General features: G+C 39.4%; 6 protein-coding genes and 1 long non-coding RNA gene across 7 annotated transcripts; 4 read left to right on the top strand and 3 right to left on the bottom strand.

Moving 5' to 3' along the window:
- Positions 1–439: 439 nt before the first annotated feature.
- Positions 440–2,214, top strand: LOC135092612 (uncharacterized). The gene is made up of 4 exons (XM_063991218.1): positions 440–514; positions 666–893; positions 1,205–1,535; positions 1,601–2,214. The coding sequence occupies exons 1-4, from the start codon at positions 440–442 to the stop codon at positions 2,212–2,214; spliced, it is 1,248 nt and encodes a 415-aa protein (XP_063847288.1).
- Positions 2,215–4,933: 2,719 nt separating this feature from the next.
- On the bottom strand, positions 4,934–9,650 carry LOC135092594 (uncharacterized). The gene is made up of 3 exons (XM_063991202.1): positions 9,579–9,650; positions 7,806–8,038; positions 4,934–7,432 (listed from the first exon to the last, which is right to left on the bottom strand). The coding sequence occupies exons 2-3, from the start codon at positions 7,813–7,815 to the stop codon at positions 7,104–7,106; spliced, it is 339 nt and encodes a 112-aa protein (XP_063847272.1). The 5' UTR covers positions 7,816–8,038; positions 9,579–9,650; the 3' UTR covers positions 4,934–7,103.
- A 7,578-nt stretch (positions 9,651–17,228) lies between these two features.
- LOC135092593 (uncharacterized) lies at positions 17,229–20,351 on the top strand. The gene is made up of 3 exons (XR_010262938.1): positions 17,229–17,257; positions 18,560–18,870; positions 19,234–20,351. It is a non-coding gene; the product is annotated as an uncharacterized LOC135092593 (long non-coding RNA).
- Positions 20,352–24,393: 4,042 nt separating this feature from the next.
- On the bottom strand, positions 24,394–26,092 carry LOC135092611 (uncharacterized). The gene is made up of 4 exons (XM_063991216.1): positions 26,018–26,092; positions 25,585–25,864; positions 25,064–25,325; positions 24,394–24,937 (listed from the first exon to the last, which is right to left on the bottom strand). The coding sequence occupies exons 1-4, from the start codon at positions 26,090–26,092 to the stop codon at positions 24,394–24,396; spliced, it is 1,161 nt and encodes a 386-aa protein (XP_063847286.1).
- Positions 26,093–31,127: 5,035 nt separating this feature from the next.
- On the top strand, positions 31,128–36,515 carry LOC135092610 (uncharacterized). The gene is made up of 4 exons (XM_063991215.1): positions 31,128–31,227; positions 33,337–33,445; positions 34,905–35,137; positions 35,496–36,515. The coding sequence occupies exons 1-4, from the start codon at positions 31,128–31,130 to the stop codon at positions 35,822–35,824; spliced, it is 771 nt and encodes a 256-aa protein (XP_063847285.1). The 3' UTR covers positions 35,825–36,515.
- A 4,258-nt stretch (positions 36,516–40,773) lies between these two features.
- Positions 40,774–41,820, bottom strand: LOC135092609 (uncharacterized). Its single transcript, XM_063991214.1, has 2 exons — positions 41,453–41,820; positions 40,774–41,317 (listed from the first exon to the last, which is right to left on the bottom strand). The coding sequence occupies exons 1-2, from the start codon at positions 41,818–41,820 to the stop codon at positions 40,774–40,776; spliced, it is 912 nt and encodes a 303-aa protein (XP_063847284.1).
- A 4,802-nt stretch (positions 41,821–46,622) lies between these two features.
- Positions 46,623–52,843, top strand: LOC135092607 (craniofacial development protein 2-like). The gene is made up of 3 exons (XM_063991213.1): positions 46,623–47,258; positions 47,793–47,941; positions 52,651–52,843. The coding sequence occupies exons 1-3, from the start codon at positions 46,623–46,625 to the stop codon at positions 52,841–52,843; spliced, it is 978 nt and encodes a 325-aa protein (XP_063847283.1).
- Positions 52,844–71,469: the final 18,626 nt, after the last annotated feature.

The raw sequence follows: 71,469 nt of genomic DNA, 5'->3' as shown, positions 1-71,469 counted from the left end.
TCACTGTGATAAGAAAAACAAAGACCTTGACTATTTCAAGACACTGAAAGAAAACTCAAAAGTCAATCAAATATCAAGACTTTTTTCAAAGCACCCGTCAGTGGTGATACTGAAGGAGGTTTAAGAGCTTCATATAACATCTCCCTCATGAAAGCAAAGAAAGGAAAAGCACACACTATTGGTGAGGGTATCATAATCCCAGCCATTAAAGTTATAGAAAGTGTTATGAAGAAAAATTCTCACTCTGTTCTTAAAGATTTGCCATTAAGTAACAGTACAGTGCAAAGAAGAATTGATGAAGTGAGTGACTGTGAACGGCTGGGAATGGATGGGAGAGGAGTGGCTGTGAATGACTGGAAAAGGAATGGCTGTAAATGGCTGGGAAAGGAGAAGCTGGGAATAGCTGGGAGAGGAGTGGCTTGGAAAGGGGTGGCTAAGAATGGCTGGGCGAGGAGTGGCTGGCAATGGCAGGGAGAGGCTGGGATGGGAGTGGCTAGGAATGGTTGGGGGAAAAGTGACTGAATGGCAGGGAAAGGAGTGACTGGGAATGGATGGAAGAGGAGAGGCTAAAAATGGCTGTGAGAAGAGTGACTGGAAGTGGCTGGGAGAGGAGCCATTCCTCTCCAAGCCATTCCTATAACCACTCCTCTCCTACCCATTCCTAGACACTCCTCTCCCAGTCATTCCCAGCCATTCCATTCCCAACCACTCCTCCCCCACCCATTCCCAGACACAGCCCTCCCAGCCATTACCAGCCATTCCTCTCTCAACCATTACCAGTTACTCCTCTCCCAGCCAATTCCAGACACTCCCCTAACAGCCATTCCCAGCCACTCCTCTCCCAGTCTCTCCAAGCTACTTCTCCCTCAGCATTCCCAGCAACTCCTTCCCTAGTCATTCCCAGCCACTCCTTTCCCAGCCACTTCTCTCCCAGCCACTAATCTCTCAGTCATTCCCAGCTACTCATCCCCCAGTCATTCCCAGTCATTCCTTTCCCAGCCACTTCTCTCCCAGCCACTCCTCCGCGAGCCATTCCCAGACACTGTCCTCCCAGCCGTTACCAGCCATTCCTCTCCCAACCATTACCAGATACTCCTCTCGCAGCCAATTCCAGACACTCCCCTAACAGCCATTCCCAGCCACTCCTCTCCCAGCCATTCCTAACCAATGCTCTCACAGTCTCTCCCATCCCCATCTCCCCCAGCCATTTCCACCCACTGCCCTCCCTGCCTCTCAAAGCCACTCCTACCCCGGACACACAAAGGTGATCCTCCCCATCAATTTTCAACCACACCCCTCCCAGCCTCTCCCAGCCATACAAAGACATTCACAGCCACTTCTCTCCCAGCCTCTTCTCCCCCACCCATTCCTAGGCTCTCCCAGCCATTCCCAGCCTCTCCTAGCCACTCCCAGATTCTCTCACAGCTATTCCCAGCCATTCCCCTCTCAGCCATTCCCAGCCACTCCAGATTCAGCTATTCCCAGTCACTCCTCGCCTAGACATTCCCAGCCACACCTCTTTCAGCTATTCCCAGGTACTAATCTCCCAGCCATTTTCAGCCACTCCTTTCCCAGCCATTCCCCGCCACTCCTTTTCCAGTCATTCCAAGCCACTCTTCTCCCAGCTATTTCCAGCCATTCACAGCCACTCCTCTCCCGGTCTATCCCAGCTACTTCTCCCCCAGCCATTCTCAGCCAGTCCCCTCCCAGCCTCTCCTCCCCCAGCCATCCCCAGCCGCTCCATTCCCAGCCACTCCTCTCACAGCCATTCCCAGCCTCTCCCAGTCGCTCCTCTCCCAGCCATTCCTTGTTACTCCTCTTCCAGCCAATGCCAGCCATTCCTCTCACAGCCATTCCCAGCCACTCCTCTCCCAGCCATTGCTAACCACTCCTCTCCCAGACACTTCTACTCCAGCCATTCCCAGCCACTCCCCTCCCTGCCCCTCCCAGCCATTCTTCCCCCAACCATTCCCAGCCTCTCTTAGCCACTCCTCTCCCAACCATTCCCAGCCACTCCTTTCCCAGCCATTCATAGCCAATCCCAGCCACTACTTTCCCAGCCATTCCCAGTTACTTATCTCCCCGGCAGTCCTCTCCTATGCAGTCATTCCCAGCAACACATCTCCCAGCCTCTTCGAGCCAATCCCAGCCATTCCCAGCCACTCCTCTCCCAGCCATTCCTCTCCCAGCTATTGCCAGCCATCCCTCTACTAGCCATTCCTCTTTCAGCTATTCGCTGTTACACCTGTCTCAGCTATTCCCAGCATTCCTAGCTGCTCCTCCTCCAGCCATTCCCAGACTCTGCTCCCTCAGCCATTCCCAGCCACTCCTCTCCCAGTCGTTCCCAGCCATTCACAGACACTCGTCTCAAATCCATTTCCAGCCACTTCTCTCATAGCCATTCACAGCCATTCCTCTCCCAGTCATTTCCACCCACTCCTCCCACAGCTAGACCCCTCCTAGCCTCTCCCAGCCAATGCCAACCAATACTCTCCCAGCCATTTCCAGCCATTTCTCTCCCAGCCATTCCCAGCCATTCTCAGCCACTCCCCTTCTAGCTAATCCTCTCCTAGCCATTCCCAGCAATTCCCAGTTACTCCCCTCCCAGCCATTCCCAGCCACTCCTCTCCCAGCCATTCCCAGCCGCTTCTCTCCCAGCCACTCCTCTCTCAGCTATTCCCAGCCACTCCTCTCCCAGCTACCCCTCTCCTAGCCACTCCTCTCCCAGCCATTACTAGCTAACCCTCTCCTAGCCACTCCTCTTCCAGTCATTCCCAGCCACTCCTCTCTCAGCTATTCCCAGCCACTCCTCTCCCAGCCATTCACAGACACTTCTATCCCAGCCATTCTTAGCCACTCGCAGCTACTCCTCTCCCTGCCATTCCCAGCCACCCTTCTCTTAGCCACTCCTCTCCCAGCCATTCCCGGCCACTCTTCTTTCAACCATTCCCAGTTACTCCTCTCCCAGCCATTCTCAGCCTCTCCTCTCATAGCCATTGATAAACACTCCTCGCCCAGTCTCTCCCAGCCACTCCTCCCCCAGCCATTCCAGCCTCTCCCAGCCAATCCCTGCCACTCCTCTCCCAGTTTCTCCCAGGCACTCCAGCTTCTCCCAGCCGAACCCAACCATTCCTCTCTCAATCTCTTCCAGCCATTCCAAGCTACACCCCTCCCAGCCACTCCTCTCGCGGCCATTTTCAGCCGCTCCTATCCCAGCCATTCCCAGCTACTCCTCTCCTAGACACTTCTCTCCCAGCTATTCCCAGCCACTCTTCTCACAGCCACTTCTCTCCTAGCTACTCCTCTCCCACACATTCCCAGCCAATCCCAGCCACTTCTCTCCCAGCAGTTCCCAGTCACTCCTCTCCCAGCCATTCCCAGCCACTCCTCTCTTAACCATTCTCAGCCATTCATAACCACTCCTCTCCCAGCCTCTCCCAGCCACCTCTCCCCCAGCCATTCCTAGCCCATCTTCTCCCAGCCATTCCCAATTACTCCTCTCCCAGCCGTTCCCAGCCTCTCATCTCCTAGTCAATCCCAGACAGTCCTCTGCATTCTAATCCCAGCCTCTCCTCTCCCATCGAATCCCAGCCACTCCCATCCTATTCTATGGTAACCTTTCCTACTCCTAACCTACTTGAGTGAGTCCGTTTGGTGATCTTTGTAGTTTACAGGGTGGGACAACGGGTGGGGATGGCAGTTCCCCCCTGGGCAGCTCCTTCACCATACTGTGTGTTTTGTACCCACGCTTCCCTCACGCAATCTTAAAGTTCATCACGAGCACCCAACACATTTGTTGGTAAAGTTGGTCTACTTCCGCATCTTCTGGTTACGTTAATTCATATTAAACATTTATCATAATTTTATGGCGTCCAATAATATTTATTAATATTATATTAAGTATATTCTTAGCAGATAATTTTATTTATTTATTTATTTATTTTTTTTTTTAGTTCTTAAGAGGGATTTGAACGCTTGCGTCCAACACTCAAGGTCCTCCAGACCGTCACTCTGTCCACTGGGCCATGGGAACCTCAACACACCTCAGGGTAAAGAAGATATATTTGAACACAGTATTTCCCTCCCTGTGTTCATGCCGTACCAAAAGTTCAATAAGAATAACTACTGTCGATTTTAATGTAAACATTTACATTCACAACGATAATAAGATAAAATTAAGTATTGTGGACTGTTGTGGGAGTAGCAATCATGGCGTGCAAACAGCAGTAGATGAGATTAAAGAGCTTGTGTGTGGAGCCGCCTGTGGGAACCCTCCCCTGTGTTGCGTGGTGACTGGCACACGTGCTTCACCACTACCACCACCACCACAACACACCACTACACCCTTAAAGCACTCGCTTGTTATTCACGCAGGATTTACCTACCAGCAGAAAGAAAGCTTCCGGCGGGGAGGGAGGGCGGCGGGGGAGGAGTTAAAGAGGAGGGGGTAGGGAGGCCGAGGACGTGTGTGTACTTTCATTTTTTTTTTTTCTTCACACGTCAAACAAATATCGTTGTAAGTCACCGCCCAGCAAACCACCCCTTACAAATTCACCATCCTAGCGACAGTCTATGTGTGTGTGTGTGTGTGTGTGTGTGTGTGTGTGTGTAGGACAGCTGTCATTGATAATATAAATCATTATAAATACAGCAGCAGTCTGTGATAACCTCACTCATCCCTGCCGTTCTCCTCTTTCTCCTTCCTTTTGTCGCTTTTCATTCTATCTCTCCCTCCTGTACATATCTGAAGAGAGAGAGAGAGAGAGAGAGAGAGAGAGAGAAATTTCGTTCAGTTTGTGTCCATTCTAAGTATTATTGTTATTCTTATTAATATCATAACTACTAAAATAATAAATGTAAGAAGAATAATAATCATTATCGTAAATTGCATTGTTCTTTTTATACATGCAGTACAATCAAGATCCAGCGAGTCTGGTTGGATCTTGCCTACAATAATTCACCAAACACACACACACGCCCTCGGCCGCCTCTGGCCCCCATACTCCCTTCTCTTTAACTCTTTCCCCGCCACATTTTCCTCCCGGTCAGAAGCTCTCACCCTGCCGATAATTAAATCTCATGTGTAGAACAAGTGAGTGGTGGAAGGGCATTCAGCTGCCAAGAGACTGTCACCAACTTTTTTTAGGTGACTGTACGAGCTGGCAAGACTCGCTCCTGCGGCGCATTCAGCAGTCATTAGTTCCACCTTGACATAGTGGTGGTGTACCTCGCCCGTATCAGCACCTGGCTCTGTGTGCAGCGCGGGGAAAGGTTGAAGACCGCTGGGATAAAACAAGACGCAAGGTAAACTTCATTAAGATATGATAACCAGGATCATAAGTTTTTTTCTTTTATTTTCTTTCACATTTCAAACTATAAAAGTCTCATTCACGAAAAACTGCTCTTCACAAAGGACTGTATTCTGAAACACTTCCGCTCCGCACCTCCACTACTTTCAAAAGACTCGAGGCAGATGAAGGCACACTGGTTTTTGAGTGTTTATACAGTGCTAGTGACAGATTAACAAGATTTCTACATTATTATTAAGAGAAACAGTCTTGAGAAACCGGCTAATCATCTCTGTGGCCTTTAAAAATAGTCATGATGAGAGAGTAGTGTGTTTCTGAATATGGGCGTATTTGGTAACTTACACGTGTTTTTAAAGATATAGTAATGGTTCTAGTGATAGATTAACAAGATTTCTACATTATCATTAAGAGAACCCGGCTAATTATTTATGTGGCTTTTAAAAATAGTTGTGTTGAGAGAGCTGAATGCGGGCCAGACACGCACAGCTTAACTACAGCGAGTCAGGAAGGAAAACAAGCTTAAAACAACGAAACAGCTGGGGAAACAAGCACCACACCCCAAATGTCTCAAAGTAAAGACAGACACATCAGGATTCACGAAAGGAAACTGCATTTCACACAGCCACGGACAGGCAAAGTTAACAAAACTGAGATAGGAAGTAAAACAAGCTTAAAATCATGAAACAGCTGAGGACACAAGCACCACGCCCCAAATGCCTCATGGTAAAGGCAACATTCTCCATTGATAGGCAGAAAAACCGCTCTTCACGCAGACACGCACCTCTAAATTTAAACAAACTTAATTCAGGAAAGAAAACAAGCTTGAAAAAAAAAAAAAATGACAGTGAGGAACATAAGCACCACACCTTAAATACTTCAAAATAAATTGAACATTCTCAACTGAGACACAAAAAAAAAAATAAAATAAATAAATAAATAAATAAAATAATAATAAAAAAACCCTGCTCTTTACAGACACGTACAGGTAAATTTAACTAAGACGAGTCAGAAAGTAAAACAAGCTTAAAGAATCATATAACAGAGCCGGGGACAGAAGCACCTCACCCAAAATGCTTCAAGACAAAGGCAACATTCTCCCTTGATATACAAACAGCCTCGTCCCAACGATTCATCTAAGGATCTGTTTGTGACGCTAAATTCTCCATAGCTTTGAGTACCCCCTTCAGGACCCGCACGAGACTGGAAAAACTATCTCTCTCCATCTCTGGAACATCTTGAAGAGACAGAAGAACCATATAAACAGCCTAGAGTAAGGGATAGCAAGTCCACACCACCACAGGCACCGCGTTGAGTTGTCTTTTTTTAAGTCTCCCTTCGTCTAGACCTCATTTTTTTCTTTTCTCTAAACTGCGTGTGTTTGAAGGAGAGACTATCCTGTCTGTTCCTGAGGCTGGCGTTGATGTTAGTGGTCATTCTTCTCAATACTGAGACCACTTCCAGCTCAGATTTGGGTCGGTGAAGGACTTGGAAGGTTATATTATGGATTTTTGCTATGAATTCCGTGGTTTTTGTTAATGGGAGGGTGGTGTGCGTGCGTGAAAGAGGTGGGTAACTTAGATTTTCTCTTATTTTGGGTTTATCTTCATCGTTTTCTGTCCTTTCACTTCCTTTATTTCCCTTCTTTTCTACTCCATTGTCACTATTCACCTATTTATCAGTTCTTCCTTTTTTCCCCTTCCTATCTCCCACTTCCACATCACTCTTGCCTTTCACCTCTTCCGCTCTCTCACACAGTCTATCCATCTCTTCCACCAACACCTCCACCTGTTTCTCCTACTCCACATAATCCATCTCGCTTCTCTCCACTCTCTTCCACTCCTTCCACCCGCCAAGGAGGGAGGTGGAGGAGAGGAGGGCCTCGTGGAGGAGAGAAGTAGGGTGGTAGTGACTCCTGTATCCACTTATCCACCTTCTAAGAACCTGTAATGCATTTTCTGTCTCCTGCGATAGGCGAGTGGATGAGAGGAGAGGTGGATGAGGAAGAATAGGATGTTTTATACTTTCCATACCCTTATTGGAACTCTCAAACGCTATCTTCTTTTTGTGTTTATCGTCCTTTATTTCTGCCTCTTCTGTTTCATCAGCATCGTCTTTTTTTGTTCCTATTTGGGATTGACGTATGATTATAACGAAGATAATAACAATAGTAACAATAATAATAGTAGTAGTAGTAAAAATAATAATAATAATAATAATAATAATAATAAATATCATTATTATTATTATTACTATTATTATTATTATTATTAATATTATTATTATTATTTCATCATTATTTGCCGTCTTGCTATATGGATACATAAATTACTTTTTTTTTCATCTCTCCTGTTAATTTTTAATCTCACAACCTCCTCCCCCTCCTCCTCTTCTGCTTACTACTACTATTACTACTACTATTACTACTACTACTACTACTACTACTAGTGTTATACCAATGCCACCACAATACCAGAAAAGCCACAGCTTGAAACATACCTTCAGTCATTCCACTTTCTTCCCTTCTTTCTTCAATTTGCACCTCTCCTCCTCCTTCTGCGCCTCCTGCTCTTCCTCCTGTCACAGGAGCAGCAAGGGCATGGTCGATGGTAGTGTAGAGAGCCGTGTGTTGGGCAGTGATCACCTGCGAAGGCACCTTATTGGCCCACGCAAAGAGGCACCGCAAGGAACACTCCGGCTGGAGGAGGAGCAGTGCCAGCCCCACCCAGTGCCTGCAGGAGGGGGTGAAGGTGATGCTTATGAGAAAGGGATCAAGGAGAAACTGCAGAAGGAGGTGGTGTAGGTGGTGGTGGTGGTGTATAAAGGAAGAGATGAAGGGTAACTGCAGGAGGTAGTGACTGGAAAGGGATGGTGTGTTCTGGTGATATCAAGAAACACAGCTGCCCACACTGAACTACAGACATCTAGAATGACTTAAGTGAAGATGTGGTTATGATGTTGTGCTAATTTGCTGCCAGATGACAATACTCCGTAAGTGCAAAATAGTGAAATGAAATCATCAAAACACACTCCAGATCTAGGTAAAGACAACCAGGCAAACATAAAACAGGCAAACACCAAACAGGCAAACACAACCAGGCAGACACAGCAAGGCAAACACAGCAAGGCAAACACAGCAAGGCAAACACAGCAAGGGTCATTCTACCATTACGGTCGTTTCGCTCGGAGATAACTTACGGGTGTACTCTTACCTATATCTCTAGTAGTAGTTAACGTGATGTGATTTTTACCAAGATAGTACTTATGGCTAAAGAGGATAATGAGACTATCCAGAACATTCTGTATTCATTGGTGTTCTTGCAATTAATTGTTAAAGAGGACGTTGCAGTCGTGCAAAACTTAGTGAGATTATAAGAAAAAATCAAAATATTTTAAATGGAGGTTGTAGATGAAGGTTTAAGCTTTGAAAATCAGTATAGATTTTGTCAAATACCATTTTAGTTTTTCCCACAAAAAATAATAAATGCCGTTATGGTCGTTTCAATAATTTCGTTACCGTCATTTCACTGCGATTCCCTTAAGAAATCAAACAAAAATAATGACAATAATTAAGTACCAGAACATAAATGGCTTTTTGGATCACCCTAATATACATACATACATATACATATAATATATATTGTAACACCCACTCAGGGGCGTTAGACAAGTGTATTTCTTCTTGATATATTATTACGCCAGATTATTGATACTCGTTGATTCTTGTGTGTGTTTACTTGTCCCATATGGTGAACGTAAGAGTGAATGTGAGGGTGAACGTGAGGGTGAACGGTCCAACTGGAGAAGGACCCTTAATTAATCTCTATGCAATACAAAATTAACATAAGTAACATTACAAAGTCCACATGAAGGCATTAGAGCAACACATTGAAATCACTATGCACACGTGTCAAAAAAAAGAAAAATAAATTAACAAATACATGATAAATAAACTACTAGCTAACAAGCTATGGTGACTATCCTTACGGTGTAAAGACCCTTCTGGGTCACATAAATCTCACATGAATTTTTGATTACCTAACTATGACAATTTACGTTGAAATATCACAAAAAACACAAATCTCACATGAATTTTTGATTACCTAACTATGACAATTTATGTTGAAATATCACAAAAAAACACAACATATATGTAACAGTTTTGGGTGTAACGTAAAGTAAATACAACAGGAGAGAATAACAAGCAACAAAGTACTACACTTTCCTGATATATTCCTAAACCTATCACAAATATAATAGAGGAACACTCACCAATCTCTGGCGCTCACAGGAAGGAAATAAATCCACAGGTTTAAATCCAACAAGGTGTGTGCGGCTGCTATACCACAGACAGACTGCCGGCCTTACCTCCCTCCCTGAGCTACCTTCCCTCGGTTTACCGCTCGAGGGATTCATACACAAATGAAACACTCATTAACACTCATTATTCCTAGGTAGTTATCATATGAAACGAGCAAATACTATGAAACAAACAAATATGAAACCAGCAATATATATATATATATATATATATATATATATATATATATATATATATATATATATATATATATATATATATATATATATATATATATATATATATATATATATATATATATATATATATATATATATATATATATATATATATATATATATATATATATATATATATATATATATATATATATATATATATATATATATATATATATATATATATATATATATATATATATATATATATATATATATATATATATATATATATATATATATATATATATATATATATATATATATATATATATATATATATATGTTACGCATAATGTGGACAATTGCCTAATGTGAACATTAGGCAGAAAATTGCCTAATGTGTACATCAAGCAAGTAGGTTGCGTAAAGTTTACAAATTGTTAACATTAGGCAAAAAATGCCTATTGTTCAAATTATGCAGCTCAATTTTGCCCAATGTGAATAAGGAAAACATAATTAATTAATGCAATATTAGTATAAGTAAAATAGGTCAATCGATCTCAGGGTTCAGTTGAGTCCAATCACAAATTTTTGCATGATCTGCCTGGGTGACAGCGCGAGTTGCATTTAATTTCTTTTCTTAGGCAGCTGCACCTTCCTGATGTACATTGAGTAGTACATTGACACTTTGTATAACCTTGCCCACCAGTGGCTCTTGCTGTTGCTGTTCTCATCGATAGGCAGATATCAGGAACCTCTTCAGACTTTATAAGGGTCTGTTTGATCCCACTTAGGTCAGCTGGTGTAAATTTTGTTCTAATAATAACCTAACCTAACCTAACCTAACCTAACCTAACCTAACCTAACCTAACCTAACCTAACCTAACCTAACCTAACCTAACCTAACCTAACCTAACCTAACTATAACAGACCCAAAGTTTCGAACAACATTCGAACAAAACTGTAGACACTGGTTTGTCATTCAATTCACATTAGGCAAAATACCCTTGCCTAATTTGAAAATCATGCCTAAAGTGGACATTAAGCAAGTAAGTTGCCTATTGTCAACATCGTGCAAACAAATTGCCTAATATGAAGATTAGGCAATTTCACTGCCTAATGTTCACATTAGGCAATTATCCACATTATGCGTGACATATATATATATATATATATATATATATATATATATATATATATATATATATATATATATATATATATATATATATATATATATATATATTGTGTACAGATCCTAGTACAGACAGTAGAGCTGCGAGACACAATGAGGGGGAGGGATTGGTTGAAGGTAGTGTTCCCAGCACTGCTGAAATTTCTGAAGATTCACTGACAATTTGACCTATTGTTTGAATTCAAGAAATTAATATAATTAAAAATAATAGTAATAATTATGTCTGGTATTCTTCAGATTTTTGCAAATTATTTTTGAGAATTTCTAATCAGAGGTTTCAACGGTCCCTTAGACCCCAGCAGTAAATATTCATCGATCCCTTGGTTATTCATTGACCTCCTTTTGACCCCCTAATTATTCATTGACCCCATTTTGACCCACTGATTATTCATTGACCCCCTTTAACCCCCTGGTTATTCATTGACCCACTTTTGACCTTCTTGGTTATTGATTGACCCCCTTTTAACACCCTAATTATTCATTGACCCCTTGGATGGTCCCATCAACCCCTGAGGATCGATATTGACCACTTTGAGAACCCCTGCTGTATGTGCTGGTGGTGGTGGTCGTTCCCTGTAAATCATTAAAAGGGGATGTTTTTTTTACTTATTTTTGTTGTTTTATTGTTTCTTTGTTGTTGTTATCCTATGTGTGATTATGGATTTTCTTTTTATATGTGTGTGTGTGTGTGTGTGTGTGTGTGTGTGTGTGTGTGTGTGTGTAGATGGCTCTCCTACAGTGCTCTCATCAAGAGGATGCTGGAACAATGGGGTGCTCTGCAGCTCTTTTTCACAGACTTACACAATCAGCAGAGTAAGAGCTATTCACATGCACTAAAGAATGCTTATGAACTATTGAATAGTCCTTTTGTTAGACTATATTATTGCTTCCTTGAATCAGTGTTGCCCAGATTCACCCACTTTAACCTTCATTTTCAAAGTGAAAGAGTTGTGATAAATGCACGTCATAGTCAACTTTGTAGTCTGTACAAGGATATCCTGTTGACGTTCATGCAGAGAGACAGTGTGATGAAGCAACCGCTCGGTAATAATGAACCAAGAAATGAGCGTGAATGGAATATGCTGAAACAGGTGTACTTAGGAGCTTCGGTGCCTGAAAGAGTAACGAGTACTCTTGATCTGTATAAGGATAGGGACGAAATGACTGAATTCCAGAAGAGATGCAGATCTTTCCTTGTCACAGCTGCAGAACAGATCAAGAAGAGACTTGATTTTGAGGACCCAGTTCTCTCAATACTGTCTATCTTGGAGCCAGCCTACGTCCTGGGTAAGAAAGAAGTAAACGAATCTAGTCTGGTTACTCAGGCAGTTCATCTTCCACACATAATTGGTGGAGATGATGCCATACTGCAGCAACTGGATGACGAATGGAGGAAGGTTGAGTTTGAAGATCTCCCAGAAAACATCATGAGTGGGGGGAAGGAAATGGAAAAATAAAAGATAAAGCTCCTGATTTGTTTTGGGGTGAGATAAGGCTGATTCTGGATAGTGAGGGATGCTCTAAGTGCAAGTGAGTGTCTGCCTTTGCGCTAGCATGCCTTTCATTGCCCCATGTAAATGCAGATTGCAAAAGATGTTTTTGGGACATAAACAGAATGAGAACTGAAGACAGAAACAAACTCAAAACAGAATCAGTAAGAGACATTTTTTTTAGCAAAACAATCTGTAACAAGCAAAGGAAACCGTAACTGCACCTCATCCCAGCCATCCAGAAGCATGATAAGGAGCATCACTTCCCAAGGGCTATATCCAACTGGTGTAGAAAGTGACCCAAACTCTCCAAAAATTCACGGTGACTCAGCCATTGACCTACAAAATGGTGAGTATATGATAGCGTCTCGTAACATGCAATGCTTCTTAGAACTTATATCAAATGCCTAACAAAAAACTTATTGGTGTCTAGTGTTCCAATGGTATATTTTGTGATATTTTGCAGAACTGACAAAAAATAGGTGAATCTTGGTGTATGATAATCTAGCACAAAATACGATAATTTTTATGGGTGTGTACGATAATTTCGGGGCAAATCTGGGAACACTGGTCATTCACGGCCAAGTTGCGCTCAGACAAAGATGAGCAGGAAGGTAACCGAGGTAAATACTTTTAATTTTGTAGTAAAAATTGATTGTCATATTGCCAAGTTGATTGCATGTATTGTTAATGAATACTGTAATATGTTGAAAGTTTCATATCAGTACATAATGTTATTTTATAGGAAATTTAGACTAAGAACTTGTTCGCATTTGTTACACTCATGCCTACCTCATCAATAAATGTTAGAGAATGTGTGTGTGAGAGAGAGAGAGAGAGAGAGAGAGAGAGAGAGAGAGAGAGAGAGAGAGAGAGAGAGAGAGAGAGAGAGAGAGAGAGAGAGAGAGAGAGAGAGAGAGAGAGAGAGAGAGAGAGCTACCTTTCCTCGACCCTACGATGACGTGTGCGATCAGTAAAATGGATTACCTAAGAGCTAATGAAGACCTGCTGGTGCAGCTACAAAGATTAGACAAATACAAGAAATTAGACAAATTAAAATATTAGACAAATAAACATTGAAACTTATGTAGAATCTAGAACTTCTAGTAATATTGATAGAATCGCCTACTTAAACAAGTATACAACTGGTGAAGCAAAGGATGCTATTAAAATGTTAATGTACCTTAACTGATGCTGACTATGGGCAGGCAAAGAAAATTTTTAGGGAGAGATTTGGAAACAAAAGTGTCATAGCTGATGCTTACACAAGAAAGTTAATGAATTGGCCACCAGTCTCTAAGCATAATGGTCTGGCCTTAACAGTATTCTTGGATTTTTTGAAGTGCTGTCTAGCTGCAATAAAACACTCTTCTCACTTGTAATTTCTGGACGACCCTAGGGAGCAGAGAAAGGTACTAACAAAACTCCCTGATCATATGGTTCATGACTGGAGAAAACAAGTGATGACATATCTCGACACTAACAGTAACAGCAGCACTCCTAGTAGTGATGATGAGCACCAAACACCCTTTGAAATGTTATGTAAATTTACCCAGAAGGAAGCGAAAGAAGCAAGCAATCCCTTTGTTTCCTGGAATTCAGTAAATAGGGAAGTAAATAACTGGAACAAAACTGAAACAAGCAGCCAAATGGAAACCAAGGGAATCAAACACCATGACAAAGAATAGAGGGAGCAGAACTTTCATGGCTATATCAATTGAAGAAAAACCAATGTGTTCATTCCAAAGTAAAGTGAATGTACAAGCCAACAAACAATATCCCTGGGAGCAGGAAAGGAAAGGACAGTTCTGTCACTACTGTACAAAGGATCATGACTTAGATGATTGCAAGGAATTTGCCAAACTTGATAGTAATACCAGGTACACATTTGCTAAAGAAAGATGGTTATGTACAGGGTGTTTAAAAATGGGCCACAAAGGGAAAAATTGTAGAAGAAGGAAATTATGTAAAGTATGTCAGAGATACCATCCCACAGCTCTTCACAATGGTGACATGACGAGAACTGAGAGCCAAAGAGTGCCAGAACAAGCAACTCAGCCTAAAAGTGATAACAAATCCACGGTAGTAGTAGCAAATAAGGTCAAATTCACAGAATCAGTGACACATGACATGCACACCATGACAGTTCCCGTATGGTTACATCATGTTAATAATGAAGAGAATAAAATTTTAGTGCATGGACTGCTGGATGAGCAGTCTGATACTTCATTCATCAAGGAAAGTACTCTGGATAAATTGGAAGTCAGCAGCCCACCAATGTCACTTAATATTCACACAATAAGTGGAAAACAAAACACTGATTCTATCAAAGTTCATGGACTTAAAGTGAGAGGTTATAATGAAGAAATGGAAATATCAATTCCTTCAGCATATTCAACAGAAAACATTTCAGCTAGATAAAGTCAGATGCCAAGGTCCAAGACTGCTTGTAACTGGCCCCACTTGAAGGCGATCTCTGACAAACTAATGAAATATGACCCAAATGTTGACATAGGTCTCCTCATTGTTCTTGATTGTGCAGAAGTCATTATGGCAGAAGAGCAAATAGCAGGTGATAGTAAGAAGCATCCCTATGCATGTAGGACAGAGCTAGGTTGGGGGATCATTGATAGAATCTCTCCTCATACAAATCCAGTGGAGCATACAATGGTAGTCTGCAGAACAGTGACACAAGAAGTAGAAATTAATGAAGAAAAGAGCATTAATTTCTTAGTGGTTCCTAATAAAACCAAAGATGATTTATCATTCTCATGTGAGGGATATGTTTGAATTTGACTTCGGTGATGGAAAGTCAGGTGACACTCCATTATCATATGAAGATAAAAGGATTGTGAGTAAGATGAAAGAAGGAGTACATCTGCTGAAGGATGGGCATTATGAGTTAACCCTTCCTCTTAAAGATGATAATATCAAGCTTCCAAACAACAGAATTCAAGTCATGGGAAGGTGAAAATACAGAAGCAGGCAGGGAGTTCCAGAGTTTACCAGAGAAAGGGATGAATAATTGAGAATGCTGGTTAACTCTTGCATTAGAGGTGGACAAAACAAGGATGAGAGAAAGAAGAGTTTCGTGCAGCGAGGCCGCGGGAGGAAGGCAGGCATGTAGTTAGTAAGATCAGAAGAGCAGTTAGCATGAAAATAGTGGTAGAATACAGCTAAAGATGCAACATTACGGCAATGAGAGAGAGGCTGAAGACAGTCAGTAAGAGGAGAGGAGTTAATGATATGAAAAGCTTTTGATTTTACCCTGTCTAGAAGAGTGGTATGAGTGAAACCCTCCCAGATATGTGAAGCATACTCCATACATGGACGGATAAGGGCCTTGTACACAGTTAGCAGCTGGGGGGGTGAGTAAAACGGACGGAGACGTATCAGAATGCATAACTTCATAGAAGCTGTTTTAGCTACAGATGAGATGTGAAGTTTCCAGTTCAGATTACAAGTAAAGGACAGACCGAGGATGTTCAGTGTACAAGAGGGCGACAGTTGAGTGTCGTTGATGAAGAGGGGATAGTTGTCTGGAAAGTTGTGTCAAGTTGATAGATGGAAGAATTAAATTTTTGAGGCATTGAACAATATCAGGTTTGCTCTGACCCATTCAGAAATTTTAGAAAGATCAGAAGTCAGGCGTTCTGTTGTTTCCCTAATCAATAAACAAAAGGTAGTTATATATATATATATATATATATATATATATATATATATATATATATATATATATATATATATATATATATATATATATATATATATATATATATATATATATATATATATATATATATATATAAATTATATATAAATTCATATATATATTACCGTTTCAATTCTCTATATAGGGAGATTTGCATGCATTTTGGCTTTTAGTATACAACAATGTGAAAATGTGAAATATATATATATATATATATATATATATATATATATATATATATATATATATATATATATATATATATATATATATATATATATATATATATATATATATATATATATATATATATATATATATATATATATATATATATATATATATATATATATATATATATATATATATATATATATATATATATATATATATATATATATATATATATATATATATATATATATATATATATATATATATATATATATATATATATATATATATATATATATATATATATATATATATATATATATATATATATATATATATATATATATATATATATATATATATATATATATATATATATATATATATATATATATATATATATATATATATATATATATATATATATATATATATTTCACATTTTCACATTGTTGTATATTAAAAGCCAAAATGCATGCAAATCTCCCTATATAGAGAATTGAAACGGTAATATATATATGAATTTATATATATATATATATATATATATATATATATATATATATATATATATATATATATATATATATATATATATATATATATATATATATATATATATATATATATATATATATATATATATATATATATAACACATGGTGTTTGATGGCGGTCACTATACAAATTATTTCTGTTTATTGCTCGTTTCATATTTGTTTGTTTCATAGTATTTGCTCGTTTCATATGATAACTACCTAGGAATAATGAGTGTTAATGAGTGTTTCATTTCTGTATGAATCCCTCGAGCGGTAAACAGAGGGAAGGTAGCTCAGAGAGGGAGGTAAAGCCGGCAGTCTATCTGTGGTATATTTCCTGTGAGCGCCAGAGATTGGTGAGTGTTCCTCTATTATATTTGTGATAGGTTTAGGAATATATCAGGAAAGTGTAGTACTTTGTTGCTTGTTATTCTCTCCTGTTGTATTTACTTTACGTTACACCCAAAACTGTTACATATATGTTGTGTTTTTTGTGATATTTTAACGTAAATTGTCATAGTTAGGTAATCAAACATTCATGTGGACTTTGTGATGTTAATTTTGTATTGCATAGAGATTAATTAAGGGTTCTTCTCCAGTTGGACCGTTCACCCTCACGTTCACCCTCACATTCACTCTTACGTTCACCATATGGGACAAGTAAACACACACAAGAATGAACGAGTGTCAATAACCTGGCGTAATAATATACCAAGAAGAAATACCCTTGTCTAACGCCCCTGAGAGGGTGTTACAATATATATTATATGTATATGTATGTATGTATATTAGGGTGATCCAAAAAGCCATTTATATTCTGGTACTTAATTATTGTCATCATTTTTGTTTGATTTCTTAAGGGAATCACAGTGAAATGACGGTAACAAAATTATTGAAACGACCATAACGGCATTTATTATTTTTTGTGGGAAAAACTGAAATGGTATATGATAAAATCTATACTTATTTTCAAAGCTTAAACCTTCATCTACAACCTCCATTTAAAATATTTTGATTTTTTCTTATAATCTCACAAAGTTTTGCACGACTGTAACGTCCTCTTTAACAATTAATAGCAAGAACACCAATGAATACAGAATGTTCTGGATAGTCTCATTATCCTCTTTAGCTATTAGTACTATCTTGGTAAAAATCACATCACGTTAACTACTTCTAGAGATATAGGTAAGAGTACACCCGTAAGTTACCTCCGAGCGAAACGACCGTAATGGTAGAATGACCCTAGTTGTGTTTGCCTTGCTGTGTTTGCCTTGCTGTGTTTGCCTTGCTGTGTTTACCTTTCTTTGTCTGCCTGTTTTGTGTTTGCCTGTTTTGTGTTTGCCTGGTTGTCTTTGCCTAGTTCTGGAGTATGTTTTGATGCTTTCATTTCACTATTTACGGAGTATTGTCATCTGGCAGCAAATTAGCACATCATAATAACCACATCTTCACTTAAGTCATTCCAGATGTTTGTAGCTCAGTGTAGGCAGCTGTGTTTCTTGATGTCACCAGAACACACCATCCCTTTCCTGTCACTACCTCCTGCAGTTACCCTTCATCTCTTCCTTTATACACCACCACCACCACCTACACCACCTCTTTCTGCAGTTACTCCTTGACCCCTTTCTGATCAGCACCACCTTCACCCTCTCCTGCAGGCACTGGGTGGGGCTGGCACTGCTCCTCCTCCAGCTGGAGTGTTCCCTGCGGTGCCTCTTTGCGTGGGCCAATAAGGTACCTTAGCAGGTGATCACTGCCCAACACACGGCTCTCTACACTACCCTCGACCATGCCCTTGCTGCTCCTGTGACTGGAGGAAGAGCAGGAGGCGCAGAAGGAGGAGGAGAGGTGCAAATTGAAGAAAGAAGAGAAGACCTTGCTGCTCCTGTGACAGGAGGAAGAGCAGGAGGCGCAGAAGGAGGAGGAGAGGTGCAAATTGAAGAAAGAAAAGAAAGTGGAATGACTGAAGGTATGTTTCAAGCTGTGGCTTTTCCGGTATTGTGGTGGCATTGGTATAACACTAGCAGTAGTAGTAGTAGTAGTAATAGTAGTAGTAATAGTAGTAGTAAGAAGAAGAGAGGAGGGAGAGGAGGTTGTGAGATTAAAAATTAACAGGAGAGATGAAAAAAAAAAGTAATTTATGTATCCATATAGCAAGACGACAAATAATGATGATGAAATAATAATAATAATAATAATAATAATAATAATAGTAATAATAATAATAATTATTTATTATTATTATTAATTATTATTATTTTTACTACTACTACTATTATTATTATTACTATTAATATTATCATCGTCATAATAATACGTCAATCCCAAATAGGAACAAGAAAAGACAATGCTGATGAAACAGAAGAGGCAGAAATAAAGGACGATAAACACAAAAAGAAGATGGCGTTTGAGAGTTCCAATAAGGGTATGGAAAGTATAAAACATCCTATTCTTCCTCATCCACCTCTCCTCTCATCCATTCGCCTATCGCAGGAGACAGAAAATGCATTACAGGTTCTTAGAAGGTGGATAAGTGGATACAGGAGTCACTACCACCCTACTTCTCTCCTCCACGAGGCCCTCCTCTCTTCCACCTCCCTCCTGGGCGGGTGGAAGGAGTGGAAGAGAGTGGAGAGAAGCGAGATGGATTATGTGGAGTAGGAGAAACAGGTGGAGGTGTTGGTGGAAGAGATGGATAGACTGTGTGAGAGAGCGGAAGAGGTGAAAGGCAAGAGTGATGTGGAAGTGGGAGATAGGAAGGGGAATAAAGAAAGAACTGATAAATAGGTGAATAGTGACAATGGAGTAGAAAAGAAGGGAAATGAAGGAAGTGAAAGGACAGAAAACGATGAAGATAAACCCAAAATAAGAGAAAATCTATATTACCCACCTCTTTCACGCACGCACACCACCCTCCCATTAACAAAAACCACGGAATTCATAGCAAAAATCCATAATATAACCTTCCAAGTCCTTCACCGACACCAAATCTGAGCTGGAAGTGGTCTCAGTATTGAGAAGAATGACCACTAACATCAACGCCAGCCTCAGGAACACACAGGATAGTCTCTCCTTCAAACACACGCAGTTTAGAGAAAAGAAAAAAATGAGGTCTAGACGAAGGGAGACTTAAAAAAAAGACAACTCAACGCGGTGCCTGTGGTGGTGTGGACTTGCTATCCCTTACTCCAGGCTGTTTATATGGTTCTTCTGTCTCTCCAAGATGTTCCAGAGATGGAGAGGGATAGTTTTTCCAGTCTCATGCGGGTCCTGAAGGGGGTACTCAAAGCTATGGAGAATTTAGCGTCACAAACAGATCCTTAGATGAATCGTTGGGACGAGGCTGTTTGTATATCAAGGGAGAATGTTGCCTTTGTCTTGAAGCATTTTGGGTGAGGTGCTTCTGTCCCCGGCTCTGTTATATGATTCTTTAAGCTTGTTTTACTTTCTGACTCGCCTTAGTTAAGTTTATCTGTACGTGTCTGTAAAGAGCAGGGTTTTTTTTATTATTATATTTTTTATTTATTTATTTTTTTAATTTTTTTTTCTGTCTCAGTTGAGAATGTTCAATTTATTTTGAAGTATTTAAGGTGTGGTGCTTATGTTCCTCACTGTCATTTTTTTTTTCATGCTTGTTTTCTTTCCTGAGTTAAGTTTGTTTAAATTTAGAAGTTTATTTTGGTGCGTGGTGCTTGTGTCCTCTGCTTTTTCATGATTTTAAGCTTGTTTTACTTCCTATCTCAGTTTTGTTAACTTTGGCTGTCCGTGGCTGTGTGAAATGCAGTTTCCTTTCGTGAATCCTGATGTGTCTGTCTTTACTTTGAGACATTTGGGGCGTGGTGCTTGTTTCCCCAGCTGTTTCGTGGTTTTAAGCTTGTTTTCCTTCCTGACTCGCTGTCGTTAAGCTGTGCGTGTCTGGCCCGCATTCAGCTCTCTCAACACAACTATTTTTAAAAGCCACATAAATAATTAGCCAGGTTCTCTTAATGATAATGTAGAAATCTTGTTAATCTATCACTAGAACCATAACTACATCTTTAAAAACCCGTGTAACTTACCAAATACGCCCATATTCAAAAACACTCTACTCTCTCATCATGACTATTTTTAAAGGCCGCAGAGGTGATTAGCCGGTTTCTCAAGACTGTTTCTCTTAATAATAATGTAGAAATCTTGTTAATCTGTCACTAGCACTGTATAAACACTCAAAAACCAGTGTGCCTTCATCTACCTCGAGTCTTTTGAATGTAGTGGAGGTGCGGAGCGGAAGTGTTTCAGAATACAGTCCTTTGTGAAGAGCAGTTTTTCGTGAATGAGACTTTTATAGTTTGAAATGTGAAAGAAAATAAAAGAAAAAAACTTATGATCCTGGTTATCATATCTTAATGAAGTTTACCTTGCGTCTTGTTTTATCCCAGCGGTCTTCAACCTTTCCCCGCGCTGCACACAGAGCCAGGTGCTGATACGGGCGAGGTACACCACCACTATGTCAAGGTGGAACTAATGACTGCTGAATGCGCCGCAGGAGCGAGTCTTGCCAGCTCGTACAGTCACCTAAAAAAAGTTGGTGACAGTCTCTTGGCAGCTGAATGCCCTTCCACCACTCACTTGTTCTACACATGAGATTTAATTATCGGCAGGGTGAAAGCTTCTGACCGGGAGGAAGATGTGGCGGGGAAAGAGTTAAAGAGAAGGGAGTAGGGGGGCCAGAGGCGGCCGAGGGCGTGTGTTTGTTTGATGAATTATTGTAGGCAAGATCCAACCAGACTCGCTGGATCTTGATTGTACTGTAGGTATAAAAAAGAACAATGCACTTTATGATAATGATTATTATTCTGCTTACATTTATTATTTTAGTAGTTATGATATTAATATGAATAACAATAATACTTAGAATGGACACAAACTGAACGAAATTTCTCTCTCTCTCTCTCTCTCTCTCTCTCTCTCTCTCTCTCTCTCTCTCTTCAGATATGTACAGGAGGGAGAGATAGAATGAAAAGCGACAAAAGGAAGGAGAAAGAGGAGAACGGCAGGGATGAGTGAGGTTGTCACAGACTGCTGCTGTATTTATAATGATTTATATTATCAATGCCCGCTGTCCTACACACACACACACACACACATAGACTGTCGCTAGGATGGTGAATTTGTAAGGGGTGGTTTGCTGGGCGGTGACTTACAACGATATTTGTTTGACATGTGGAAAAAAAAAAAAATGAATGCACACACACGTCCTCGGCCTCCCCTTGTCCCCCTACCCCCTCCTCTTTAACTCCTCCCCCGCCGCCCTCCCTCCCCGCCGGAAGCTTTCTTTCTGCTGGTAGGTAAATCCTGCGTGAATAACAAGCGAGTGCTTTAAGGGTGTAGTGGTGTGTTGTGGTGGTGGTGGTAGTGGTGAAGCACGTGTGCCAGTCACCACGCAACACAGGGGAGGGTTCCCACAGGCGGCTCCACACACAAGCTCTTTAATCTCATCTACTGCTGTTTGCACGCCATGATTGCTACTCCCACAACAGTCCACAATACTTAATTTTATCTTATTATCGTTGTGAATGTAAATGTTTACATTAAAATCGACAGTAGTTATTCTTATTGAACTTTTGGTACGGCATGAACACAGGGAGGGAAATACTGTGTTCAAATATATCTTCTTTACCCTGAGGTGTGTTGAGGTTCCCATGGCCCAGTGGACAGAGTGACGGTCTGGAGGACCTTGAGTGTTGGACGCAAGCGTTCAAATCCCTCTTAAGAACTTAGAAAAAAAATAAAAATAAATAAATAAAATTATCTGCTAAGAATATACTTAATATAATATTAATAAATATTATTGGACGCCATAAAATTATGATAAATGTTTAATGTGAATTAACGTAACCAGAATATGCGGAAGTAGACCAAGTTTACCAACAAATGTGTTGGGTGCTCGTGATGAACTTTAAGATAGCGTGAGGGAAGGGTGGGTACAAAACACACAGTATGGTGAAGGAGCTGCCCAGGGGGGAACTGCCATCCCCACCCGTTGTCCCACCCTGTAAACTACAAAGATCACCAAACGGACTCTCTCAAGTAGGTTAGGAGTAGGAAAGGTTACCATAGAATAGGATGGGAGTGGCTGGGATTCGATGGGAGAGGAGAGGCTGGGATTGGAATGCAGAGGACTGTCTGGGATTGACTAGGAGATGAGAGGCTGGGAACGGCTGGGAGAGGAGTAATTGGGAATGGCTGGGAGAAGATGGGCTAGGAATGGCTGGGGGAGAGGTGGCTGGGAGAGGCTGGGAGAGGAGTGGTTATGAATGGCTGAGAATGGTTAAGAGAGGGGTGGCTGGGAATGGCTGGGAGAGGAGTGACTGGGAACTGCTGGGAGAGAAGTGGCTGGGATTGGCTGGGAATGTGTGGGAGAGGAGTAGCTAGGAGAGAAGTGGCTGTGAGAAGAGTGGCTGGGAATAGCTGGGAGAGAAGTGTCTAGGAGAGGAGTAGCTGGGAATGGCTGGGATAGGAGCGGCTGAAAATGGCCGCGAGAGGAGTGGCTGGGAGGGGTGTAGCTTGGAATGGCTGGAAGAGATTGAGAGAGGAATGGTTGGGTTCGGCTGGGAGAAGCTGGAGTGCCTGGGAGAAACTGGGAGAGGAGTGGCAGGGATTGGCTGGGAGAGGCTGGAATGGCTGGGGGAGGAGTGGCTGGGAGAGACTGGGCGAGGAGTGTTTATCAATGGCTATGAGAGGAGAGGCTGAGAATGGCTGGGAGAGGAGTAACTGGGAATGGTTGAAAGAAGAGTGGCCGGGAATGGCTGGGAGAGGAGTGGCTAAGAGAAGGGTGGCTGGGAATGGCAGGGAGAGGAGTAGCTGCGAGTGGCTAAGAATGGCTGGGATAGAAGTGTCTGTGAATGGCTGGGAGAGGAGTGGCTGGGAATAGCTGAGAGAGGAGTGGCTGAGAATGACTGGAAGAGGAGTGGCTAGGAAAGGGTTAGCTAGTAATGGCTGGGAGAGGAGTGGCTAGGAGAGGGGTAGCTGGGAGAGGAGTGGCTGGGAATAGCTGAGAGAGGAGTGGCTGGGAGAGAAGCGGCTGGGAATGGCTGGGAGAGGAGTGGCTGGGAATGGCTGGGAGGGGAGTAACTGGGAATTGCTGGGAATGGCTAGGAGAGGATTAGCTGGAAGGGGAGTGGCTGAGAATGGCTGGGAATGGCTGGGAGAGAAATGGCTGGAAATGGCTGGGAGAGTATTGGTTGGCATTGGCTGGGAGAGGCTAGGAGGGGTCTAGCTGTGGGAGGAGTGGGTGGAAATGACTGGGAGAGGAATGGCTGTGAATGGCTCTGAGAGAAGTGGCCGGAAATGGATTTGAGACGAGTGGCTGTGAATGGCTGGGAACGACTGGGAGAGGAGTGGCTGGGAATGGCTGAGGGAGCAGAGTCTGGGAATGGCTGGAGGAGGAGCAGCTAGGAATGCTGGGAATAGCTGAGACAGGTGTAACAGCGAATAGCTGAAAGAGGAATGGCTAGTAGAGGGATGGCTGGCAATAGCTGGGAGAGGAATGGCTGGGAGAGGAGTGGCTGGGAATGGCTGGGATTGGCTCGAAGAGGCTGGGAGATGTGTTGCTGGGAATGACTGCATAGGAGAGGACTGCCGGGGAGATAAGTAACTGGGAATGGCTGGGAAAGTAGTGGCTGGGATTGGCTATGAATGGCTGGGAAAGGAGTGGCTGGGAATGGTTGGGAGAGGAGTGGCTAAGAGAGGTTGGGAATGGTTGGGGGAAGAATGGCTGGGAGGGGCAGGGAGGGGAGTGGCTGGGAATGGCTGGAGTAGAAGTGTCTGGGAGAGGAGTGGTTAGCAATGGCTGGGAGAGGAGTGGCTGGGAATGGCTGTGAGAGGAATGGCTGGCATTGGCTGGAAGAGGAGTAACAAGGAATGGCTGGGAGAGGAGCGACTGGGAGAGGCTGGGAATGGCTGTGGGAGGAGTGGCTGGGAATGGAGCGGCTGGGGATGGCTGGGGGAGGAGAGGCTGGGAAGGGACTGGCTGAGAATGGCTGGGGGAGAAGTAGCTGGGATAGAACGGGAATGTGAATGGCTGGAAATAGCTGGGAGAAGAGTGGCTTGGAATGACTGGGAAAGGAGTGGTGGGGAATGGCTGGGAAAGGAGTGGCTGAAAATGGCTGGGAGATTAGTACCTGGGAATAGCTGAAAGAGGTGTGGCTGGGAATGTCTGGGAGAGGAGTGACTGGGAATAGCTGAATCTGGAATGGCTGGGAATGGCTGAGAGGGGAATGGCTGGGAATAGCTGTGAGAGAAGCTGGGAGTGGCTAGGAGAGGCTGGGAATGGCTGGGAGGTCCTGGGAATGGGTGGGGGAGAAGAGGCTGGGAGAGAAGTGGCTGTGAATGGCTTTGTATGGCTGGGAGAGGCTGGGAGGGGTGTGGTTGAAAATTGATGGGCTGGGGGAGATGGGGATGGGAGAGACTGTGAGGGTATTTGTTAGGAATGGCTGGGAGAGGAGTGGCTGGGAATGGCTGTTAGGGGAGTGTCTGGAATTGGCTGCGAGAGGAGTATCTGGTAATGGTTGGGAGAGGAATGGCTGGTAACGGCTGGGAGGACAGTGTCTGGGAATGGCTGGCGGAGGAGTGGCTGGGAGAGAAGTGGCTGGGAAAGGAATGGCTGGAATGACTGGGGGATGAGTAGCTGGGAATGACTGACAGATTAGTGGCTGGGAGAGAAGTGGCTGGGAAAGGAGTGGCTGGGAATGACTAGGGAAGGAGTTGCTGGGAATGGCTGAGGGAGAAGTAGCTGGGAGAGACTGGGAGAGGAGTGGCTGGGAATGGCTGTTAGGGGAGTGTCTGGAATTGGCTGGGAGAGGAGTAACTGGTAATGGTTGAGAGAGGAATGGCTGGTAATGGCTGTGAGGGCTGTGTCTGGGAATCGCTGGGGGAGGATTGGTTGGGAATGGATTGGCTGGGAATGACTGGGAGAGGAGTGGCTAGGAATGGGTGGGAGAGGAGTGGTTATAGGAATGGCTTGGAGAGGAATGGCTCCTCTCCCAGCCACTTCCAGTCACTCTTCTCGCAGCCATTTTTAGCCTCTCCTCTTCCAGCCATTCCCAGCCACTCCTTTCCCTGCCATTCACAGTCACTTTTCCCCCAACCATTCCTAGCCACTCCCATCCCAGCCTCTCCCAGCCATTGCCATTCACTCCTCGCCCAGCCATTCCTAGCCACCCCTTTCCAAGCCACTCCTCTCCCAGCTATTACCAGCTACTCCTTTCCCAGCCATTCACAGCCACTCCTTTTCCAGCCATTCACAGCCAGTCCTCTCCCATCCATTCCCAGCCATTCACAGTCACTCACTTCATCAATTCTTCTTTGCACTATACTGTTACTTAATGGCAAATCTTTAAGAACAGAGTGAGAATTTTTCTTCATAACATTTTCTATAACTTCTTTAATAGCTGGGATTATGATACCCTCACCAATAGTGTGTGCCTTTCCTTTCTTTGTTTTCATGAGGGAGATGTTATATGAAGCTCTTAAACCTCCTTCAGTATCACCACTGACGGGTGCTTTGAAAAAGTCTTGATATTTGATCGACTTTTGAGTTTTTTTTCAGTGTCTTGAAATAGTCAAGGTCTTTGTTTTTCTTATCACAGTGAACCGTTTCAAGGTGGTGCTTCATCTTTGCAGGCTTCATGGCATCATTACTGAAAGTCTTTTCAAACAGGTGACACAATGGCATGGTGTCATTGGTTAATGAAGTAATGAATCCATATTTCAAATATTTCTGAGAACACTGACGGCATTTCTTCTTAGCAGCAACGACAGCCATTGTGCTTGTTACGCACAGTTTTCAATGCGTCACAATAATCAGTTCGCGGACCACACTATCGAGAGCTGAGCGTGCGCTGAACTAATGTGTGCGAGACAGCGAGAGAGACATAGGCGGTGTGGGGTGGGGTGGGGGGATACGTTCACTGGCTCAGTACAGGACAGAGACAAGAATGCATTGTGTACAGACCCTAGTACAGACAGTAGAGCTGCGAGAAACAATGAAGGGGAGGGATTGGTTGAAGGTAGTGTTGCCAGCACTGCTGAAATTTCTGAAGATTCACTGACAATTTGACCTATTGTTTGAATTGAAGAAATTATTATAATTAAAAATAATAGTAATAATTATGTCTGGTATTCTTCAGATTTTTGCAAATTATTTTTGAGAATTTCTAATCAGAGGTTTCAACGGTCCCTTAGACCCCAGCAGTAAATATTCATCGATCCCTTGGTTATTCATTGACCTTATTTTGACGCCCTAAAAATTATTCATTGACCCCATTTTGACCCACTGATTATTTATTGACCCCCTTCAATCCCCTGGTTATTCATTGACCCCCTTTTGACCCCCTTGGTTATTCATTGACTCCCTTTCAACACCCTAATTATTCATTGACCTCTTGGATGGTCCCATCAACCCCTGACGATCGATATTGACCACTTTGAGAACCCCTGCTGTATGTGCTGGTGCTGCTGGTGGTGGTGGTGGTTCCCTGCAAATCATTAAAAGGGGATGTTGTTTTTTTACTTATTTCTGTTGTTTTATTGTTTCTTTGTTGTTGTTATCCTATGTGTTATTATGGATTTTCTTTTTATATGTGTGTGTGTGTGTGTGTGTGTGTGCGTGCGTGTGTGTGTGTGTGTGTGTGTGTGTGTGTGTGTGTGTGTGTGTGTAGATGGCTCTCCTACAGTGCTCTGATTAAGAGGATGCTGGAACAATGGGGTGCTCTGCAGCTTTTTTTCACAGACTTACACAATCAGCAGAGTAAAAGCTATTCACACGCACTAAAGAATGCTTATGAACTATTGCATAGTCCTTTTGTTAGACTATATTATTGCTTCCTTGAATCAGTGTTGCCCAGATTCACCCACTTTAACCTTCATTTTCAAAGTGAAAGAGTTGTGATAAATGCACGTCATAGTCTAAAGTTTGTAGTCTGTACAAGGATATACTGTTGATGTTCATGAAGAGAGACAGTGTGATGAAGCAACCGCTCGGTAATAATGAACCAAGAAATGAGCGTGAATGGAATATGCTGAAACAGGTGTACTTAGGAGCTTCGGTGCCTGAAAGAGTAACGAGTACTCTTGATCTGTATAAGGATAGAGACGAAATGACTGAATTCCAGAAGAGATGCAGATCTTTCCTTGTCACAGCTGCAGAACAGATCAAGAAGAGACTTGATTTTGAGGACCCAGTTCTCTCAATACTGTCTATCTTGAAGCCAGCCTACGTCCTGGGTAAGAAAGAAGTAAACGAATCTAGTCTGGTTACTCAGGCAGTTCATCTTCCACACATAATTGGTGGAGATGATGCCACACTGCAGTAACTGGATGACGAATGGAGGAAGGTTGAGTTTGAAGATCTCCCAGAAAACATCATGAGTGGGGGGAAGGAAATGGAAAAATAAAAGATAAAGCTCCTGATTTGTTTTGGGGTGAGATAAGGCTGATTCTGGATAGTGAGGGATGCTCTAAGTGCAAGTGAGTGTCTGCCTTTGCGCTAGCATACCTTTCATTGCCCCATGTAAATGCAGATTGCAAAAGATGTTTTTGGGACATAAACAGAATGAGAACTGAAGACAGAAACAAACTCAAAACAGAATCAATAAAAGACATTTTTTTTTAGCAAAACAATCTGTAACAAGCAAAGGAAACCGTAACTGCACCTCATCCCAGTCATCCAGAAGCATGATAAGGAGCATCACTTCCCAAGGGCTATATCCAACTGGTGTAGAAAGTGACCCAAACTCTCCAAAAATTCACGGTGACTCAGCCATTGACCTACAAAATGGTGAGTATATGATAGCGTCTCGTAACATGCAATGCTTCTCAGAACTTATATCAAATGCCTAAAAAAAAACTTATTGGTGTCTAGTGTTCCAATGGTATATTTTGTGATATTTTGCAGAACTGACAAAAAATAGGTGAATCTTGGTGTATGATAATCTAGCACAAAATACGATAATTTTTATGGGTGTGTACGATAATTTCGGGACAAATCTGGGAACAATGGTCATTCACGGCCAAGTTGCGCTCAGAGAAAGATGAGCAGGAAGGTAACCGAGGTAAATACTTTAATTTTGTAGTAAAAATTGATTGTCATATTGCCAAGTGTATTGCATGTATTGTTAATGAATACTGTAATATGTTGAAAGTTTCATATCAGTACATAATGTTATTTTATAGGAAATTTAGACTAAGAACTTGTTCGCATTTGTTACACTCATGCCTACCTCATCAATAAATGTTAGAGAATGTGTGTGTGAGAGAGAGAGAGAGAGAGAGAGAGAGAGAGAGAGAGAGAGAGAGAGAGAGAGAGAGAGAGAGAGAGAGAGAGAGAGAGAGAGAGAGAGAGAGAGAGAGAGAGAGAGAGAGAGAGAACTGCTTTTCCTCGACCCTACGATGATGTGTGCGATCAGTAAAATGGATTACCTAAGAGCTAATGAAGACCTGCTGGTGAAGCTAAAAAGATTAGACAAATACAAGAAATTAGACAAATTAAAATATTAGACAAATAAACATTGAAACTTATGTAGAATCTAGAACTTCTAGTAATATTGATAGACTCGCCTACTTAAACAAGTATACAACTGGTGAAACAAAGGATGCTATTAAAATGTTAATGTACCTTAACTGATGCTGACTATGGGCAGGCAAAGAAAATTTTTAGGGAGAGATTTGGAAACAAAAGTGTCATAGCTGATGCTTACACAAGAAAGTTAATGAATTGGCCACCAGTCTCTAAGCATAATGGTCTGGCCTTAACAGTATTCTTGGATTTTTTGAAGTGCTGTCTAGCTGCAATAAAACACTCTTCTCACTTGTAATTTCTGGACGACCCTAGGGAGCAGAGAAAGGTACTAACAAAACTCCCTGATCATATGGTTCATGACTGGAGAAAACAAGTGATGACATATTTTGACACTAACAGTAACAGCAGCACTCCTAGTAGTGATGATGAGCACCAAACACCCTTTGAAATGTTATGTAAATTTATCCAGAAGGAAGCGAAAGGAGCAAGCAATCCCTTTGTTTCCTGGGATTCAGTAAATAGGGAAGTAAATAACTGGAACAAAACTGAAACAAGCAACCAAATGGAAACCAAGGGAATCAAACACCATGGCAAAGAATAGAGGGAGCAGAACTTTCATGGCTATATCAATTGAAGAAAAACCAATGTGTTCATTCCAAAGTAAAGTGAATGTACAAGCCAACAATCAATATCCCTGGGAGCAGGAAAGGAAAGGACAGTTCTGTCACTACTGTACAAAGGATCATGACTTAGATGATTGCAAGGAATTTGCCAAACTTGATAGTAATACCAGGTACACATTTGCTAAATAAAGATGGTTATGTACAGGGTGTTAAAAAATGGGTCACAAAGGGAAAAATTGTAGAAGAAGGAAATTATGTAAAGTATGTCAGAGATACCATCCCACAGCTCTTCACAATGGTGATATGACGAGAACTGAGAGCCAAATGGTGCCAGAACAAGCAACTCAGCCTAAAAGTGATAACAAATCCACGGTAGTAGTAGCAAATAAGGTCAAATTGGCAGAATCAGTGACACATGACATGCACACCATGACAGTTCCTGTATGGTTACATCATGTTAATAATGAAGAGAATAAAATTTTAGTGCATGGACTGCTGGATGAGCAGTCTGATGCTTCATTCATCAAGGAAAGTACTCTGGATAAATTGGAAGTCAGCAGCCCACCAATGTCACTTAATATTCACACAATAAGTGGAAAACAAATCACTGATTCTATAAAGTTCATGGACTTAAAGTAAGAGGTTATAATGAAGAAGTGGAAATATCAATCCCTTCAGCATATTCAACAGAAAACATTTCAGCTAGATAAAGTCAGATGCCAAGGTCCAAGACTGCTTGTAACTGACCCCACTTGAAGGCGATCTCTGACAAACTAATGAAATATGACCCAAATGTTGACATAGGACTCCTCATTGTTCTTGATTGTGCAGAAGCCATTATGGCAGAAGAGCAAATAGCAGGTGATAGTAAGAAGCATCCCTATGCATGTAGGACAGAGCTAGGTTGGGGGATCATTGATAGAATCTCTCCTCATACAAGTCCATTGGAGGATACAATGGTAGTCTGCAGAATAGTGACACAAGAAGTAGAAATTAATGAAGAAAAGAGCATTAATTTCTTAGTGGTTCCTACTAAAACCAGAGATGATTAATCCTTCTCATGTGAGGGATATGTTTGAATTTGACTTCGGTGATGTAAAGTCAGGTGACACTCCATTATCATATGAAGATAAAAGGTTTGTGAGTAAGATGGAAGAAGGAGTACATTTGCTGAAGGATGGGCATTATGAGTTAACCCTTCCTCTTAAAGATGATAATATCAAGCTTACAAACAACAGAATTATATATATATATATATATATATATATATATATATATATATATATATATATATATATATATATATATATATATATATATATATATATATATATATATATATATATATATATATATATATATATATATATATATATATATATATATATATATATATATATATATATATATATATATATATATATATATATATATATATATATATATATATATATATATATATATATATATATATATATATATATATATATATATATATATATATATATATATATATATATATATATATATATATATATATATATATATATATATATATATATATATATATATATATATATATATATATATATATATATATATATATATATATATATATATATATATATATATATATATATATATATATATATATATATATATATATATATATATATATATATATATATATATATATATATATATATATATATATATATATATATATATATATATATATATATATATATATATATATATATATATATATATATATATATATATATATATATATATATATATATATATATATATATATATATATATATATATATATATATATATATATATATATATATATATATATATATATATATATATATATATATATATATATATATATATATATATATATATATATATATATATATATATATATATATATATATATATATATATATATATATATATATATATATATATATATATATATATATATATATATATATATATATATATATATATATATATATATATATATATATATATATATATATATATATATATATATATATATATATATATATATATATATATATATATATATATATATATATATATATATATATATATATATATATATATATATATATATATATATATATATATATATATATATATATATATATATATATATATATATATATATATATATATATATATATATATATATATATATATATATATATATATATATATATATATATATATATATATATATATATATATATATATATATATATATATATATATATATATATATATATATATATATATATATATATATATATATATATATATATATATATATATATATATATATATATATATATATATATATATATATATATATATATATATATATATATATATATATATATATATATATATATATATATATATATATATATATATATATATATATATATATATATATATATATATATATATATATATATATATATATATATATATATATATATATATATATATATATATATATATATATATATATATATATATATATATATATATATATATATATATATATATATATATATATATATATATATATATATATATATATATATATATATATATATATATATATATATATATATATATATATATATATATATATATATATATATATATATATATATATATATATATATATATATATATATATATATATATATATATATATATATATATATATATATATATATATATATATATATATATATATATATATATATATATATATATATATATATATATATATATATATATATATATATATATATATATATATATATATATATATATATATATATATATATATATATATATATATATATATATATATATATATATATATATATATATATATATATATATATATATATATATATATATATATATATATATATATATATATATATATATATATATATATATATATATATATATATATATATATATATATATATATATATATATATATATAATTATATATATAGAACACATGGTGTTTGATGGCGGTCACTATACAAATTACTTCTGTATATTGCTCGTTTCATATTTGTTTGTTTCATAGTATTTGCTCGTTTCATATGATAACTACCTAGGAATAATGAGTGTTAATGAGTGTTTCATTTGTGTATGAATCCCTCGATCGGTAAACCGACGGAAGGTAGCTCAGGGAGGGAGGTAAAGCCAGCAGTCTGTCTGTGGTATAGCAGCCGCACACACCTTGTTGGATTTAAACCTGTGGATTTATTTCCTGTGAGCGCCAGAGATTGGTGAGTGTTCCTCTATTATATTTGTGATTGGTTTAGGAATATATCAGGAAAGTGTAGTACTTTGTTGCTTGTTAGCTCTCTCCTGTTGTATTTACTTTACGTTACACCTAGAACTGTTACAGATATGTTGTGTTTTTTGTGATATTTTAACGTAAATTGTCATAGTTAGGTAATCAAACATTCATGTGAGATTTATGTGACCCAGAAGGGTCTTTACACCGTAAGGATAGTCACCATAGCTTGTTAGCTAGTAGTTTATTTATCATGTATTTGTTAATTTATTTTTCTTTTTTTTGACACGTTTGCATAGTGATTTCAATGTGTTGCTCTAATGCCTTCATGTGGACTTTGTGATGTTAAGTTTGTATTGCATAGAGATTAATTAAGGGTCCTTCTCCAGTTGGACCGTTCACCCTCACGTTCACCCTCACATTCACTCTTACGTTCACCATATGGGACAAGTAAACACACACAAGAATCAACGAGTTTCAATAATCTGGCGTAATAATATACCAAGAAGAAATACCCTTGTCTAACGCCACTGAGTGGGTGTTACAATATATATTATATGTATATGTATGTATGTATGTTAGGGTGATCCAAAAAGCCATTTATGTTCTGGTACTTGATTATTGTCATTATTTTTGTTTGATTTTTTAAGGGAATCGCAGTGAAATGACGGTAATGAAATTATTGAAACGACCATAACGGAATTTATTATTTTTTGTGGGAAAAACTGAAATGGTATATGACAATCTATACTTATTTTCAAAGCTTAAGCCTTCATCTACAACCTCCATTTAAAATGTTTTGATTTTTACTTATAATCTCACAAAGGTTTGCACGACTGTAACGTCCTCTTTAACAATTAATAGGAAGAACACCAATGAATACAGAATGTTCTGGATAGTCTCATTATCCTCTTTAGCTATTCGTATTATCTTGATAAAAATCACATCACGTTAACTACTACTAGAGATATAGGTAAGAGTACACCCGTAAGTTACCTCCGAGCGAAACGACCGTAATGGTAGAATGACCCTAGTTGTGTTTGCCTTGCTGTGTTTGCCTTGCTGTGTTTGCCTTGCTTTGTCTGCCTGGTTGTGTTTGCCTGTTTTGTGTTTGCCTGTTTTGTGTTTGCCTGTTTTGTGTTTGCCTAGTTCTGGAGTATGTTTTGATGCTTTCATTTCACTATTTTGCACTTAAGGAGTATTGTCATCTGGCAGCAAATTAGCACAACATCATAACCACATCTTCACTTAAGTCATTCCAGATGTCTGTAGTTCAGTTTGGGCAGCTGTGTTTCTTGATGTCACCAGAACACACCATCCCTTTCCAGTTACTACCTCCTGCAGTTACCCTTCATCTCTTCCTTTATACACCACCACCTACACCACCTCCTTCTGCAGTTAGTCCTTGATCCCTTTCTGATCAGCACCACCTTCACCCCCTCCTGCAGGCACTGGGTGGGGCTGGCACTGCTTCTCCTCCAGCTGGAGTGTTCCCTGCGGTGCCTCTTTGCGTGGGCCAATAAGGTGCCTTCGCAGGTGATCACTGCGCAACACACGGCTCTCTACACTACCATCGACCATGCCCTTGCTGCTCCTGTGACAGGAGGAAGAGCAGGAGGCGCAGAAGGAGGAGGAGAGGTGCAAATTGAAGAAAGAAGAGAAGAAAGTGGAATGACTGAAGGTATGTTTCAAGCTGTGGATTTTCCGGTATTGTGGTGGCATTGGTATAACACTAGTAGTAGTAGTAGTAGTAGTAATAGTAGTAGTAAGCAGAAGAGGAGGAGGGGGAGAAGGTTGTGAGATTAAAAATTAACAGGAGAGATGAAAAAAAAGTAATTTGTGTATCCATGTAGCAAGACGGCAAATGATGATGATGAAATAATAATAATAATATTAATAATAATAATAATAATAGTAATAATAATAATAACTATTTATTATTATTATTATTATTATTATTATTATTATTTTTACTACTACTATTTTTATTATTACTATTATTATTATCATCGTCATAATCATACGTCAATCCCAAATAGGAACAAGAAAAGACGATGCTGATGAAACAGAAGAGGCAGAAATAAAGGACGATAAACACAAAAAGAAGATAGCGTTTGAGAGTTCCAATAAGGGTATGGAAAGTATAAAACATCCTATTCTTCCTCATCCACCTCTCCTCTCATCCACTCGCCTATCGCAGGAGACAGAAAATGCATTACAGGTTCTTAGAAGGTGGATAAGTGGATACAGGAGTCACTACCACCCTACTTCTCTCCTCCACGAGGCCCTCCTCTCTTCCACCTCCTTCCTGGGCGGGTGGAAGGAGTGGAAGAGAGTGGAGAGAAGCGAGATGGATTATGTGGAGTAGGAGAAACAGGTGGAGGTGTTGGTGGAAGAGATGGATAGACTGTGTGAGAGAGCGGAAGAGGTGAAAGGCAAGAGTGATGTGGAAGTGGGAGATAGGAAGGGGAAAAAAGGAAGAATTGATAAATAGGTGAATAGTGACAATGGAGTAGAAAAGAAGGGAAATGAAGGAAGTGAAAGGACAGAAAACGATGAAGATAAACCCAAAATAAGAGAAAATCTAAGTTACCCACCTCTTTCACGCACGCACACCACCCTCCCATTAACAAAAACCACGGTATTCATAGCAAAAATCCATAATATAACCTTCCAAGTCCTTCACCGACCCAAATCTGAGCTGGAAGTGGTCTCAGTATCGAGAAGAATGACCACTAACATCAACGCCAGCCTCAGGAACACACAGGATAGTCTCTCCTTCAAACACACGCAGTTTAGAGAAAAGAAAAAAATGAGGTCTAGACGAAGGGAGACTTAAAAAAAGACAACTCAACGCGGTGCCTGTGGTGGTGTGGACTTGCTATCCCTTACTCCAGGCTGTTTATATGGTTCTTCTGTCTCTCCAAGATGTTCCAGAGATGGAGAGGGATAGTTTTTCCAGTCTCATGCGGGTCCTGAAGGGGGTACTCAAAGCTATGGAGAATTTAGCGTCACAAACAGATCCTTAGATGAATCGTTGGGACGAGGCTGTTTGTATATCAAGGGAGAATGTTGCCTTTGTCTTGAAGCATTTTGGGTGAGGTGCTTCTGTCCCCGGCTCTGTTATATGATTCTTTAAGCTTGTTTTACTTTCTGACTCGCCTTAGTTAAGTTTATTTGTACGTGTCTGTAAAGAGCAGGGTTTTTTTTATTATTATTTTTTTTATATATTTATTTATTTATTTTTTTTTTCTGTCTCTCAGTTGAGAATGTTCAATTTATTTTGAAGTATTTAAGGTGTGGTGCTTATGTTCCTCACTGTCCTTTTTTTTTTTTTTTCAAGCTTGTTTTCTTTCCTGAGTTAAGTTTGTTTAAATTTAGAGGTGCGTGTCTGCGTGAAGAGCGGTTTTTCTGCCTATCAATGGAGAATGTTGCCTTTACCATGAAGCATTTGGGGCGTGGTGCTTGTGTCCTCAGCTGTTTCATGATTTTAAGCTTGTTTTACTTCCTATCTCAGTTTTGTTAACTTTGCCTGTCCGTGGCTGTGTGAAATGCAGTTTCCTTTCGTGAATCCTGATGTGTCTGTCTTTACTTTGAGACATTTGGGGCGTGGTGCTTGTTTCCCCAGCTGTTTCGTGGTTTTAAGCTTGTTTTCCTTCCTGACTCGCTGTAGTTAAGCTGTGCGTGTCTGGCCCGCATTCAGCTCTCTCAACACAACTATTTTTAAAAGCCACATAAATAATTAGCCGGGTTCTCTTAATGATAATGTAGAAATCTTGTTAATCTATCACTAGAACCATAACTACATCTTTAAAAACCCGTGTAACTTACCAAATACGCCCATATTCAGAAACACTCTACTCTCTCATCATGACTATTTTTAAAGGCCACAGAGATGATTAGCCGATTTCTCAAGACTGTTTCTGTTAATAATAATGTAGAAATCTTGTTAATCTGTCACTAGCACTGTATAAACACTCAAAAACCAGTGTGCCTTCATCTGCCTCGAGTCTTTTGAAAGTAGTGGAGGTGCGGAGCGGAAGTGTTTCAGAATTCAGTCCTTTGTGAAAAGCAGTTTTTCGTGAATAAGACTTTTATAGTTTGAAATGTGAAAGAAAATAAAAGAAAAAAACTTATGATCCTGGTTATCATATCTTAATGAAGTTTACCTTGCGTCTTGTTTGATCCCAGCGGTCTTCAACCTTTCCCCGCGCTGCACACAGAGCCAGGTGCTGATACGGGCGAGGTACACCACCACTATGTCAAGGTGGAACTAATGACTGCTGAATGCGCCGCAGGAGCGAGTCTTGCCAGCTCGTACAGTCACCTAAAAAATGTTGGTGACAGTCTCTTGGCAGCTGAATGCCCTTCCACCACTCACTTGTTCTACACATGAGATTTAATTATCGGCAGGGTGAAAGCTTCTGACCGGGAGGAAGATGTGGCGGGGAAAGAGTTAAAGAGAAGGGAGTAGGGGGGCCAGAGGCGGCCGAGGGCGTGTGTGTGTTTGATGAATTATTGTAGGCAAGATCCAACCAGACTCGCTGGATCTTGATTGTACTGCAGGTATAAAAAAGAACAATGCACTTTATGATAATGATTATTATTCTGCTTTCATTTATTATTTTAGTAGTTATGATATTAATAAGAATAACAATAATACTTAGAATGGACACAAACTGAACGAAATTTCTCTCTCTCTCTCTCTCTCTTTCTCTTTCTCTCTCTCTCTCTCTCTTTTCAGATATGTACAGGAGAGAGAGATAGAATGAAAAGCGACAAAAGGAAGGAGAAAGAGGAGAACGGCAGGGATGAGTGAGGTTGTCACAGACTGCTGCTGTATTTATAATGATTTATATTATCAATGACAGCTGTCCTACACACACACGCACACACACACACACACACACACACACACACACACACACACACACATAGACTGTCGCTAGGATGGTGAATTTGTAAGGGGTGGTTTGCTGGGCGGTGACTTACAACGATATTTGTTTGACGTGTGAAAAAAAAAAAAAAAATGAAAGCACACACACGTCCTAGGCCTCCCCTGGTCCCCCTACCCCCTCCTCTTTAACTCCTCCCCCGCCGCCCTCCCTCCCCGCCGGAAGCTTTCTTTCTGCTGGTAGGTAAATCCTGCGTGAATAACAAGCGAGTGCTTTAAGGGTGTAGTGGTGTGTTGTGGTGGTGGTGGTAGTGGTGAAGCACGTGTGCCAGTCACCACGCAACACAGGGGAGGGTTCCCACAGGCGGCTCCACACACAAGCTCTTTAATCTCATCTACTGCTGTTTGCACGCCATGATTGCTACTCCCACAACAGTCCACAATACTTAATTTTATCTTATTATCGTTGTGAATGTAAATGTTTACATTAAAATCGACAGTAGTTATTCTTATTGAACTTTTGGTACGGCATGAACACAGGGAGGGAAATACTGTGTTCAAATATATCTTCTTTACCCTGAGGTGTGTTGAGGTTCCCATGGCCCAGTGGACAGAGTGACGGTCTCGAGGACCTTGAGTGTTGGACGCAAGCGTTCAAATCCCTCTTAAGAACTTAAAAAAAATAAAAATAAGTAAATAAAATTATCTGCTAAGAATATACTTAATATAATATTAATAAATATTATTGGACGCCATAAAAAATAATATATATTATATTATGATAAATGTTTAATATGAATTAACGTAACCAGAATATGCGGAAGTAGACCAACTTTACCAACAAATGTGTTGGGTGCTCGTGATGAACTTTAAGATTGCGTGAGGGAAGCGTGGGTACAAAACACACAGTATGGTGAAGGAGCTGCCCAGGGGGGAACTGCCATCCCCACCCGTTGTCCCACCCTGTAAACTACAAAGATCACCAAACGGACTCACTCAAGTAGGTTAGGAGTAGGAAAGGTTACCATAGAATAGGATAGGAGTGGCTGGGATTCGATGGGAGAGGAGAGGCTGGGATTGAAATGCAGAGGACTGTCTGGGATTGGCTAGGAGAGGAGAGGCTGGGAACGTCTGGGAGAGGAGTAATTGGGAATGGCTGGGAGAAGATGGGCTAAGAATGGCTGGGGGAGAGGTGGCTGGGAGAGGCTGGGAGAGGAGTGGTTATGAATGGCTGAAAATGGTTGAGAGAAGAGTGGCTGGGAATGGCTGGGAGAGGAGTGACTGGGAACTGTTGGGAGAGAAGTGGCTGGGATTGGCTGGGAATGGGTGGGAGAGGAGTAGCTAGGAGAGAAGTGGCTGTGAGAAGAGTGGCTGGGAATAGCTGGGAGAGAAGTGTCTAGGAGAGGAGTAGCTGGGAATAGCTGGGATAGGAGCGGCTGAAAATGGCCGCGAGAAGAGTGGCTGGGAGGGGTGTATCTTGGAATGGCTGGAAGAGATTGAGAGAGGAATGGTTGGGTTCGGCTGGGAGAAGCTGGAGTGCCTTTGAGAAACTGGGAGAGGAGTGGCAGGGATTGGCTGGGAGAGGCTGGAATGGCTGGGGGAGGAGTGGCTGGGAGAGACTGGGCGAGGAGTGTTTATCAATGGCTATGAGAGGAGAGGCTGAGAATGGCTGGGAGAGGAGTAACTGGGAATGGTTGAAAGAAGAGTTGCCGGGAATGGCTGGGAGAGGAGTGGCTAAGAGAAGGGTGGCTGGGAATGGCAGGGAGAGGAGTAGCTGCGAGTGGCTAAGAATGGCTGGGATAGAAGTGTCTTTGAATGGCTGGGAGAGGAGTGGCTGGGAATAGCTAAGAGAGGAGTGGCTGGGAATGACTGGAAGAGGAGTGGCTAGGAGAGGGTTAGCTAGTAATGGCTGGGAGAGGAGTGGCTAGGAGAGGGGTAGCTGGGAGAGGAGTGGCTGGGAATAGCTGAGAGAGGAGTGGCTGGGAGAGAAGCGGCTGGGAATGGCTGGGAGAGGAGTGGCTGGGAATGGCTGGGAGGGGAGTAACTGGGAATTGCTGGGAATGGCTAGGAGAGGATTAGCTGGAAGGGGAGTGGCTGAGAATGGCTGGGAATGGCTGGGAGAGAAATGGCTGGAAATGGCTGGGAGAGTATTGGTTGGCATTGGCTGGGAGAGGCTAGGAGGAGTCTAGCTGTGGGAGGAGTGGGTGGAAATGACTGGGAGAGGAATGGCTGTGAATGGCTCTGAGAGAAGTGGCTGGAAATGGATTTGAGACGAGTGGCTGTGAATGGCTGGGAACGACTGGGAGAGGAGTGGCTGGGAATGGCTGAGGGAGCAGAGTCTGGGAATGGCTGGAGGAGGAGCAGCTAGGAATGCTGGGAATAGCTGAGACAGGTGTAACAGCGAATAGCTGAAAGAGGAATGGCTAGTAGAGGGATGGCTGGCAATAGCTGGGAGAGGAATGGCTGGGAGAGGAGTGGCTGGGAATGGCTGGGATTGGCTCGAAGAGGCTGGGAGATGTGTTGCTGGGAATGACTGCATGGGAGAGGACTGGCAAGGAGATAAGTAACTGGGAATGGCTGGGAAAGTAGTGGCTGTGATTGGCTATGAATGGCTGGGAAAGGAGTGGCTGGGAATGGTTGGGAGAGGAGTGGCTAAGAGAGGCTGGGAATGGTTGGGGGAAGAATGGCTGGGAGGGGCAGGGAGGGGAGTGGCTGGGAATGGCTGGATTAGAAGTGTCTGGGAAAGGAGTGGTTAGCAATGGCTGGGAGAGGAGTGGCTGGGAATGGCTGTGAGAGGAATGGCTGGCATTGGCTGGAAGAGGAGTAACAAGGAATGGCTGGGAGAGGAGCGACTGGGAGAGGCTGGGAATGGCTGTGAGAGGAGTGGCTGGGAATGGAGCGGCTGGGGATGGCTGGGGGAGGAGAGGCTGGGAGGGGACTGGCTGAGAATGGCTGGGGGAGAAGTAGCTGGGATAGACCGGGAGAGGAGTGGCTGTGAATGGCTGGAAATAGCTAGGAGAAGAGTGGCTTGGAATGACTGGGAAAGGAGTGGCGGGGAATGGCTGGGAAAGGAGTGGCTGAAAATGGCTGGGAGATTAGTACCTGGGAATAGCTGAAAGAGGTGTGGCTGGGAATGTCTGGGAGAGGAGTGACTGGGAATAGCTGAATCTGGAGTGGCAGGGAATGGCTGAGAGGGGAATGGCTGGGAATAGCTGTGAGAGAAGCTGGGAGTGGCTAGGAGAGGCTGGGAATGGCTGGGAGAGCCTGGGAATGGGTGGGGGAGAAGAGGCTGGGAGAGAAGTGGCTGTGAATGGCTTTTTATGGCTGGGAGAGGCTGGGAGGGGTGTGGTTGAAAATTGATGGGCAGGATCACCTTTGTGTGTCCGGGGTAGGAGTGGCTTTGAGAGGCAGGGAGGGCAGTGGGTGGAAATGGCTGGGGGAGATGGGGATGGGAGAGACTGTGAGGGCATTGGTTAGGAATGGCTGGGAGAGGAGTTGCTGGGAATGGTTGTTAGGGGAGTGTCTGGAATTGGCTGCGAGAGGAGTATCTGGTAATGGTTGGGAGAGGAATGGCTGGTAACGGCTGGGAGGACAGTGTCTGGGAATGGCTGGCGGAGGAGTGGCTGGGAGAGAAGTGGCTGGGAAAGGAATGGCTGGGAATGACTAGGGGATGAGTAGCTGGGAATGACTGACAGATTAGTGGCTGGGAGAGAAGTGGCTGGGAAAGGAGTGGCTGGGAATGACTAGGGAAGGAGTTGCTGGGAATGGCTGAGGGAGAAGTAGCTGGGAGAGACTGTGAGAGGAGTGGCTGGGAATGGCTGTTAGGGGAGTGTCTGGAATTGGCTGCGAGAGGAGTATCTGGTAATGGTTGGGAGAGGAATGGCTGGTAACGGCTGGGAGGGCTGTGTCTGGGAATGGCTGGGGGAGGAGTGGTTGGGAATGGAATGGCTGGGAATGACTGGGAGAGGAGTGGCTAGGAATGGGTGGGAGAGGAGTGGTTATAGGAATGGCTTGGAGAGGAATGGCTCCTCTCCCAGCCACTTCCAGTCACTCTTCTCACAGCCATTTTTAGCCTCTCCTCTTCCAGCCATTCCCAGCCACTCCTTTCCCTGCCATTCACAGTCACTTTTCCCCCAACCATTCCTAGCCACTCCCATCCCAGCCTCTCCCTGCCATTGTCAGCCACTCCTCGCCCAGCCATTCCTAGCCACCCCTTTCCAAGCCACTCCTCTCCCAGCTATTCCCAGCTACTCCTTTCCCAGCCATTCACAGCCACTCCTTTTCCAGCCATTCACAGCCACTCCTCTCCCATCTATTCCCAGCCATTCACAGTCACTCACTTCATCAATTCTTCTTTGCACTGTAGTGTTACTTAATGGCAAATCTTTAAGAACAGAGTGATAATTTTTCTTCATAACACTTTCTATAACTTCTTTAATAGCAGTTATTATGATACCCTCACCAATAGTGTGTGCCTTTCCTTTCTTTGCTTTCATGAGGGAGATGTTATATGAAGCTCTTAAACCTCCTTCAGTATCACCACTGACGGGTGCTTTGAAAAAAGTCTTGATATTTGATCGACTTTTGTGTTTTCTTTCAGTGTCTTGAAATAGTCAAGGTCTTTGTTTTTCTTATCACAGTGAACCGTTTCAAGGTGGTGCTTCATCTTTACAGGCTTCATGGCATCATTACTGAAAGTCTTTTCACACAAGTGACACAATGGCATGGTGTCATTGGTTAATGAAGTAATGAATCCATATTTCAAATATTTCTGAGAACACTGACGGCATTTCTTCTTAGCAGCAACGACAGCCATTGTGCTTGTTACGCACAGTTTTCAATGCGTCACAATAATCAGTTCGCGGACCACACTTACGGGAGCTGAGCGTGCGCTGAACTAATGTGTGCGAGACAGAGAGAGAGACATAGGCGGGGTGGGGTGGGGTGGCGGGATACGTTCACTGGCTCAGTACGGGACAGAGACAAGAATGCATCCTGTACAGACCCTAGTACAGACAGTAGAGCTGCGAGACACAATGAGGGGGAGGGATTGGTTGAAGGTAGTGTTGCCAGCACTGCTGAAATTTCTGAAGATTCACTGACAATTTGACCTATTGTTTGAATTGAAGAAATTATTATAATTAAAAATAATAGTAATAATTATGTCTGGTATTCTTCAGATTTTTGCAAATTATTTTTGAGAATTTCTAATCAGAGGTTTCAACGGTCCCTTAGACCCCAGCAGTAAATATTCATCGATCCCTTGGTTATTCTTTGACCTCCTTTTGACCCCCTAATTATTCATTGACCCCATTTTGACCCACTGATTATTCATTGACCCCCTTCAACCCCCTGGTTATTCATTGACCCCCTTTTGACCCCCTCTGTTATTCATTGACCCCCTTTCAACCCCCTAATTATTCATTGACCCCTTGGATGGTCCCATCAACCCCTGAGGATCGATATTGACCACTTTGAGAACCCCTGCTGTATGTTCTGTTGGTGGTGGTGGTGGTGGTGGTGGTGGTGGTTCCCTGGAAATCATTAAAAGGGGATGTTTTTTTAATTATTTTTGTTGTATTATTGTTTCTTTGTTGTTGTTATCCTATGTGTGATTATGGATTTTCTTTTTATATGTGTGTGTGTGTGTGTGTGTTTACCTAGTTGTAATTTACAAGGCCTGAGCTACGTTCGTGTGGTCTGCCTCCATATCTACACTTGTCCAGCTTTTCCTCAAAGTTGTGCACACTCGTTGCCAATACTGCCTCCTCACTGAGCTTGTTCCAAACTTATATATTTCTCTGTGGGAAACTTTATTTCTTTATGTCACTCAAGCATCTTCCTTTTATTAGTCTTTGCTGTGGCCTTGTCTGTATCTGGTATTTCCCTCTTCTCTTAGCAGCAGTTTGTTATGTGTGTATATATTTACCTAGTTGTGTTTACCTAGCTGTGGTTTACGGGAGGGAAGTAATCTCATAGTATCCTGTCTCTATACTTATCCAGTTTGGTCTTAAATGCATGGACAGTTTCAGCATTCACAACGTCTTCACTGAGTTCATTCCATTTGTTCACACTTCTTGATGTCCCTTCTACAGTTAACTTTCTTCAACTTCTTACTGTGTCCCCTTGTACTCTGTGTCTAAATTTATAAAACATTCTTTGTCCACATTTTCCATACCATTTTATCATTCTATAGATGCTTATTAAATCTCCTCGCTCCTGTTTTCAAGGGTAAGAATTTCCATCATCGTTAATCTTTCTTCATAAGTTGACTTACTCAACTCCTGAACCATCTTACTGATTGCTCTTTGTACTCTCTAATTTTATAATATTCCTCTTTGTATGAGGAGACCACACCACTGCCGCATATTCTAATCTTATCATGAAAATCAACAACTTTTATTTATCATTCCTTCATCCAAATATGAGAATGACATTCTTACTCATTTTAACAAATTCATCATATCTCCAGTAATTTTATCAATGTGTCTGTCCGAAGTCAAGTTTTTAGTAACTGTTACTCCTAAATCCACTTCCTCTTTTGATTTCATTAACTTCACACCATCCATCTCATAATGATATTTTATTCGTTTTTCACTCTTCCCAAATTACATTACTTTACATTTACTTAAACTGAATTCCATTTGCCAAGATTTACTCCATCTTTTTGTCTTATTTAAATAATCTTGCAGTATCATAGTCATTTACATTTTCTATTCTTCTCATCAGCTTAGCATCATCTGCAAATAAGTTCATATAACTATCTATTTTTTCATTCATGTCATTCACATATATCACAAACATTATCAGTCCCAACACTGACCCCTGTGGGACACCACTAGTTACTTTCAGCCAAGATGAATTTTGGTCTTGTATTACAGTTCTCGTCTCTCTATCATCCAGATAATCCTCCATCCACTCCAGTAGTCTTTCTCCAATTCTTCCATAATTTCTTATCTTTCATAGCAATCTTTGGTGTGATGCTTTGTCGAAAGCCTTCTTCAAGTCTAAGTAGACACCATCCACCCATCCATATCCGTCTCTCTTGCACAATATCGACTAACCTTGAATAAAAGGACAATAAGTTCATGGAGCGTGATCTTCCCCTTTTAAATCCAAATTGACAATTAACCAAAACTTCGTCTCTTTTCAAGTGTTCTATCTGTCTTTCCTTAATTGTTCTTTCACATAGTTTCCCTACAACACTAGTCAATGACACTGGTCTATAATTTAGTGGGTTTTCCTTATTTCCTCCTTTGAATATTGGTATAATATTTGCTCTCTTCCAATCTTTTGGTACTCTTCCCTGCAACAATGATGTCATCACCATACTGTGATTTTTATCAGCCATTTGTTCTCTGCATTCTTTCAGTATCCAGTTTGATACTTCGTCTGGACCAGATGCTTTATTTACATCAATTGTGTGTGTGTGTGTGTGTGTGTGTATGTGTGTGATTACCTAGTTGTTACCTAGCTGTGTCACGCAGGAGAGGAGCTATGCTTATACTGTCCAGCCTCTGTATCTTTTATTATCTATCTTGGCCTTGAAATTAAGAATAGTTTTTGCTTCCACCACACACTCATTTAGACAGTTTCATGTATCAACTACTCAGTGGAAAACTATTATCTTTTATATCTCTTCTACAATTTTTTTTTTTTTCTTTCAGCTTCTTTCCGTGTTCTCTAATGTCTCTCGTATCCCACGTCACAATGTCGTTGCTGTCAAGCTTTTCCAGTCCTTCCATTAGTCTATATATCGTGATTACGTCTCTTCTCTCCCTTCTTTGTCCCAGAATTGGAAGGTTTAGTTTTTCTAGTCTCATTTTGTATGTCTTTTCTCTTAAGTTTGGGATCATCTTTGTTGCTGCTCTTTGTATCCTCTCCAGTTTCCTGATGTATTCCTTGAGACTTGGTGACCATACTACAGCTGCATATTCCACTTTCGGACGAATCATCGTTACAATTAGTTTCCTCAGTGTGTGTGTTTGTGTGTGTGTGTGTGTGTGTGTGTGTGTGTGTGTGTGTGTGTGTGTGTGTATAAAGATTTTGAAGATGGTGGTAGTAACAGTGGCAGTAGTTGTTGCAGTTGTAAATATTAAACAAAGATATAGAAGATAGTAGTAGTAGTAGTAGTAGTAGTAGTAGTAGCAGCAACAGCAGCAGCAGTAGTAGTAGTAGTAGTAGTAGTAGTAGTAGTAGAAGTAGTAATAGTATTATTATTATTATTAGTAGTAGTAGTAATGAGGATGGAAGACATGGGGTTGCTATAATGATGTCACCACTGATGGCAGAAAGGATGGACAGTATGGACTGCAGAAATGAGAGAGTGATGGGTATAACGTTAACTATAGATCAGACAAAAATTAGCATTATCCAAACATATGCTCCACAACAGGGCAGAAGTCTGAGGGAGAAAGAGCAGTTTTATGAAACTCTACAGGAAATGACAGAAACAATAAGACATCACGAGAATGTCATTGTCATGGGAGACATGAATGGACATGTCGGACAGAATAGAGATGGAGTAGAGCACGTCATCGGAGAGTTTAGCATTGGCGAAAGGAACCAGGAGGGAGAAAGAATAATAGATTATTGTGTGATGAATAACATGTCCATTATGAATACTTATTATAAACATCAGGAGAGCCATAAATGGACATGGTATCGGTGGAATGCAGCACAACAAGGATATACTGAGAGGTCAATGATTGACCTGTTTCTCACCAACAAGAAAAACATATTTAAAGATGTTAGGACCATACCATCTGTGTCCTTAGACTCTGACCACAGGTTGGTGGTGGCTAAATTAAAAATTGTAAAACCAAAGGAAAAAGTCAAGAAAAAGCAAAAGAGATTCAAACTGGAAAACCTCAAGGACGAAGAGAAGAAGCAAGCACTACGGCAACTGGTAACATTACGAAAACCAACCGAACTGGAATTGGAAGAAATGAACATAGAAGAACAATGGAATAAATTCAAGAACACTGTGTATGGGGCAGCTGAGGAGACAGTTGGTATTAAAATCAAATATGGAACCAAAAAGAAAAGTACTGCATGGTGGACTTATGATGTTAAGGAAGCAGTCAAAGAAAAAACAAGATCTTTCAGAAAATGGATGAAAACAAGAAACATTGAAGATAGAGAAGATTACGTAGATAAACGAAACAGTGCAGAAGCAACCAAAAGAGCAGCCAAGGAGGACATGTGGAGCAAGATTGGTCAAGATCTAGAGAGAGACGTAGAAGGAACAAGAAAATTATTGTATAGCATGGCTAAGAACTATAGGAAAGGAAATAACGAATCAACATATGCAATAATGAACAAAACAGGAGAATTACTAACAAAACCACAGGAGATTGAAGAAAGACGGAGAGAATACTTCCAAGAACTTCTAAATGTGGAGGATGTGGAAGTGGATGAAGAGCGGAATCTAGATATACAGGAAGAACAAGGAGAGAACCCAAATGAGATCAGTACAGAGGAAGTGAAGGAGGCACTAAAGAAGATGAGAAGCGGCAAAGCCCCGGGGGACGACGAGCTCCCTATAGAGCTATTTAAAGCTGCTGGGGAAGAATGTGTAGAGTGGATGAGGTACATTTTCAGTAATGCGTGGAAAGAGGAGAAAGTGCCCCATGACTGGCACAAAGCAATAGTATGTCCAATATATAAGAAAGGCAGTAAAACAGATTGTGCAAATTATAGAGGTGTATCCCTGTTATCTCATGTTGGAAAATTGTATGAAAGAATAGTTGAGAAAAGATTAAGAACCTGTGTCGAGGAGAAACTAGGAATATGGCAGTATGGTTTCAGGCCCAATAGGAGCACGACAGATCTAGTGTTCACTTTAAAGATGATAATGGAGAAGAGTTGGGAGTGGAGCATTGATAAATATGTGGCTTTTATAGATCTGGAAAAAGCCTTTGATAGAATTAGAAGAGATTGCTTGTGGAGAGTCTTACAACATCAAGACTACGGCATAAACTCTAAACTGATACGAGTAATTAAGAGTATATATAAGAACACGGAGAGCAGAGTCAAGAACAGAGAGCTGGAGAGTGAATGGTTTAGCATTAAGACAGGAGTGAGACAAGGGGGAGTGCTCTCTCCTTTGCTATTCATTATATACATGGACAGATGCCTGAAGGAAGTGTGTGTAAGGGAGGATAAAGAGATCACGCTGGCCTATGCAGACGATGTCGCTGTCGTGACAGGAAGCCAACAAGATCTTCAAGAGGCCATGACAAGATGGAATGATGTCTTAAATAGGGAAGGAATGAGAATGAACAAACAAAAAAACAGAAATAATGAAAGTTGGCAGAATAAAGGAGGAATGTAATATTTACATAGAAAACGTTAAACTGAAGCAGACCGACAAATTTTGTTATCTGGGAGTACTTTTCGACGAGGAAAACAGACAGAATATAGAAATTTTAAATAAAATACAGAAGTACAATGCAAATGTCAGTGCATTGTATCCCATACTTAAAGATAAGAATATTCCAACAAAAGCTAAAACCATAATATTTACAACAATACTAAGACCAGTACTTCTATATGGGTCAGAAACTTGGACACTGACAACAAGAACATCTTCACAAATACAAGCAGCAGAAATGAGAGTTCTGAGAATGATCCGAGGTGTGACCAGACTTGATAGAATTAGAAATGAAGAAACCAGAGAGAGATTAGGGATAACATCTATACTGAAGATAATTGAAAAGAACAAATTGAGATGGTATGGACATGTCCAAAGAATGGAAGATACAAGATACGCAAGGAAGTTTCTGGAATGGGTTCCTCTAGGCAGGAGGCCGGTGGGACGACCTAGGAAGCGATGGATGCAGGGAGTTGAAGAAGCTACTGAACGAAGAGGAAGAAATCTACAAGAAATAACCAGAGATGAGGATTTCATGGATAGAGACCTTTGGAGAAGATTCGTAGAGGCCGGACACTGACAGGCATTGCCTACCTTGCGTCTGGTGAGAAAGGTGAGAAAGTAGTAGTAATAGAAGTAGTAGTAGTAGTAGTAGAAGTAGTAATAGTAGTAGTAGTACTAGAAGTAGTAGTAGTAGTAGTAGTACTAGAAGTAGTAGTAGTAGTAGTAGTAGAAGTAGTAATAGTAGTAGTAGTAGTAGTAGTAGAAGTAGTAATAGTAGTAGTAGTAGTAGTAGAAGTAGTAATAGTAGTAGTAGTAGTAGAAGTAGTAATAGTAGTAGTAGTAGAAGTAGTAATAGTAGTAGTAGTAGTAGTAGAAGTAGTAATAGTAGTAGTAGTAGTAGTAGTAGAAGTAGTAATAGTAGTAGTAGTAGTAGAAGTAGTAATAGTAGTAGTAGAAGTAGTAATAGTAGTAGTAGTAGTAGTAGAAGTAGTAATAGTAGTAGTAGTAGTAGTAGAAGTAGTAATAGTAGTAGTAGTAGTAGTAGAAGTAGTAATAGTAGTAGTAGTAGAAGTAGTAGTAGCAGTAGTAGCATTAGTAGCAGTAGTAGCATTAGTAGTAGTAGTTGTTGTAGTAGTAGTAGTTGTTGTAGTAGTAGTAGTTGTTGTTGTAGTAGTAGTAGTAGTTGTTGTTGTAGTAGTAGTAGTAGTAGTAGTAGTAGTAGTAGTAGTAGTAGTAGTAGTTGTTGTTGTTGTTGTTGTTGTTGTTGTTGTTGTTGTTGTTGTTGTTGTTGTTGTTGTTGTTGTTGTTGTTGTTGTTGTTGTTGTTGTTGTTGTTGTTGTTGTTGTTGTTGTTGTTGTTGTTGTTGTTGTTGTTGTTGTTGTTGTTGTTGTTGTTGTTGTTGTTGTTGTTGTTGTTGTTGTTGTTGTTGTTGTTGTTGTTGTTGTTGTTGTTGTTGTTGTTGTTGTTGTTGTTGTTGTTGTTGTTGTTGTTGTTGTTGTTGTTGTTGTTGTTGTTGTTGTTGTTGTTGTTGTTGTTGTTGTTGTTGTTGTTGTTGTTGTTGTTGTTGTTGTTGTTGTTGTTGTTGTTGTTGTTGTTGTTGTTGTTGTTGTTGTTGTTGTTGTTGTTGTTGTTGTTGTTGTTGTTGTTGTTGTTGTTGTTGTTGTTGTTGTTGTTGTTGTTGTTGTTGTTGTTGTTGTTGTTGTTGTTGTTGTTGTTGTTGTTGTTGTTGTTGTTGTTGTTGTTGTTGTTGTTGTTGTTGTTGTTGTTGTTGTTGTTGTTGTTGTTGTTGTTGTTGTTGTTGTTGTTGTTGTTGTTGTTGTTGTTGTTGTTGTTGTTGTTGTTGTTGTTGTTGTTGTTGTTGTTGTTGTTGTTGTTGTTGTTGTTGTTGTTGTTGTTGTTGTTGTTGTTGTTGTTGTTGTTGTTGTTGTTGTTGTTGTTGTTGTTGTTGTTGTTGTTGTTGTTGTTGTTGTTGTTGTTGTTGTTGTTGTGTGAAGGAACTAATCAGTGAAAAACTGTCATAAACAAAGAGCACACAAATGATATGGACACTCACTGTGTTGCACTAAGAGTGAGGCAGTGAGGCACACGGACACACAGACTCACATCACAGAAAAGGTGACAGAGGCAAGGAGTGTGCATCAGCTGAAAGAAAGGATTATTGTCCCTAAGATTACAATAAATAAATAAACAGAATAATACAATAAATAATAATAAAATAATACAAAATATTACAATAAATAAATAAACAAAATAATAGTAATAATGAAATAGACTCAGGTGGCTGTGTTACCTTGAGATTTGTTGATTAAGTGAAAGGTGGATGAGAGAGAGAGAGAGAGAGAGAGAGAGAGAGAGAGAGAGAGAGAGAGAGAGAGAGAGAGAGAGAGAGAGAGAGAGAGAGAGAGAGAGAGAGAGAGAGAGAGAGAACTATGCAGGAAAAATCAAACACACAAAGATAAATAAAAATAAATAGGTAAGTACTTGTAATAATGATAATACTTATGTTCAAAATAATAATAATAATAATAATAATAATAATAATAATAATAATAATATAATGATAACAATAATAATGGTAATAATATTGTAATAGGTGATGGCAGGAGAGTGTGGAGGAAGGAAAGGGAGAGGTTTGGAGGAAATTACAACACGGAAAACCTTTTTATCTCCACCAGTGAGGGAAATTCTCCTGAAAGTCACTCCTCCCTCTCCTCCTCCTTCTCCTCCTCCGCCTCCTCCTTCATCTGATCGGTGTGGGAGCAGCCAGGATGGGCAGGTTAATCCATGAAAAAGTTTGTCTCCACAGATCAAAAAACGCGCGGGCGCCAACAACAGGACCAGCGTCGTAAACACTAACGTAATTATTTCATCCACAGGTTCAGACAAGATCATAGCTTGTTACTTCAATGCCTGTAGTTTACAAAATAAATTAAATGAGCTGCAAGCTCTTATTTATCTTGAAAACTACGACATCATAGGCGTCACGGAAACGTGGATAAATTCATCAAGTAGGGATTACTTAGCTGAGTACTCGCTCCCTGGCTACACCATTTTTAGCTGCGAGAGAACGTAAACAAAACACTGGGGCCAGACAAGATATCACCCAGGCTTCTTAAAGAAGCAAGAAATGAATTCGTGAAACCGCTTACAATTTTATTCAATAAAACTTTACTAGCGGGTAAAGTTCCCCACAAATGGGAAGTAGCAAATGTCACGCCAATCTTTAAAAAAGGAAATAAATCTCTCCCAGCCAATTACAGGCCGATCAGTCTCACCTCAGTAGTGTGCAAGCTGATGGAAACAAAAATCTGAGATAAAACTGTTAAATATTTAGAAGAAAATAAAATCATAAAGGATTCGCAACACGGTTTCAGAACCAAGCGCTCCTGCTTAACAAACTTATTAGACTTCTTTTATGAAGTATTTAGCTCGTATGACGAGACAAAAGCTGTTGATATTATCTACCTTGATGTCCAGAAAGCTTTCGACACTGTTCCCCATAAGAGACTCATCAGTAAAGTAAAGCTCACGGCATTGCCGGAAACACCTTGAAATGGCTGAGAGACTGGTTCTCTGACAGAAAACAGCGTGTTGTGATAAATGGAAAAGAGTCAGAGTGGTATAAGGTAAATAGCGGTGTTCCTCAAGGCTATGTATTAGGACTAGTACTCTTCATAATGTACATTAATGATATTGATGAAGGGATAAATTGCAAAATAAATAAATTTGCAGACGACAGCAAAATAACAAGTAGAGTAACGTCTGTGTCACAATGGCAGGAACTGCAGTGTGACCTCAATAAACTAACAAGCTGGGCAGAAAAATGGCAGATGAGATTCAATATAGAAAAGTGTAAAATTCTACATATCGGAAGCAACAATGTTCAGGTGAGATATGTAATGAATAACATGCCACTCTCAAGTGCTGATAAAGAAAAAGATCTTTGTGTCGTTGTGTCAAACGACCTAAAGCTGAGTCAACACTGCACAGAAACCGTAAAGATGGCAAATAAATTTGTAGGGTTCATTGGAAGAACCTTTGAATTTGAATCAGGAAAGGTTATACTTGCCTTATATAACTCACTGGTGCGCCCTCATCTAGAATACTGTGTATAGTTCTGGTCACCATACTACAAAAAAGACATTGAAAAACTAGAAAAGATGCAGCGCAGAGTCACAAAGATGATTCCAAGATTGCGCAATAAGTCGTATGAGGAACGACTGGAAGAACTAAACCTATTTAGTTTAACAAAGCGCAGGATAAGAGGAGACCTAATTGAAGTGTTCAGAATTTTCAAAGGATATAGTAACATTGATGCACATAAATATTTTACCATTGATCATTCTAACCTAACAAGAAATAATGGATTCAAGATTATACCCAAATGTTTTAAATCCCACGAGTCCAAACATTTTTTCTTTAATCGTATAGTAAATAATATTTACTATACGATTAAAGAAAAATTGTTTGGACTCGTGGGATTTAAAACATTTGGGTATAATCTTATAATTTCGGCAGGAAGTTTATTTCATATATTATATGAAATAAACTTCCTGCCGAAATTGTGAACAGCAATACTATTGAATCATTCAAAAATAAAATAGACAAATATTTAAAAGCAAATCTCCAACAAGCTCTCTTCTTGTCCGAATAATTACTAAATTCACTAATAAACTCTTATTTTACAGACACCAGTTTTAATATAAATTGTATTAACTTTCAGATAGGCGTATAGAGTTCGCCGTGGCTTGAATAGTAGAACTTCCTTTCATCCTTTCCTATACAGACACCAGTTTTAATATAAATTGCATTAACTTTCAGATAGGCGTATAGAGTTCGCCGTGGCTTGAATAGTAGAACTTCCTTTCATCCTTTCCTATGAAAATTCCATGTCAGTTTTTCCATACTGCATGGTACTTTTCCCAACTATTTCCATGCCAGCGCAAGCTGGAGGGAGTGGTGGGTGGGGAGGAGCCTTCTGCTATGCTGTCCTGTCTCTCTTCCCTGTAGCTAATTAGAAGTATTTACCAAACAGCCTTGCAAGGACCAAAAGGTCTTTTGCTGTTTGGCTTTCCTTTGTATTCCTTTGTATCCCTCCTCCTCCCTCTTGGGTTATCCCAGATGGCAAGATTGAATGGGAGAAGATTGGAGAGTTGCTTGCAGGAGAGAGAGAGAGAGAGAGAGAGAGAGAGAGAGAGAGAGAGAGAGAGAGAGAGAGAGAGAGAGAGAGAGAGAGAGAGAGAGAGAGAGAGAGAGAGAGAGAGAGAGAGAGAGAGAGAGAGAGAGAGAGAGAGAGAGAGAGAGAGAGAGAGAGAGAGAGAGAGAGAGAGATTGAGATTGAGATTTTAAAGGCCACAAAAATGTACTAGGTATAATTAACTGGACAACATAACAGTGCAAATATGATACATTAGACACAGTCACATACATAACACATGAAAATAGAGAAAATGTACTGTGAAGTCATAAAGCGCATGGTCTATCTTTCTACACACCAGGCTTGCAATCCCACACAGTGCGACACAGGCAAGGCACCACACACACACACACACACACACACACCGCATAGTGTAGTGAACCGAGCGTCGGCACAATCAAGAACGCGAATCCCGGGCAAATGGGCGAGCCTCTCAATGTGTAGCCCCAGTTCACCTATCAAGGAAGTAGTTACGGGAGAGAACCTGAGGGGTTGTGACCTCGCTGTCCCTGTGTGTGGTGTGTCAGTGGTCTCGGTCCTACCCAATGGTCGGTCACTATGAGCTCTGAGCTCTTTCCATTGCGGAACGGCTGGCTGGGTGACCAGCAGACGACCGTAGGTGAATCTCACACACACACACACACACACACACACACCACCGTTTACACTTTCAGTCCTGTAGACCCCCACAGAAAGGAAAACACATAATAAAAGATTAATTAAATTAAATTAATTAAAAGATTAGACAAATAAAAGAAGATTAGACATTAAAAGATTAGGCAAATAAAAAAAAAAAAAGACAAATAAATAGACAAAATAAAAGAAGTTAGAGAAATTAAAAGATTAGAGAAATAAAAAGATACGACAGTTAAAAAAGATTAGACAAAAGAAAAAATAGATAATTAAAAGATCAGACAAATTAAAAGAAATTAGATAAAAGAATGTTACTGTACGTAAAGGGTAAGTGCCTCCTCAGTATTCCTCGATAATCATAAGTGAAATGTTCAATAGTTTCCTTATTGCATGTAGACACATGTAATATGCGTATCAGTACTCAGTGCTGAATGAAACCCCAAGCTGATGGTCGTTTGTAGGCGTCACTCAAAGGGTTTTCAGACGTACGATAATTATCATACAAGTACAATAATTTAGCATACTGTAACATAAAAAAAAATATAGTGCGTGTGATTATACGATAATGTCCAGTTATGTGCAATAATTTATACTTTCTTGAAATAATTCATTTTGGAAGTGACACTGCAGAGTATATTCTACCCCTGAAGAGAGAGAGAGAGAGAGAGAGAGAGAGAGAGAGAGAGAGGGGGGGGAAGGTGGGTGTTTGGCTGGAGGAGGGAGGGAGTGAGGGGAGGGACACTACACAGTCAGTTCATGTATTGAGTGGGAGTGGCTGGAGATGGAGTGAGGGGGAGGGGGGGAACACTACACGATCTGTTCCTGTATTTAATGTATGAGGGGGGGAGGCGGGCGCCAGGTGACTGGGGGGATGCTTGATTAACCTTCATCAAGAGTCTGAGACAGGAGGCAGCTCAGTTGCGGGTGTTGTTCTACCTGGCTAAATTCTTATAACCTGGCACATTTCACAGCAAAGAGAATGGCAGATAAACGCAGTGCCGTGAATAGTGAAAGCACAATAAAAACCAAGAAAAAAGCAAGGCGTGAACAAAAGTACAGAGAAGTCTGGGAAAAAGAATTTCCGTCGTTAAGACCATCCAGGAAGGACTCGTGTAAAGCAGTGTATAAAAAAATCTGGTGTTGAAATTACTGCACAGTGAACATCAATAAAGCTTCATGAGAAAAGTGGGAAGCATCACAATATGTGTGCAACATCTAATTCAACAAAAACTATAGCAGAGGCGTTTGTCAGTGCACAAGGGCACTCTAGCAAGGGAGATTCACTTAAAGCTGCTGAAATCAAGCTAACAGCGATGATGGTTGAACATAACACAAGTTTTAGAATGGCTGATCATTCATGTGATGTTATCAAAGAATGTTTTTCTTGACTCAGCCATTCCTAAAGAGGTAAAAATGAAAAGAACAAAGTGTCAAAACATACGTGGTAATGTTATGGCTAAGTGTCATAAGCAGGACCTGGTAGATAAACTGAAGAAAATGGATGAATCTACGGACATTTCAGTATCTCAGAACTTGTGTATAATGGTGCGATATGCAAAAGAAAATGGTGTTGCTAGTAAGTTTTGGGACCTGGTGCCAGTCTTCAGCAGTGATAACACAGAGACTGCAAGTAAAGTTGCTACTAGCAATAGAATTTTTTCAGCCATAATAAAATTATTCAGTGATTTTACAGTGCCAGTTGATAATATGATTCGATTTGGTTCAGATGGCTGTAGCACCATGATGGGCGCAAAAAAAATGTGATAATAGCAGACTTAAGGCTGCTTGCCCAGGTATATACATGATGAAATATATATGTCACTCAGCACACACGTGTGCCTCTGAGGCGTGTAAACAGTTGCCACAGTGCGTTGAGCAGTTAGCATATGACGTGCACAATACACTGAAACATTCTTCCAAACGAATGGCACAGTTATGGGAATTTCAAGAGTTCACTGGAGTAGAAAGGCAGAATTTTATCACCATCACGTACAAGATAGCTCTCCTACAGTGCTGTCATCAAGAGGATGCTGGAACAATGGGGTGCTCTGCAGCTCTTTTTCACAGACTTACACAATCAGCAGAGTAAGAGCTATTCACACGCACTAAAGAATGCTTATGAACTATTGCATAGTCCTTTTGTTAGACTATATTATTGCTTCCTTGAATCAGTGTTGCCCAGATTCACCCACTTTAACCTTCATTTTCAAAGTGAAAGAGTTGTGATAAATGCACGTCATGGTCAAGTTTATAGTCTGTACAAGAATATACTGTTGATGTTCATGAAGAGAGACAGTGTGATGAAGCAACCGCTCGGTAATAATGAACCAAGAAATGAGCGTGAATGGAATATGCTGAAACAGGTGTACTTAGGAGCTTCTGTGCCTGAAAGAGTAACGAGTACTCCTGATCTGTATAAGGACTGATCTGTATAAGGATAGAGACAAAATGACTGAATTCCAGAAGAAATACAGATCTTTCCTTGTCACAGCTGCAGAACAGATCAAGAAGAGACTTGATTTTGAGGACCCAGTTCTCTCAATACTATCTTGGAGCCAGCCTACGTTCTGGGTAAGAAAGAAGTAAGCAAACCTAGTCTTGTTCCTCTGGTAGTTCATCTTCCACACATAATTGGTGCAGATGATGCCACACTGCAGCAACTGGATGAAGAATGGAGGAAGCTTGAGTTCGAAGATCTCCCAGAAAACATCATGAGGGGGGGCAAGGAAATGGAAAATTAAAAGATAAAGCTCCTGATTTGTTTTGGGGTGAGATAAGGCTGATTCTGGATAGCGAGGGATGTTCAAAATACAAGCGCGTGTCTGACTTTGCACTAGCATGCCTTTCATTGCCCCATGCAAATGCGGATTGCGAAAGATGTTTCTCAGACATAAATAGAATGAAAACTAAAGACAGAAAAACTGAAAACAGAATCAGTAAGAGACATTCTTTTAGCAAAACAGTCTGTAACAAGCAAATGAAACCGTAACTGCACCTCATCCCAGCCATCGACGAGCATGAAAAGGAGCATCACTTCCCAACCACTATATTCAACTGGTGTAGAAAGTGACCCAAACTATCCAGAAATCCACGGTGATTCAGCCATCGACCTATAAAATGGTGAGTATACAATAGCCTCTCGTAACAGGCAGTGCTTTTCAGAACCTATATCAAATGCCTAACAAAAACTTATTGGTGTCTAGTGTTCCAGTGGTATATTTTGTGATATTGTGCAGAACTGACAAAAAGTAGACAGGTGAATGTTGGTGTACGATAATCTAGTTCAAAATACGATAATTTTTGACGGATGTGTACGATAATTTCGGCACAGAAATCTGGGAACGCTGGTCACTCACACCCAAGTTGCGTTCATACAAAGGAAGGAAGGGCAGGAAGGCGACCGAGGTAAATACTTTAATTTTGTAGTAAGAACTGATTGTAAAAGTGTGAAGTTGATTGCATGTGCTGTTAATGAATACTGTAATATGTTGAAAGTGTTTGATATCAGTATATAATGTTATTGTATAAGAAATTGAGACCGAGAACTTGTTCGCAATTCTTACGGTCATGCCTACCTCATCAATAAATGTCAGTGAGAGAGAGAGAGAGAGAGAGAGAGAGAGAGAGAGAGAGAGAGAGAGAGAGAGAGAGAGAGAGAGAGAGAGAGAGAGAGAGAGAGAGAGAGAGAGAGAGAGAGAGAGAGAGAGTTGCCTTATTTTGACCCTACGATGATGGGTGTGATCAGTAAAACAGATCATCTGAGTGCTAATGAAGACCTGCCGGTGCAGCTACAAAGATTAGATAAATAAAAAAAAAAAAAAAATAGACAAATTAAAAGATTAGACAAACTTTGAAACTTGTGTAGAATCTAGAACTTTTAGTGTTTTTTTTTTTTGGTAACGTTGTTCGATTTCTCCATATAGAGTGCTATTCATGCATTTAAGCGTTTTCGTACCGAAGAAGCTCAAAACACTAATAATACACGTTTTTCGTAAACTCTTTTCGATTCCACATATAAAGCACTTTGCCTGCATCTTTGCGTTTTTCTACATAACAAGCTCAAAAACACTTAAAAACATGTGTAAAAAACATGTGTAAGAAGTTGAAGTGGGCGCGCCTGCGAGAGGCTCACAGACTAGTCAGCGAGTCCCGCCAAAACGAGTCTTAAGGCCCTGAAGGTTTGTTGTTGTGGGGATTTTGGCGGGAGAGGCGAGCGAGAGAGAGACAGGGTGCAGAGTAGTGGTGGATTTGCCATTTGATTTGCAGGTATGTTATTGGGATTTGTTGTATTCTTTCATGGTGAAACAGTGTACATTGGGGGACATTATTGGGAGATAGGGTGGTGATTTGTACGCTTGGTTGGCAGGAGTTTGGTCTTGGCAGTGTGCTGTGGGACGTCAGTGAGGTGGCACCGTAGCAGATACTGTGAACTAAGGAGGCTGCAGTGAGGAACTTGCTGTCCCTGGCTGCTATGGTGTTAGTACCGCCGTGCATGGAGGAAGAGCTGCAGTACTTCAGGGTAGTGGTAGTGGCGTACCTTCAGCGCGTTGGGTCGGTGTGCGGTTGGGCCTATAGGGTGTGAGGGTGTGGGGGTACTGGTTAGGGTGGGACAGTGTCAGTGGCATATAACATTTCTTGTGTTGGTGCGTGAAGTGTTTATTTCTCCTGTTTATTTGTATGTGGATTTACCCATTTTCTCATGGGATCAGGTATTTTGGAGTGCCAGCAGTGTGGCCTCTAAGAGTGTTAAGCACTAATATTTTATTTGTGTTTTCTTTATTATGTATTAATTTGTGTTTTCTTTATTATGTACTCAACCATTAAATTTTTAAATTGTGGCCCGGGTTTCTGTGAACCTAAGCAGGAGGTTTAAATTAATCAATGGGTTCTTGTGGTGAGTGCTTGGTGAGCCTAATTAAGGTAGGTTAACTGTGCCCTAGTTTTGCACTCATTACACATGTTTTTTTTTTTTGTAATGTTATTTTGTTTCTCCATAAAAAGTGTTTTACAGGCGTTTTATCTTTTTTGTACGTAATAAGTTCAAAATACTCAAAAGTTATGTTTTTCGTAATGTTGTTTTGTATTCCCATATAGGTTGATTTCCATGTTTTTTTTTTTTTCTGTGTGTGTGTTTTGGTGCCTATTACGCTCAAAAACATTCAAAAGATATCTATCGTAATATCATTTCGTTACCCCATATATGGGGATTTCCAAGTATTTCAGCTTTTTCATACCTATTATTGTTAAAAGCACTCAAAATACACGTTTTGGGTATTGTTGATCTGTTTCTCGATATAGAGTGCTTTGTAAGAAGGTGAAAAACTCATAATACGCGTTTCTCGTAATATCATTTTCTTTTCCATATAAAGAACTCTGCGTGGATTTTGGCGTTTTTCTATGTAACAAACTCAAAACTCTCAAAATACTTGTTTTTTTTTTTTGTAGTTATTTATTTTTTTTTTTACATAAATTGTTTATAATTCATTTTTTTTTTTCTTGGTAATGTTATATTGTTTCTTGCATGTGTTTTAGGGTTTTGGTATGTAAGCTGAAAAACACTCAAAACACAAGTTTTTGGTGATGGTTTGTATCCCCATATAGAATGCTTTCTATGTTTTTTTTCAGCGTTTTGCTGCCTAGCATATATATAAAAAAAAATAAATAAATAAATAAATAATATATATATACATATTTTTTTTTTTTATTTAGGAAGGATACTGGCCAAGGGCAACAAAAATCTAATAAAGAAAAATGCCCACTGAAATGCCAGTCCCATAAAAAGGTCAAAACAGTGGTCAAAAACTGGTGGATAAGTGTCTTGAAACCTCCCTCTTGAAGGAATTCAAGTCGTAGGAAGGTGGAAATACAGAAGCAGGCAGGGAGTTCCAGAGTTTACCAGAGAAAGGGATGAATGATTGAGAATACTGGTTAACTCTTGCGTTAGAGAGGTGGACAGAATAGGGGTGAGAGAAAGAAGAAAGTCTTGTGCAGCGAGGCCGCGGAAGAAGGGGAGGCATGCAGTTAGCAAGATCAGAAGAGCAGTTAGCATGAAAATAGCGGTAGAAGACAGCTAGATATGCAACATTGCAGCGGTGAGAGAGAGGCTGAAGACAGTCAGTTAGAGGAGAGGAGTTGATGAGACGAAAAGCTTTTGATTCCACCCTGTCTAGAAGAGCAGTATGAGTGGAACCCCCCCAGACATGTGAAGCATACTCCATACATGGACGGATAAGGCCCTTGTACAGAGTTAGCAGCTGGGGGGGGGTGAGAAAAACTGGCGGAGACGTCTCAGAACACCTAACTTCATAGAAGCTGTTTTAGCTAGAGATGAGATGTGAAGTTTCCAGTTCAGATTATAAGTAAAGGACAGACCGAGGATGTTCAGTGTAGAAGAGGGGGACAGTTGAGTGTCATTGAAGAAGAGGGGATAGTTGTCTGGAAGGTTGTGTCGAGTTGATAGATGGAGGAATTGAGTTTTTGAGGCATTGAACAATACCAAGTTTGCTCTGCCCCAATTAGAAATTTTAGAAAGATCAGAAGTCAGGCGTTCTGTGGCTTCCCTGCGTGATATGTTTACCTCCTGAAGGGTTGGACGTCTATGAAAAGACGTGGAAAAGTGCAGGGTGGTATCATCAGCGTAGGAGTGGATAGGACAAGAAGTTTGGTTTAGAAGATCATTAATGAATAATAAGAAGAGAGTGGGTGACAGGACAGAACCCTGAGGAACACCACTGTTAATAGATTTAGGAGAAGAACAGTGACCGTCTACCACACCAGCAATAGAACGGTCAGAAAGGAAATTTGTGATGAAGTTACAGAGAGAAGGATAGAAACCGTAGGAGGGTAGTTTGGAAATCAAAGCTTTGTGCCAGACTCTATCAAAGGCTTTTGATATGTCTAAGGCAACAGCAAAAGTTTCACCAAAATCTCTAAAAGAGGATGACCAAGACTCAGTAAGGAAAGCCAGAAGATCACCAGTAGAGCGGCCTTGACGGAACACATAATGGCGATCTGATAGAAGGTTGTGAAGTGATAGATGTTTAAGAATCTTCCTGTTGAGGATAGATTCAAAAACTTTAGATGAGAAGGATATTAAAGCAATAGGACGGTAGTTTGAGGGATTAGAGCGGTCACCCTTTTTAGGAACAGGTTGAATGTAGGCAAACTTCCAGCAAGAAGGAAAGGTAGATGTTGACAGACAGAGCTGAAAGAGTTTGACTAGGCAAGGTGCAAGCGCGGACGCACAGTTTCGGAGAACAATAGGAGGGACCGCATCAGGTCCATAAGCCTTCCGAGGGTTTAGGCCAGCGAGGGCATGGAAAACATCATTGCAAATAATTTTAATACGTGGCATGAAGTAGTCAGAGGGTGGAGGAAAGGGAGGAACAAGTCCAGAATCGTCCAAGGTAGAGTTTTTAGCAAAGGTTTGAGCAAAGAGTTCAGCTTTAGAAATAGATGTGATAGCAGTGGTGCCATCTGGTTGAAGTAGAGAGGGAAAGAAGAAGAAGCAAAGTTATTGGAGATATTTTTGGCTAGATGCCAGAAATCACGAGGGGAGTTAGATCTTCAAAGGTTTTGACATTTTCTGTTAATGAAGGAGTTTTTCGTTAGTTGGAGAACAGACTTGAAATGGTTCCGGGCAGAAATATAAACTGCATGAGATTCTGGTGATGGAAGGCTTAAGTACATTTTGTGGGCCACCTCTCTATCATGTATAGCACGAGAACAAGCTGTGTTAAACCAAGGTTTAGAAGGTTTAGCACGAGAAAAAGAGTGAGGAATGTACGCCTCCATGCCAGACACTATCACCTCTGTTATGCGCTCAGCACACAAAGACGGGTTTCTGACACGGAAGCAGTAGTCATTCCAAGGAAAATCAGCAAAATACCTCCTCAGGTCCCCCCAACTAGCAGAGGCAAAACGCCAGAGGCACCTTCTTTTAGGGGGATCCTGAGGAGGGATTGGAGTGATAGGACAAGATAAAGATATGAGATTGTGATCGGAGCCCAACGGAGAAGAAAGGGTGACAGCATAAGGAGAAGGATTAGAGGTCAGGAAAAGGTCAAGAATGTTGGGCGTATCTCCAAGACGGTCAGGAATACGAGTAGGGTGTTGCACCAATTGCTCTAGGTCATGGAGGATAGCAAAGTTGTAGGCTAGTTCACCAGGATGGTCAGTGAATGGAGAGGAAAGCCAAAGCTGGTGGTGAACATTGAAGTCTCCAAGAATGGAGATCTCTGCAAAAGGGAAGAGGGTCAGAATGTACTCCACTTTGGAAGTTAAGTAGTCAAAGAATTTCTTATAGTCAGAGGAGTTAGGAGAGAGGTATACAGCACAGATAAATTTAGTATGAGAGTGACTCTGTAGTCGTAGCCAGATGGTGGAAAACTCGGAAGATTCAAGAGCGTGGGCACGAGAGCAGGTTAAGTCATTGCGCACATAAACGCAGCATCCAGCTTTGGATCGAAAATGAGGATAGAGAAAGTAGGAGGGAACAGAAAAGGGGCTACTGTCAGTTGCCTCAGACACATGAGTTTCAGTGAGGAAAAGAAGATGAAATATAATAAAATAAAATAAAAATAAAAATATGAATTTGCGTTTCTTGTAATGTCATTTCGTTTCCACACATAAGAGGCTTTGCAAGCATTTTGACGTTTTGATATCTAAAAATGTGAAAGACACTCAAAATGCACGTTTTTGGTAATGATCTGTTTCTCCAAATAGAATACTATTAACGTGTTTTTTGCATTTTGGTACCTAAGAAGCTCGAAAACATTAATAATACACGTATCTCGTAATGTCTTTTCTTTTCCCCATGTAGGCATGCATGCATTTATGTGTTTTTCTACGTTACAAGCTAGAAAACACTCAAAATACATATATTTGTTAATATCATTTGGATTCTCCTTAAAGCGAGTTTTGCATGCGTTTTATGCGTTTTGCAAAGCTTTTTCGCGATTTGGTACCTAAGAAGATTAAAAACACTCTTAATACACAAGATTAAAAACACTCTTAATACACGTTTCTCGTAATTTTCTTTCGTTCTCTCATATAGGATATTTTACATGCATGTTGGTGTTTTTGCACGTAACAAATTCAAAAACACTCAAAATACTTCTTTTTTGTAATGTTATTCTGCTTCTCCATTAAGGGTGTTTTGCATGCGCTTAAGCGTTTTGGTACGTAACTAGCTTAAAAATAATAGAAAGAGACGTTTTTGGTAATGTTGTTTTGTTTTCCCATACAGGTTACATTCAATGTTTTTCATAATTTTAGTGGCTAACACGCCAATAAACACTCGAAGGACATGGTTATGGAAATATCGTTTCGTTTCACCATAGCGGGTGCTTTGCATGCATTTTGCTGTATTGGTACTAACAGTATGAAAAGCATTCAAAGCACACATGTTGTTGTTTCTCCATATACAATGCCATTCATGCGTTTTACCGTTTTTGTAGCTGAGAAACTCTAAAGCACTGAAAATTTGCCTGTCGTGATATTCTTATTTCCCCATATCGTATACTTTCCATACATTTTGGTGGTTATGAACGTAACAAGTTGAAAACTCTCAAAATACACGTTTTAGGAAAACTTATTCTTGTTTCTCTATAAAAGATGTTTTGCATGCGTTTTAGAGTTTTGGTACGTAAATAACAAAAAAAAAAAAACTCAAGACACGTTTTTGATAACTATTTTTCCCCATATAGTGTCCTTTTCATGCTTTTTTTTAACGTTTTAGTTCCTAACACTCCCATAGAGACTCAAAAGACATGTTTCTGGAAATGTTGTTTCGTTTCAAAATACACGCTTTAAAAGATACTAAAAAGGCATGTTTCTGGATATGGGATAATGTTCTTTCGTTACCCCACATAGGGTATTTTCCATGCATTTTGCCATTTATTTGCGTAACAAGAATAAAATCTCTCAAAATACTTCTCTTTGATAATTTTATTCTTGCTCCATAAAAAGTGTTTTTGCATGCACTGTAGGGTTTGGTACGTAAGAAACTCAAAACACTCAAAAGACACGTTTTTCGTAATGTCTGATTTTTCCCATATTGTGTTTTGGTGCCTAAGATGCTCATAAACATTCAAAACACAAGCTTTTGGAAATGATCGTTTCCGAGTAAAAGTTCCTTTACATGCATTTAGGCATTTTGGTACCTAGCAATTAAAAAAAAAAAAAAAAGAAAAGAAAAAAATCAATATACACGTTTATGGTAACGTTGTTCCGTCTCTCCATACAGAGTGCTAGGTTTTTGCGTTTTGGTACCTAAGAAGCTCAAAAACATTTATGATAAATGTTTCTTATAATGTCTTCGTTATTCCATACAGGGTACTTTGAATGGATTTTGGCGTTTTTGTACCTAACAGTGTGAACAACACTCAAAATACACATTTGTTCTTGTTCTCTCTGAGGTGTTGGTGGTGAGAATGAAGTTGTCTGCCCTCTGCGCGCTTTATATGCTGCCCGCACTGGATCAGAACGAGCTACGCACTATGGGCGGAGCCGCTGATTGGCTGCTTTGTCGCGTGAGCCACAAGGTTGCCGCTTCGTTTTTCTTTCTTGATTTCTTCATGTTTGGTAGGGCTTGAAGGTCTTCTGACTGAGTGTTTAACTTCAGATTATTTTCTTTTATGTGGAGGGCTTCTAATATGCTTAGGCGTCGTCCATCGTTGCATCCATCGATTATTTCTGTGAAATAATCGATGGATGCGTCTTAGCGTTTTGGTACGTAAGACGATCGAAAGTACTCATAATACCCATTTTTAGTAATGTTCTTTCGTTACCCTATATAGGGTACTTTCCATGCATTTTGTCGTTTTTTATACATAACAAACTCAAAAATACTCATAATACTTGTTTTTCGTAATGTTATTCTTTCTTCATAAAAAGTGTTTCCTATGCGTTTTAGCGTTTTAGTACGTATGAAGCTAGAAACACTCAAAATATACGTTTTGTGTAATGTTGTTTGGTATTCCCATATAGGGTGATTTCCATGCATTTTACCGTTTTGGTGCATAACATGCTTATAAACACTCCAAAGACATGTTTCTTGAAATATCATTTATTTTCCCAATATAGGGTGCTTTGCATGCATTTTGGCAGTTTGGTACCTAACAATGAAAAAAAAAAAACACTCAAAATACACATTTTTAGTAATGTTGTCCTTTCTCCATATATAATGCTATTGAAGCGTTTTTGCGTTTTGGACACTAAGAAGCTCAAAAACACTCATAACACACTTTTCTCTTAATGTCTTTTCGTTATTAAATATCGGATATTTTACATGAATGTACGCATTTTCGTACATAATACTATGAATATCACTCATAACACACGTTTATGGTTGTGTTGCTCTTTTTCTATGTATAGAGAGCTATTGAGCGTTTTGTTACTTAAGAGGGTCAATAACATCCATAATACACGTTTCTGGTAATATTGTTATATTCACCATATAGGGTACATTGCATGGATTTTGCTGTTTCTGTACCTAACGAACTCAAAAACACTCGAAATACACTTTTTTGGTAATGTTATTCTGTTTCTTCTTAATGGTAATGTTATTCTGTTTCTTCTTAATGTTTCTTCTTAATTGTATGAATCTTAGCGTTTTGGTACGTAAGAAGCTCAAAACACAAAAGACACCTTTTTGGTAATGTTGTTTTGTATCGAAAATATGGAACTTATGCATTTTAGCGTTTTGGTGCATAAATCGCTCAAAAACACTAAAAAGACTCGTTTCTGGTAATGTCGCTTCATTTCCTTATGTAGAGTGCTTCGCATACATTTTACCGTTTTGGTACCTAACAATATAAAAACACTCAAAATGCACGTTTTTTTATAATGCTGTTCTGTTTTTCCATATAGAGAGCTATTCAACGCGTTTTCGTGTTTTGGTACCTAACAAGCTCAAAAACACTCTTAATACACGTTTCTCGTAATGCTCTTTCATTAGGTACTATGGTAAAATAATTTCGTTTCCCCTATTGGGTAATTTCCATGCATTTTGGCGTCATAGTCAAAAACACTCAAATTACACATTTTTGGTAATGTTATTATATTTCTTTATATAGGGTATTTTCGATGCGTTTTAGCGCTTTAGTACGTAATAAGCCCAAAACCACACAAATGACACGTGTTTAGTAATGTTATTATATGTTTCATTATATGGTGTTTTCCATGGCTTTTTGTATCTTTGCGCATAAAACGCTTCAAAACCCACAAAAGACACGTTTTTCTTAATGTCGTTTCGTTTCCATATATAGAAAAAATTACATGCTTTTTTGGTGTTTTATTACCTAACAAGTTTAAAAACAGTTATAATACATGTTTTTGATCATGCCATACTGTATCTTCATATAAGGTGAAAATACAATAAACACATTTTTGGTAATGTTATTTTGTTTCTCCACATATAGTTCTATTAAAACGTTTTAGCATTTTTAGTAATTAAGAAGCTTTAAAATACTCATAATTCACGTTTCTGGTAATTTTGTTTCTTTTTCCCCATATAGAGTACTTTACATGCATTTTGACGTTTTTGGTATTTCACTCGGTCAAAAATCCTCAAATTATATGGCTTTGATGATTTTAATATTTTCTTCATATACGGTGTTTTTTTTTTTTTTTTAAGCATTTTAGCGTTTTGGTACATAAGAATCTGAAAAACAGTCTGGTAATGTTATTTATTTTTTAATATAGGATGCTTTCTATGTTTTTTTTAGCGTCTTTGTACATAAAAAAAAAAAAAAAAACACTTCAAAGACACGCTTTTGGTAATGTTTAGTTATCATGCAATTTGGCGTTTTGGTAATTACAAATCTTAAAAAACAGTCATAATAAACATTTCTGGTGATCTTGTTCTATATCTTCATATAAGGTTCTTTGTCTGCATTTTGTCGTTTTGTTATTTAACAAAATAGAAACGGTAAAAATTAATTTTATGCTGCTATTACATATTGATTGGTTTTAGCGTTTTGGTAGCAACGAAGTTCAAAAACACTTATAAGAAACCTTTCCAGTGATATCGTTTTGTTTCCTCGTATAGGGGTAATTTACATGAATTCTGGCATTTTGGTTCATCATGATTTTATGAACGCTCAAATTACACATTTTTGTTATAATTATTGCTTCTTTATATAGGGTGTTTTGCATGCATTTTTGTGTTTTTGTACGGAAATATTATTTTGTTTTCCAAAATAGGGTGCTTTCTATACTTTTTAGCGTCTCTGTGCATAAAACGCTCAAAAATACTGAAAACAAACGTTTATGGTATTGTTTCGTTTCCCTATATATGGTGGTTTCCATGCATTTTGGCATGCTGGTAACTAACAATCTTTAAAAAGCCATAATACACGTTTCTGGTGATATTGTTCTTTTGTTGTCATAGGTAATGTGAAGCTTACAAAGCATATTTTGCTGTGCCAATTGTGAACCAAGACAAGACCAGGGCACCTCATTTTACTTGTGAGCATTGTGAGAGAACATTAGAAGGCAAAATAGCTGTTATTTTTTCAAGATTAATATTCAATAAAAAAATAAGAAAAAATAAAAATAAGTTTAACAAACTTACACTGCTCTTCTTTTACAAGGTGGTATAGAGGGGAAAAGAGAACCATGAAATTTGCTATACCTAGAATATAGCGTGATCCTACTGATCACTCAAGTGACCGCTTTTTTCTGCATGGTGGATCCTTCCAAACGCCGATCTGGGAAAAATGCACCTGTCTGTTCATCCAGACATTCTATCCATTCCATTGCACCAGTACCACATAGTGCTGATCTGCTGATCCTCCAGAAAGAAATCAACTATCAAAAGAAAGCAGCAAGTCAGAAGATGAGCCAAACAGAGAGGAAGACTGTGAATTCACAGATACAGTTGTAGTTGGAAGGAATCCTTACTACCCAAATCAAAGAGACCTCAGTGATATCATCAGAGATCTTGGTTTGACAAAGTCAAATGGTGAGCTTTTGATTTCAAGGCTGAAGGAATGGGACTTACTTGATGAAAGTGTGTAAGTGACCAGCCAAAGAAAACGTACTTGATGGTCCATATCCTAGATTTTCATCTCGACAGCTTCAAGAGAATAAGGGAGCATATTCAGAGGAACAAGGGGAGTCCCTCCACCAAGATATAACGAACTTTGAACAGAGATATCAGGGATCCTTCAATGAAAAACATGATGGGAGACTACATTTAGGGGCTCATACATGAAAGTTATTTGTTGTATTCAAGCAAATCAAGAAGAAAAAAAAAGTTTTCAAATTAATTTTGGTGTCATTTGAATTTTTTTCTTTCCAAAAAAGGTAAGAATGGTGAAATTTAGCTATTTTGGGGCAAAAATCATTCTAAAAACCACAAAAACTTGGTTTGACAGGAATAATTGACATTTTCTATTGTTTTGAAATGAAAAGAGAAAATAGACAAAAATCGTGTTAGAGAGTGATAATACACATTTCTGGTAATACCTTTTCGTTTCCTCATATCGGTTACTTTGTATGTATTTTGATGTTTTGGTACTTCACACGCTTAAAATCAATGAAAAATTACTTTTCTAATAATGTCGTTTCATTTTAATATATAGGATGGTTTTCATTCATTTTTGCGTTTTGGTACCTAGCAAGCTTAAAAAGAGTCAAATTACATTGGTCATGGTGTACTGTTTCTTCATACCTTACAAGGTACCTAACAAGGTAAACAAAACAAAATGAAAATACACGTTTTTGGTAATGTTCTGTTTCTCCAGTTAGAGTGCTATTCACGCGTTTTAACGTTTTAGCTCAAAACACACACCTTTCTGGTAATATCGTTTCTTTTCCCCCAAATAACGTACTTTACGTGGATTTTGGCGTTTTGATACCTCACACGGTCAAAAACATTCAAATTACATTATTTTGGTAATGTTATTATGAATCTTTATATAGGGTGTTTTGCAAGTATTTCTGCGTGTTGGTACGTAAAAATCCAGGACATTACATGGCGAAAAAAAAAAACATTCAAAATAAATGTTTTTGGTAAGGTTGTTCGTTTTCTCCATATCAGGTGCTATTCACACGTTTTAGTTTTTTTTTGTATCTAATAAGCTGAAGAAAACTTTTAATACACGTTTCTCGTTATATCGTTTCGTTTCTCCATATAGGGTAATTTGCATGCATTTCGACGTTTTGGTATCTCACACTGTAAAAGAAAAAACAATGAAATTAAACGTTTTGGTATGGTTATTATGTTTCTTAATATAGGTCGTTTTGTATGCATTTTATTAGTTTTCGTATGTAAGAAGAACAAATGACACGTGTTTGGCAATGTTATTTTGTTTTCCAATATATGGTGTTTTCCATGTTTTTTAGCGTCTTTGTGCATAAAACACTCAAAAACACTCAAAAAACACGATTCTATTAATGTCGTTTTATTTTTTTTATATATGATAGTTTGCGTGCATTTGTTGCTTTTTGGTACCTAACAATCTTAATAACAGACAAAATTACACGTTTCTGGTCATGCTCTTCTGTTTCTTCATAAGGGTGCTTTGCATGCATTTTGGCGTTTTGGAATCTACCAAGGTGAAAAATACTTACCATACACATTGATCGTAATGTTCTGTTTCTCCATATAGAGTGCTATTAGAACATTTTAGCGTTTTGGTAGCTAAGAAGCTCAAAAACACTTACAAAGCACGTTTCTGGTAAAAATCTTTTCGTTTCTTCATATAGGGTATTTTGTATGAATTTTGTTGTTTGGGTTCCTAACACTCAAATTATATGTTTTTGGGAATATTATTCATTTTTTCATATACGGTGTTTTTCATGTTTTTTTTTTTTTCGTATTGGCACATAAGAGTTTGAATTCCCTCTATAGGGTGCCTTCCATGGAATTTGGCGTTTTACCTTAAAAAACAGTCATAATACAAGTTTTGGTGATGTTGAGTTATTTCATAATGGAGGATTTCATGAATTTTTCTGTTTGGTACCTAAAAAGAAAAAAAAAAAACACTCAAAATAACGTTTTCGTTATTTACACGTGCTATTTACACGTTTTAGCGGTTTGGTACCTAAAATCCTGGAAAACACTCCTAACACCAGTTTATGGTAATATCGTTTTGTTTCCCCATATAGGGTACTTTGCATGCATTTTTGCGTTTTGGTTCCTTATATCGTCATAAACACTCAAATTACTCCTTATTGGTAATGTTATGTTTTTTTTATAGGGTGTTTTGCATACTTTTTAGCGTTTTTGTACGAATCTCAAAAACCCTCAAAAGAAATGTATTTGGTAATGTTATTTTGTCTTCGTTTCCAAATTTGCAAGCATTTTGACGTGTTGGTACCTAATAATCTTAAAAACAGTAAAATTACACTTTTTTTGGTCATGCTGTTCTATTTCTTTGTATAGGATGCTTGACATACATTTTGGCATTTCGATATATGGTGAAAAACACTAAAAATACACGTTTTTGGTAAAGTTGTTCTGTTTCTTAATATAGAGTGCTACACGCACATTTTAGTGTCTTGGTACCTAACAATCTCAAAAACTTTCATAGGACACGTTTCTGGTAATATCATTTCGTTTATCCATATAGGGTACTTTACATGCATTTTGGAGTTTTGGTATCTCACACGGTATCTCAACACGGTTGGTAAAGTTATTTTCTTTCTTTATATAGGGTGTTTTCCATCGCTAAAAAGCATGGAAGTCATCCTAAATGGAATACAAAACATTACGAAAAACGTGTATTTTGAGTGTTTTAGAACTTCTTACGTACCAAAACGGTAAAACGCATGCAAAACACTTTATTGAGAAAATATTAAATTTAACAAAAAACAAGTATTTTGAGTGTTTTTGAGCTTGATATGTAGGAAAACCTTACTTTATATTGTACAGTATATGGTGAAACGAAAAGACATTACAAA

The sequence above is a fragment of the Scylla paramamosain genome, chromosome 40, assembly GCF_035594125.1.
Source record: "Scylla paramamosain isolate STU-SP2022 chromosome 40, ASM3559412v1, whole genome shotgun sequence".
Lineage (NCBI taxonomy): Eukaryota > Metazoa > Arthropoda > Malacostraca > Decapoda > Portunidae > Scylla > Scylla paramamosain.
This window is presented reverse-complemented; position numbering and strand designations above follow the sequence as displayed.

Bases quoted from the DNA above. Each gene is read 5' to 3' on its own strand.
- LOC135092609 (XM_063991214.1), bottom strand. From the start codon at position 41,820: ATGCCCTCACAGTCTCTCCCATCCCCATCTCCCCCAGCCATTTCCACC. The intron at 41,318-41,452 runs GTACTAATCTCC...GGTCTATCCCAG, and splicing joins CCTCTTTCAGCTATTCCCAG to CTACTTCTCCCCCAGCCATT.
- LOC135092612 (XM_063991218.1), top strand. From the start codon at position 440: ATGGCTGGGCGAGGAGTGGCTGGCAATGGCAGGGAGAGGCTGGGATGG. The intron at 894-1,204 runs GTCATTCCCAGC...CATCTCCCCCAG, and splicing joins TCCCAGCAACTCCTTCCCTA to CCATTTCCACCCACTGCCCT. The intron at 1,536-1,600 runs GTACTAATCTCC...CTCCTTTTCCAG, and splicing joins CCTCTTTCAGCTATTCCCAG to TCATTCCAAGCCACTCTTCT.
- LOC135092611 (XM_063991216.1), bottom strand. From the start codon at position 26,092: ATGGCTGGGCGAGGAGTGAATGGCAATGGCTGGGAGAGGCTGGGATGG. The intron at 25,865-26,017 runs GTGACTGTGAAT...ACCCATTCCTAG, and splicing joins TAGGAATGGTTGGGGGAAAA to CCACTCCTCTCCCAGTCATT. The intron at 24,938-25,063 runs GTACTAATCTCC...GTTCTATCCCAG, and splicing joins CCTCTTTCAGCTATTCCCAG to CTACTTCTCCCCCAGCCATT.
- LOC135092610 (XM_063991215.1), top strand. From the start codon at position 31,128: ATGATTAATCCTTCTCATGTGAGGGATATGTTTGAATTTGACTTCGGT. The intron at 31,228-33,336 runs GTAAGATGGAAG...AACCGACGGAAG, and splicing joins TGAAGATAAAAGGTTTGTGA to GTAGCTCAGGGAGGGAGGTA. The intron at 33,446-34,904 runs GTGAGTGTTCCT...CCCCTCCTGCAG, and splicing joins CCTGTGAGCGCCAGAGATTG to GCACTGGGTGGGGCTGGCAC.
- LOC135092607 (XM_063991213.1), top strand. From the start codon at position 46,623: ATGTCACCACTGATGGCAGAAAGGATGGACAGTATGGACTGCAGAAAT. The intron at 47,259-47,792 runs GTAACATTACGA...CTAGATATACAG, and splicing joins AGCAAGCACTACGGCAACTG to GAAGAACAAGGAGAGAACCC. The intron at 47,942-52,650 runs GTACATTTTCAG...GCCACTCTCAAG, and splicing joins GAATGTGTAGAGTGGATGAG to TGCTGATAAAGAAAAAGATC.